The 72,089-nt window shown below is 38.1% G+C and overlaps 2 protein-coding genes across 5 annotated transcripts; one reads left to right on the forward strand and one right to left on the reverse strand.

Moving 5' to 3' along the window:
* Nucleotides 1-18,601: 18,601 nt before the first annotated feature.
* Nucleotides 18,602-19,201, reverse strand: LOC141588177 (uncharacterized). The gene has a single exon (XM_074409631.1). The coding sequence runs from the start codon at nucleotides 19,199-19,201 to the stop codon at nucleotides 18,602-18,604; it is 600 nt and encodes a 199-aa protein (XP_074265732.1).
* A 10,613-nt stretch (nucleotides 19,202-29,814) lies between these two features.
* On the forward strand, nucleotides 29,815-42,350 carry LOC141586848 (ubiquitin carboxyl-terminal hydrolase 27-like). 4 transcript variants are annotated; one of them, XM_074408241.1, is made up of 14 exons: nucleotides 29,875-29,935; nucleotides 30,013-30,102; nucleotides 30,535-30,831; nucleotides 30,952-31,075; nucleotides 31,502-31,602; nucleotides 31,698-31,928; nucleotides 32,187-32,255; nucleotides 32,365-32,497; nucleotides 32,632-32,765; nucleotides 33,404-33,466; nucleotides 34,536-34,695; nucleotides 34,785-34,885; nucleotides 37,389-37,704; nucleotides 41,786-42,350. In XM_074408241.1, the coding sequence occupies exons 2-13, from the start codon at nucleotides 30,052-30,054 to the stop codon at nucleotides 37,644-37,646; spliced, it is 1,722 nt and encodes a 573-aa protein (XP_074264342.1). In that variant the 5' UTR covers nucleotides 29,875-29,935; nucleotides 30,013-30,051; the 3' UTR covers nucleotides 37,647-37,704; nucleotides 41,786-42,350. The 4 variants fall into 4 exon arrangements, with proteins under 4 accessions (XP_074264343.1, XP_074264344.1, XP_074264342.1 ...); XM_074408242.1 differs by lacking the exon at nucleotides 30,013-30,102 and having other exon boundaries at nucleotides 29,815-29,935; XM_074408243.1 differs by lacking the exon at nucleotides 30,013-30,102 and having other exon boundaries at nucleotides 29,815-29,935; nucleotides 32,365-32,493; nucleotides 32,628-32,765.
* Nucleotides 42,351-72,089: the final 29,739 nt, after the last annotated feature.

Raw genomic sequence — 72,089 nt, forward strand, 5'->3', positions numbered from 1 at the left:
TTTTAATATGTTAAAATACATAACATTTTTACATGACATGTTAAATGTGACAAATTGACAAAATAATGTGTAAAATGGATTTTCCATTTTACACTAAATGGACTGAAATAATGGGGAGTATTAGGTATATATTATGTTAATTATGTTAGTGGTAAACATAATGATGTTAGCCTAATACTAGCCATGCATACCTACACAATCTTGTGAAGACCACCTTGTGCATGCATTGGCCATTCTCTCCCACCCATACCCGGTTTTTCCACCCTCCATGCAAAGAGTTTTTGTCTTATTTTTGCATATAGACCACTCTTGGAAAAACATTATTCATTCATTCATTTTACACATCTAAAATAAGAATTTTATAGAGATAAAAAGCTTTCCTTCTCCTCCTTCTCTCAACCGAATTAGAGAACATAAAATAAAGATTTTTTGGTCAATTTTATACTAAATTAATATTGTTCTAGTAATAATAATATTAATTTGATTAAGTTGTTACCTTGGGTATAAAACCTTCGGAGGGATTCTACACTTGAATCCTTGTTCATCCAATTAAGGAAAGCTCAAGAGCAAGAGAGTAGGAGAACTCTCTTGTGCCCTTTTGATCCGAAATATCAATGTAAGAATGAAGATTTCTTCCTTATTTTACTTATAGTTTGCATGCATAAGATCATTTTAATTTCATGACTAAAAATTAAAATCATAACATATATGAATATGTTGAGTATAGAGATATAGATTTCCAACAAGCGGTATCAGAGCGCCTTGGTTGTTTGCATGCAAATCGGTTATAGTTATTCCGAGTTATACGATTAACATATAAAACTTGTAAATTTGTGTTATTATGATATATCACGAAATAACTTTATGCATGTTAAATTTTCTAGTCCTAAAATGTATTTAGAATATTTTGGTTAATTTATGGATTTTTATTGTTCATCTTATATTATAATGGCATTAAAAATGTGATTTTATGATTAAAATGTCATTTTCGGACTAAAATTAGCTAAATTTTGAATTTTCCAGTGATTTTTAGATATGTTATCACATATTTTATTTTGAGATGACCTGTAAATTTTCAGAATTTTTGGAGTTCTTATCCTCGAAATATGGATTTTTAATTATAAAAATCGGGTTTAGATGAAAAATAGGTTAATATGAGATAAATTTCGAATCTGGTCATAGAAATTAGTATGTTGTCACATGAAATTTTACAAGATGTGTGTAAAATAATTGGCTATATTGAAGTCTTTATGAATGATTTATGAATTTTTGATGAAAAATAGCATAAATAGTGACTTAATTAGTGAATAATTGCTAAAACATACTCCATAACTAAGGAAAAACGTCACATGTTGCATTTTATTATCTTTTTCAGATCTAAAATTGAAAAGTAGATGAATATAATTTTTCTCATGTTTTTATGATTATTATTGATAAATCCGATAAACCGCAACATAGTTTTTCCGATAATTTTACGAAATTTTAACCTAAGTTTTTGAACATTATGAGTGTCATGGTATTTTTCCAGAATGTTCATAAGTTTAAATTTCAAATTTCAAATTTATTTGAATTTTGGTGATTTATTTGAAGTTTATAGCATTTTATTGTAATTTTGGGTTCATTAATGAACAATTTTAAGAAATATATGTTAATTATAGTCAAATAGTTAGTGGAGACTAATTTTGAGTCCTAAGAAGTTAGGGTAATTAACTTATGCATAAATATGAATTTATGTAATTTATTGTGATTTTAAAAGGTTGAATCAAGCAAATCCGTAAAAACCGTTAAATATACGATATTGGCTCCTTAAAGGCGATTTATCATAAAATTGGGCATGTTTATACATATTATAATGCTGCATTTTATTTATGATTGTCATAATTTTATTTTATGTAATTTTTTTTGAATTATGTAATTTACTTAGTATGGCCTTAGTTTTTAATTGGTATTACCCGAAATGTATGGGAATATCGATTCGGTTGTAATTTTTGTGATCTCGTATCACCGTTTTGTAATTTAATAGATTTATTTTTATTTTAATTACAAATGTATAATAGGAAATTATGTAATTTGTTATGTAATTTTATTGTTTCGGAGTTCCTTGAAGACGGTGTCCACAAGAAGGCGATACGTAAAGACGGTGTTGCCTCGAGATGCGTGCTAAAACCGAAGTTCAAGGGACCAATGGAGTTGGTTTCCGATATGTAATAGTTAATTAGATTTTCTATTTTAGGAAGGCCATACTAGGATTTAATTTATGCTTTGCATTTTTATTTATATGTCAAATGCATCGCTAAATCGCCATAACTAAAACATGCATCATCATTTAATCGAGTTTATCGACCATGTCAAATACAATTATCGTAGTTCAACGCTTTAGTTCACTTAAAACGTGATAGATAATAAATTGACATGACCTCTCGCTAAAATAAACAATTGAGACTTAGCCTTACCAAATAGTAGAAACCATGAAAACCTATTTCACGAGGGAGTGCACTCGGCCACCCCGGGGTACAAACCTTGTTACGTAGAGGAAGTGGGTGATAAATGTCTATCCACCGAATTCATGTTGATAAGGGTTTCATCGGCTACCCCGTGCCCAAGTTAATATGGGTTTGGATCATGGACACATTTATTCGAAATTTTGATTGAACTCAACAAAAGTTTTTGATAAGGGTTTCATCGGCTACCCCGTGCCCTTGTCGGATGTGTTTTGGGCTATAGATAAATATTAGAGTAATTTTATCAACCGAGAGTTCTAAAAGTAGAATCGATTAAAGAGTTAGTCCACCGAGTTATATTGATAAGGGTTTCATCGGCTACCCCGTGCCCGAGTTAATATGAATTTGGATCTCGGAATCATTTATAATAGTTGGGTAGAGGTCACTATATAAATGCTCATATCTTGTTAATTTATTTACAAGTATGATTTAAAAAGACAAATGTTAATATTTCATTTCCTCCATATTTGTAGTTCATTACAATGAATCCATCAAACGCTACCGCACCGATAACTATTGAGTCATACCACAATGTTTTTGACGACGTTTGCTCCAACAATGATTTCGACACTACTAGAGAACTTCATTTTGGGATAGGATCGGATGGAAACCTTAACTTCATCACTTCTACTAGACCACCTACTAGATCTCGTGTGAGCCGGTCTCAGGAAGACCGCCTCATAAAATCTATTGGATCTTTGTCTCTGGAAGATAAAGATGCCAAAACTAGTGGGAGCTCAAGCAATCAAGTTCTTGCTTCAAAGGGCAAAAAGTTCAAGAAGAAGGGAAAGAAAGGTAAAAACTTCAAGCAAGTTGATGATGAGTGCCATTATTGCTATGGCATGGGACATTGGTTTAGGAATTGTCCCGTATATTTGCGAAATATAAGGGAAGGAATCATCGTTCCAAAAGGTAAAATTCCTAAGGAAATTTATGTTATTGATATAAATTATACTTCCACTACAACATGGGTACTGGATACCGGTTGTGGTTCTCACCTTTGTAATTATTTACAGGGTTTAAGAGACGTGAAGAGGCTTAGCAAAGGAGATGTGGATCTACGCCTTGGAAATGGAGCTCGAGTAGCGGCCGAATCCAAAGGAACTTATGTATTAGCTTTGCCTAATGGATTTGAGTTGTATTTACATAATTGTTTTTATGTGCCTACACTCTCTAAAAACATTATTTCTATCGCTATGCTAGACATGGATGGATTTTGTTTTGTCATTAAGAACAATCATTGTACTATTTCAAGGAATGATTTGGTTATAGGCCAAGCTTCTTCCATCAATGGCATTTACATTTTAGAGACCTCAAGTCCAATTAATGATATCTATAACATTCAATCAAAGAAACTCAAATCAAGTGACCCAAATGAATCGTTCATTTGGCATTGTCGATTAGGTCACATAAACGAGAATCGCATTAAAAGATTAATTTCAAGTAATGTGATTACACCATTTGATTATCAATCATATGGTACATGCGAATATTGCCTACTTGGCAAAATGACTCGTAATTGTAGACACCTCGTTTCTGCACCCCTCGCAAACCACCCGGTGATGATTGGGCCGCATGTTTGGTTCGCGGAACGATTTGTGACAATTCGTAAGATTATCGTCAAGTGATTGCTCAAATATTAATGTCAACCTCTTAGTTGTCATCTACGTCCTGATACGGTCGTTTTGAAGAATTAGAGTGCATTCGAGTCGGGTCAAAAACCGTCTCCATTTTTCTCGATTGTTAAATCCCGAGTCAGAATGTTCTGGAATGTTCCGGATAATTCTATTCCATATTTCTCAAATTTTATCTTTTGGCAAATAATATCCCGCAATATTCAAAAGATAATCGAATCAAATCCGTCCTACCTTAACTTAAACACGGAAATCTTTCTTAAACAGGAGGAAACCTCCTGGGAACAGACGCAGCAGGTGCTGCGCCTCTTCCAAGAGACGCAGTGGCTGCTGCGCCTCTTCCCAGGCCCTTCTTTGCATGATTTACGTATCTTTTTCATATCCTTCCGAGATTCACTTCCAAAGAGTCTCCGAAACCCTAAACCTCCGCGTGATTAGTATAAATAGGAGCTTTCGTTCCTCATATTTCTCACGCGAGTGTCCGCCCTTCTCTTCTCCCTTTGCATTCTAGACTTCGTTCTTACTAATTGGCGCCTACGTGCTTGAACCTTCGACCACGTAAGCTCGGATCCTTCCGGGTACCAGCCTCTCCGTTGCATGACCGACCAATTTGACCACTACACTCAATCAATCTAATTAATCAACTTGTTAAATCGTTTTCCTCTTTCGAGGGCATTCTTTCCTTGCATTCGCGTCGAGCATTCACTAATCGATTTTCTTAGTTCATCTCGTTCCGTCCACATGTAAGTCTGAGGGTGTAATAATCCTTATTTTATTTATTGTTATTTATTTTATTGTAATCATCATTGTAAGATTCACGTCGAAAGTACCTCATCAAAACCGATTTCTAAAACCGTCTTCAAAACCTTTTTTGCGGATTTCCAGTAGACAGACGTCGAGAAAAGACGCAAAGAATCGCCGCCTCTTCGAAGGAGCGCAGCACTGCTGCGCCTCTTCGTGAGGCCGCGCAGATTCTCGCTTCTTTCTTCTTCCTCGTCCTCTGTAATTCGGCTTTTGTTTTATTTCTTTTGTTTGTTCTTTAATTCGTTCGTATAATTGTCGACATTAATATTTCATATGTATTATAATTTATCATCATTAACATGTTTAATTCATCATTGTTCCGACTTAAATCCTAAATAATCAATATTCACGGGTTTTCGTCATTAATATTCAAACCCGGATTTTAGAAGTTCAATCTGTTCATATTGGGTTTCTGAGGTTCGTCATTGATATATTTGCATCCATGTTCGTCATCATTCATCATGTTTAGTCTAATTAATTGTTTAGTTGTTTAATTACTCATTCATTAACATCGACCCTTCACATAATTAATCCGTTTGTTTCCGTCTCATCCATGTTTTACTGTTTTTATGACTTTAAATCGCATGTAATTAATCCATTAATCACTTTCATCCGAGCAAATAATTTAATCAACCATTAAAATCACCAATTAACATTAACGGTTTGCGATTCGCTTCACAGCCCGAGAACTCACCCTTGGAACAGACGCAAGCAATCGCCGCGCCTCTTCCAAAGGGCGCAGTTTCTCTTTGCTTTACTGTTCCGGTGATTTGTCCCTGAACTCCTTTCTGCCTTGACGTAGTTTATTTGGTTTACGTATTAATTCAACTAATATTCGTAATATCGCTAATTTCAATTCGTTAATTAATTTCTTTTATTTCTTTTATTTCTTTTATTCCCTTTTTCTCAAACCATCCGTTTTAAAGGTATTTTCGACATAAATCGCCTATTCCGTTGTAATTAATGTAATTTTCATTATTGTATTTTATAATTATTTCTTTCATTTGTATGCTTTCACATGTAAATTGAACATTAATTCCTACTTCGACCCCAATTGTATGCTAATTACGTGACAACCGACTTAGTTAATTCTCACATGTTAGGATTAATCTAATGGATGTTGCATTGCATGCATATAGCCGACGATATATCAAGTACGAATAAACTCCCTAATCATTAGTAGAGGCCGCTATCGAGGCGGGCGGGATTAGGTGTTCGATCAAAAGAGCTTCCTAATACGTACCCTCACCCCTTACTCCAGATCTCCGTGAGCACCCGTGTTCATTGGCATCCACGAGAGTCATTCTAGACATAGAATGCTAAGGGTAACGATTGCTTAGTGTTCATGTCACTACTTTGTGTCTTGACATGACGCAAGGTATTCGAACGGTTCCAATTTCCCATAAAAATTGGTGGCGACTCCATACAAAATGCAAACGCTTGTCCCTCGTTTCTCAACCAAGCGCCCCCGTGGGCGGCCCGCTATCCACAGTAATCCTTTTAGTGGTAAAGGGACACGAGCAAGTGAACATTGGGACTCATACATACCGATGTGTGTGGACCAATGAGTATCACCGCTCGTGGAAATTATGACTACTTCATAACCTTCACCGATGATTTAAGTAGATATGGGTATATCTATTTAATGAAGCATAAAAGTGAAGCGTTTGAGAAATTCAAGGAATTTCAAAACGAAGTAGAGAACCAATTGAACAAAAGGATTAAGGCACTACGATCCGATCGTGGTGGAGAGTATCTTAGCCTTGAATTTGATTCACACTTGAAAGGTTGTGGTATTATATCACAACTTTCTCCACCCGGAACGCCGAAACTCAATGGTGTTGCCGAAAGGAGAAATCGAACCCTACTTGATATGGTTCGATCCATGATGAGTCAAACCGAGTTACCAAACTCGTTTTGGGGATTTTCAATCCAAACTGCAATTCTATCCTTGAATAATAGTCCCACTAAAGCCACCGAAAAGACTCCATTTGAAATATGGAAAGGAAGAGTTCCTAATCTATCCTACATGAAAATCTGGGGATGTGATGCTTACGTCAAGACCAAGACCGACAATAAGCTTGCCCCAAGATCCGAAAAATGTATCTTTGTAGGTTACTGTAACACCCTCGTACGCCAGAATGCCTTACCAAGAACCATCCTAGTGTATGACGGTGTCACCATCTCGGTTTCCCGAGGAGGTAGATCAAATTAGACAATAAAAGAACAATTGTAAATATTAATATATCTTATACAATACAACTCAATACAACGTCTCTATAATAAAGGTACAACCATAACACTCATGGCACTGCCTCTCTAGACTGGTAGCGTGATGACTCGATCCCTCCAATCCTAGCAGCCACAATCAACAATACCTGCTAAGCCAACTGCTCACCATCCCCGAATGGATCACCGCAGTTTTACAAAACAACAACAACGGGTCAAGATTGACTAATCAAATGTAAGACAGAATAACAATGCAAACAGCTGATCATCCTCTATCCCAGTCTCACGATCTCAAGACAAGAATCGACTACACCCGAAGGGTGTAGCCTGCCAGATTACCCATCGCAACGGGTAATCCTCGCCGCCAATGGGTGACCGCAGCCCATCCCACCTAGTCCAGCTCATCAACGAGCGACTAACAATCCCCGTCCCTTAATGTGCACATCCCCTCCCGTGGCGGGTTCCACGGAGGGCGAACTAGGGTGTGAAGTCACTCTCGCAAGTGACTCCACCACCATCACAAACACACATGACCTCACGGTTTGCCATAATACTACAACAACACCACCGTCACCACTACACCAATACTCGATGATCGGCGAGATAACAATCATACACAAGACAATCACAATCTTAAATCAATTGTGAGAACCGAGTAGGAAACCCTACCTCATCGCAAAGCATGTAAGACTCCCATTTGACCACGCACGACTCCAATAAGCATCCTAACAATGATAACCATCTCCTATTACACGACTATACTCAAAGAATCACTCAAATGAACACAAGGCAGATACTTACCTAACATTACGCATCGACGGTGACATAGACGACCACCACCCACGTCATCCTTCCTCAGCGAATCCCGTCATTCCCATGGTGGATGTTTAAGCTAAATGCATTAGAGTGTGAAGCTATGGGGTGATAGGGGAGGGAGATAGGCTAGGGTTAGAGAAAGAGAAACTGTCGATGAAATGAGAAATGAAATGAATCTCGCGAACTTGCGTTTATATTAACGTGTCGACAGCAGCCATACTCGGTCGAGTACGGAAGTACTCGACCGAGTAGGCTCTACTCGGTCGAGTATAGGTGATACTCGACCGAGTAACCTCAGCTAGGTCGAGTAACTACTCCTATAAAACTCATGTTACAAGCCTGATTCCTCACCCATTCATCCCTAAGGTCTGTTTGGTCAACAAGATCGGTCAACAACGTTCTTAAATATCCTGGGTATTACAGTCTTCCCCCCTTAAAAAGAACTTCGTCCCCGAAGTTCAGCCCGCACTCCCTTCAGGGTTACACACTGTGACACTAACCACCTACACGAAGGCGTACAGCACAAACTCAAACCATCCTGACATTACCGTCATACCACCTTACTCAAACAACAAACCCCCATCATGGCTACTCTTCCAAACAATACTAATCACCAATTTTCACACATACTTACAGAAATTAATGAATTCATATGCACTCTTTTGCTAAAAGCGACACAACGACTATTAACCATACACAAATGCGAAGCACTACTCAAAACAGTACTCAACCACCACATTCCGTACGCTTGTACCAAATATACAAACGCAAAACAATACACAAAATGCAAAACAATACTCAAAAACAGTACTCCACTACCACATTCCATACACCTATACCAAATATCACATAATTTGAATTGAGACATAAATTGAATTCAGACACCCGTGCACAGTATAATCTTCATATTACTTGAATATTACTTGAATACAACATGGATACAGCTTTAAGGAAACATAAATGTAATTCTGAATGCTAACATGCCTAACATACATGTGATTCCAAATATCATAGTTATAATTAAATACACATTTCACATAAATAAATACTTATTTCCGCGACATTACTCTTCCCCTTTTAAAGGAACTTCGTCCCCGAAGTTCACTACTAGCCACTTCCCGTGCCCAAAGTTACTACACACATGACATTACTCATAAACTCTCGTAGCACACTTACTTTATGATCTTATACGCTTGCAACTTGTACAAACCGAATATTTCCGCAACTAAGTAGTATATAAAAAAAAAAAAAAAAAAAATTACGGGGTTAACATAAGATAGCAACTTAATTCGTGACCAGCTGGGGCGATTATAACCGTCACCAAACATATCCACGCATAAGACTGGTAACAGTTACAGCACGGTATGGTATTGTATTATCTTTCTACATCATTTAAAGACTCGGGTATTCCTCCGCTTGACAATTAAATTCCTGTCTACCGACCAATTTTATATAACGAAACATTCCTAAATTAATAGGTTATCTCGACAATCATGTACCTGTGACATAGTTATAATCAATCTTATTGTATAAACTGGCGAAATAAGGACTACCCAACTCCTCATATAATTATCCACATAACTCATGCAATTCACATCGTTATTATATATCAGGGTCTCGGTTTCAGCTGCATTCGGCCGAGTAGGGGTGCTTACTCGGTCGAGTGAGCTCTACTCGGTCGAGTACATATATATACTCGGCCGAGTAAGCTCTACTCGGTCGAGTAGTGGCTATACTCGGTCGAGCTAAGACAGGCAGTGGACGTTTTGACGACACACATAAAGCATTCACTAAATAACCTGCACTTAACTTTTCACCACCACATCAACCACAGCTAATGTCTAACATAGCCAAATATACCCGTCTCCTCATGCTAAACAAAGTAAATAAACGGCCTTATGGCCAAGTACAGTCATCCAACAGTAGATAATAATTCCCTAAAGCAACAACCGAAATAGAAGTACTAAATCCAACACAAACGAAATAAATCCAACATCAAAGAAATCAAACCAAACAGCCTAACAACATAAGGTCAATAACGAGGACCCTCCTCCATGTCATCATCACCACCTACGCCAGAAGTACCTGCACCTGAACTCCCTGCTCCTGGAAAGCCTGCTGCTGCTGCTGAGTAGTCCCCTCCTAGATGACTGCCAGAGTTGGCTCCCCATGGTCCCGCAAGGTAGCCAAACTCAGTCTCCTCCGGAGGTCTCCAGTAGCTCGGGTCGACACCATAGCTGTGGAATACTCCCGTATCCACTCCCGGTCCCCTCCACCAGACAGGCTGCGCAAGCTGTGTCCCTATGCCCTGGTTAAGGGTCATCTAATGTAGGTTGCGGAGCACCAAAGTAGAGGAGATCCGTTCAGCCAGTTCATGCGGCTGCATCCTTGGGTCGTGCACTGTGGGGTAGGGCGAGTACTGATAAGGGTGGTAAGGGTAGGAGTCAGGGGCAGAGTAAGAGGGCTCATGTACAACCGGGTCTGCCCTAGACTGCCTCACTCCACGGCGCTTCCGAGGTGGGGGAGGTGCCTGCTGCTATCCCTCAGGTACGGTGACAGGCTCAGGTAGGTCCAAGAGAATCCGTGGGTCGATCAGGTAGGACTGGGGCTCAGGTCTAGGAATGGCACAAGTCTCCCACTCAGCCAAATGATCAACAACAGGGAGATGAGTTGGGTCCGGAAGCACCATCCACATAGTTCCCCTCACTCTCCAGGCATAAGACCCGTCATCCATCTTCCTCAACCATCTGTTCTGACGCCAGTACCGAGCGTCCATGGTAGGCACAATCTCTACATACTCATTCCCCTCAGAAGGTGGGGCCTCAAAATCTGTCAGGCGCTGAGCTAGGCGAGTCACTATGGCCCCGCAGGCAATGTGTCGAGTCTCGGACTGTGCCATACGCTCAAGACTAGAGCACACTACACCAGGAGCACTGTAGTAGAATGATTTCTGACGGTGTAGGTTAAGGTAAGACATAAGAAGCATAACCTCATGAGAATTGAGCTTGCTCACGTCATCTCTCGAGTACAACAAACAGGTCAACATCCTCAGGAACATACGAAGGGAAACGTCTTCGCACATCATTAATCAACATGGCATGGCACTAGGGGGCGGGTCCGCGATCAAATATGGAAGGTAAAGAGGTGCACCACTGTTCTTGGCCACATCACTAAGGTAATTATCCCCCTCGGCCTCTAAACCCAAATGTTCAGCCAACTCGTCTAGGGTAAGCTCATGATCTTCATTCATGAGACGAAAAGAAACAGTCTTTTCCTTCTTATCATAAACAAAAGAGCTCAAAAACTCTAAGGTCAAGTGGGGGTAGGATTTCTTTCTTAGATGATACAACCCCTCCATACCCAAAATCTGAAAGATATGAAATATGTCCTCTTTGATCCCTAAAGTCTCAAGGATACCTGGGTTAACACAGCGGGTGGGGCGAAAAGGACGACGCATAAGAGCCACAAAAGCCTTACGATGATTAAAATTAGAGAATATTACCGATGGATGTGCCTCCACCGGCGGAACTATGGGTTCACTGCTTGACTGACCAGTCTCAAGCTGAACATTAGCACGAGTTATTTTATTGGGTAAACCTCTGGTTTTCACCATGCTGCAAGAGAACAATCTTTAACAAGGGATTGACACAAAAATTTTTAGCGCAAAAAAAAACGGACTGTTTTCAATTGTATATCGATTTTAGAACGATTTTTTTAAGACAAATTATCAGAAAATCACCAATTACCTTACAATTTATATGGTTACAAGCTTTAAATTGTTCAAATTAAGGAATAATCATCAACAACCAAGAGAGTTTCGTTTTTGGTAACCCTAGAATTCAGAAATTGAATTTTAAACCATGAAATTAATCAATCAAGGCATACACAAGATCTACATACAGTTGAATCCTAGAATCACAAGTTAAAGACTAAATTTCAGTTGTTTTACAAAGAATTTCGAAATCTAGCATGATATTATACCATAACTTTGAAAACAAATGAGAAAATTGAGTTTAAATCTTACCTTAAACTGGTTTGAGGCAAGCAAGAACAAGTAGAACCCCAAAGTTTTACCCAAAAGCTTGAGGAAGGTAGGATATGGAGGTTTTAGAGAGAAGGAAAAGGGAAGATGGGAGGCGGAAATAAGAGAGAAAGGAACGAAAATAGGGTTTTTGTATAACCCGCATAAGTCTTGCTACAGTAATACTCGGTCGAGTATTGAACATACTCGGCCGAGTGTCGAATACTCGATCGAGTGTTTAGGAATACTCGGCCGAGTGTAGACTACTCGGTCGAGTACTCTTATTACTCGGTCGAATTTTGAAGAACAGAAGCGATTATTATTTTCACCAAACGGATACTCGGTTGCGTAGCTTGATACTCGGCCGAGTATGGGCTACTCGGTCGAGTACAGTCATCTACTCGGTCGAGTTCCTAAAAGTGAAGAGAAAAATCATAAACTTTCACTGTCCCTGCAAAATAAATGATATCGTTCGGAGTTCCGTGCAACCGGCTCGTCACTGTGAAGGCTTAGTTCTACCACTCAAACACACATCAATACTTATTTTTGTACATCTACTACCAATACTATCATCATTACCACCTTCATTCTTCACTATGTCATGAAACTGTTACACCCTATCCTTATAGCATACTCAGCATTTAATTACGTTACCTGCAAGGTTTAGCTCTCATCTCACATCATCTCTAATTCCGCTAAACACCAGACATACACCTTAATCACATTTACAAAGCAGCAATTCAACACACAACACATTCATCATGAAACAAATTGGTTAACTTACCACTGGTCGCACAACGCAACAATTCCGTCACTAACTCCAACTTTTCCACACATACATCATAGCACATATCATCCTAATCATAGATACGCACAACAATCATCATTAAGCAATCAATGACTCTCACTAACTACCCTTTTTCCCGTGTCTGGCTTAAGTCTGATGGGGCCATGATTTTGAAATGAGGGCGCCTACTCACCCAAAATCTAGCATCGGCTGGGGCTCCCAACGTACATACACCAGGTTCATTTTAATTGACACCCTATATACATTAAATTCATTGGTTCAGGTTCCAAAATCGTCGGCTCTGATACCACTTTGTAACACCCCCGTACGCCAGAATGCCTTACCAAGGACCATCCCAGTGTATGACGGTGTCACCATCTCGGTTTCCCGAGGAGGTAGATCAAATTAGACAATAAAAGAACAATTGTAAATATTAGTATATCTTATACAATACAACTCAATACAACGTCTCTATAATAAAGGTACAACCATAACACTCATGACACTGCCTCTCTAGACCGGTAGCGTGATGACCCGATCCCTCCAATCCTAGCAGCCACAATCAACAATACCTGCTAAGCCAACTGCTCACCATCCCCGAATGGATCACCGCAGGTTTTACAAAACAACTACAACGGGGTCAGTACTGACTAATAAAATGTAAGACAGAATAACAATGCAAACAGCTGATCATCCTCTATCCCAATCTCACGACCTCGCATAGTAACCGACTACACCCCGAAGGGTGTAGCCCTGCCAGATTACCCATCGCAACAGGTAATCCTCGCCGCCAGTGGGTGACCGCAGCCCATCCCACCTAGTCCAGCTCATCAACGAGCGACTAACAATCCCTGTCCCTTAATGTGCACATCCCCTCCCGTGGCGGGTTCCACGGAGGGCGAACTAGGGTGTGAAGTCACTCCCGCAAGTGACTCCACTCCCATCACAACACACACAGCCTCACAGCTGTCACAATACTACAACAACACCACCGTCACCACTACACCAATACTCCGATGATCAGCAGATAACAATCATACACAGTACAATCACAATCTTAAATCAATTAACGAAGAACCGAGTAGGAAACCCTACCTCATCGCAAAGCATGTAAGACTCCCATTTACAGCCACGCACGACTCCAATAAGCATCCTAACAATGATAACCATCTCCTATTACACGACTATACTCAAAGAATCACTCAAATGAACACAAGGCAGATACTTACCTAACATTACGCATCGACGGTGACATAGACGACCACCATCCACGTCACCCTTCCTCAGCGAATCCCGTCATTCCCATGGTGGAGGTTTAAGCTAAATGCATTAGAGTGTGAAGCTATGGGGTGATAGGGGAGGGAGATAGGCTAGGGTTAGAGAAAGAGAAACTGTCGATGAAATGAGAAATGAAATGAATCTCGCGAACTTGCGTTTATATTAACGTGTCGACAACAGCCATACTCGGTCGAGTACAGAAGTAATCGGCCGAGTAGGCTCTACTCGGTCGAGTATAGGTGATACTCGACCGAGTAACCTCAGCTAGGTCAAGTAACTACTCCTATAAAACTCATGTTACAAGCCTGATTCCTCACCCATTCATCCCTAAGGTCTGTTTGGTCAATAAGATCGGTCAACAGCGTTCTTAAATATCTTGGGTATTACAGTTACCCTTTGACCTCTCGAGGTTACTACTTCTACAAACCTCAAGAAAACAAAGTGTTTGTGTCTTCAGAGGTTGTCTTCTTAGAAAGTCAGTTTATTTCTAAGAGACAGAGTGGGAGAAATTTTGAACTTGATGAAGTTCAAGAGCCACAAACCGAGGTAGAGACGCAAGAAGATGTTCCTTCGTCGTCTACCACGGCTATCCCTCCTCCTCTTAGAATAACGGGCCAAGTTATTCGCCATCCCGATCGATATGTGGGACTTATCGAAGAAGATGGAACACTCGATGTGTTGCTTATAGATAGTGACGAGCCCGCCACCTACAAGGCCGCAATCTCTAGTCCAAATTCCTCCTTATGGCTTGAAGCCATGAAGTCCGAAATGGATTCTATGCATGAAAACCAAGTTTGGGACTTGGTAGATTTGCCTAAAGGGGCAAGACCTCTTCAATGAAAATGGATATTCAAAGTCAAGAATGGCATAGAAGGACATGACGATGTCTACAAAGCTAGGCTAGTGGCAAAAGGATTTACCCAAGTCCAAGGTCTCCATTATGATAAGACCTTCGCCCCCGTAGCCATGCTAAGATCCATACGGATTTTGTTAGAGATTGCCGCATTTCATGATTATGAAATATGGCAAATGGATGTCAAAACCGCTTTTCTAAATGGGCATTTAGAAGAGGAGGTGTACATGATACAACCCGAAGGTTTTGTTGATTCTAAGAATCCTAACAAAGTGTGCAAGCTTAAGAGATCCATTTATGGTCTTAAGCAAGCATCTAGAAGTTGGAATCATCGATTCAATCATGTTATAAAAGAGAATGGTTTCACTCGAAATGTTGAGGAACCATGTTTATACATGAAATTCAGTGGGAGCAATGTTGTGTTCCTAATCTTGTATGTCGATGACATACTACTCATTGGAAATGATATTCCGATGTTGTCTTCTGTTAAGAAGTGGTTAGGTAACCACTTCCAAATGAAGGATTTAGGAGAAGCACAACGCATATTAGGTATCCGGATCCATAGATATAGATCCAAGAGGATTTTGGCACTAAGTCAAGAGTCTTATGTTGATAAGATTCTTCGACGGTTCAGCATGGACAAATCAAAAAGGGGTTTGGTACCTATGGTAACTGGGACTATATTGAGCAAGACTCAATCTCCCTCCGAACCCCATGATGTTGAACGCATGAAGATGATCCCTTATGCTTCCATTGTTGGATCAATCATGTACGCCATGATATGCACACGTCCTGATGTCTCGTATGCCTTGAGTATGACGAGTAGATATCAAGGAAATCCAGGTGAGAGTCATCACTGGATAGCCGTTAAGAACATCCTTAAATACTTGAGAAGAACTAAGGATTCTATCTTAGTGTTTGGAGGAGACACCGAGCTACGTGTTAATGGATACACGGACTCGAGTTTTCAAACAGATAGAGATGACATAAAATCACAAGCTGGTTTCATTTTCATGCTCAATGGTGGTGCCATTAGCTGGAGAAGCTTCAAGGAAGTCAGAATCGCGGATTCAAAACGGAGGTGAGTACATTGCAAAGATCGAAAGTCGCCAAGGAAGTGTGTGGATCGTGCAATTCACGGAAGGTCTAAGAGTAGTACCTACCGCCAATGATCCCATCACTCTCTATTGTGATAATAGTGGGACGATCTTCTAAGCTAAGGAGCCAAAGTCTAGTAATAGATCTAGACATGTACTTAGAAAATATCATGTAATAAGAGATTTCATTGAAAGAAAGGAAATTGCGATTTGTAAGGTTGGGACGGATGACAACATAGCCGATCCGCTCACCAAGCCTTTATCGCATGCCAAGCATGATGGACATGTTGCGTCCATGGGACTTAAACGTGTACCAAGTTTATGTTAGATTTTGAAATGAAATAAAAAGTGTTGTTTTTGTTCATGATCATAATCGAATTAGTCTTTTATTTTTCTTTATACATTGTTATATCCAAACGGGTTGTAGTGACAATTGAACCCCGTTAAAGTGAACACGGATTAACATAGTATTCGCCCATAGTTACTTGTATGAGGTGACATCTCGAAGTAACTAGAATGTGATGCGATTGATGGCAAGTTCAAGTGTCATGGAGTCATGTGAGAATGACTAGTCGATCACGTAGGCAGACAGTTAGGAACGCCTTGTCGGGCCTTATGACCGCTTATAGAGTTCTGGCAAATTTATATAGCCTGGTCGTGGCGAGAGCTACTATAGTATTCTAATGAGTCGATTCTTTTGACTAAAGACTATTCGCCTAAGATGGCACAGTTTCAGATTAACTTTGAATTGTGTTACTACGACCTTCGTAAATGGGGTCAAATGGGCATATTTTGGGTTATGATGGCTGTGGCTAGTCGAAGGGAATGAGTGCGATAGGAATTGTCCACCCCTAGTCAGGGTTATAACAATATCTCAGGGCCACTCGAGGAGTAATGAACTGGAAATGCGTGGCCACGCTCGGAATGAATCCATGGTGGATAAATCCGGTCAATCAGTTATTCTCCAGATCGAGGAAACCACACTCGATATGATCACTTGCAAGTACGACCTGAAAGACACCTTGCATTGAGTGGGAGATAGTAATAGGACAAGAGAATTGGTGACGCACACTTGTCGAGGACAAGTGGGAGATTGTTGGAATATGTGTCCTCCAACAATAATGCGATCACAACTGTTGATCATGATGATCACATGTTTAAGTCTCATTTTAAAGAATACAATTGGGAAGTATTTTTACTGTCAACTGGTCCACACATATCGGTAATGATTGGCTGACTAGAGTTTGACATTACTATCGTGCGACGGTGGTGACCAGTTGATCCCCTTAGGTCATACCTATAGGGTAACACTCTTAATTGATCATTTAATTGATCGTATGACGATACGGGTCAATTAAATTACTTAAAATTGACGGACGATTTTGGAAGTAATATTTACGTGTCTTATTGAAATTTGATTAAATAAGATACGGTCTAAGTAATCGAATTGTTTTATTACTTAGATGAAATTATTGTTTAAGGAAATAATTGCATTTAAATGAATAGATTATTATAAATACAAGATGTTGTGATTTATAATTGGTAAAATATTTTGGTACAAGTAATTATGAATTACTAAGTCGATTATGTATATGACGTATTTTTATTAATGCGTTGATTTTAATATGTTAAAATACATAACATTTTTACATGACATGTTAAATGTGACAAATTGACAAAATAATGTGTAAAATGGATTTTCCATTTTACACTAAATGGACTGAAATAATGGGGAGTATTAGGTATATATTATGTTAATTATGTTAGTGGTAAACATAATGATGTTAGCCTAATACTAGCCATGCATACCTACACAATCTTGTGAAGACCACCTTGTGCATGCATTGGCCATTCTCTCCCACCCATACCCGGTTTTTCCACCCTCCATGCAAAGAGTTTTTGTCTTATTTTTGCATATAGACCACTCTTGGAAAAACATTATTCATTCATTCATTTTACACATCTAAAATAAGAATTTTATAGAGATAAAAAGCTTTCCTTCTCCTCCTTCTCTCAACCGAATTAGAGAACATAAAATAAAGATTTTTTGGTCAATTTTATACTAAATTAATATTGTTCTAGTAATAATAATATTAATTTGATTAAGTTGTTACCTTGGGTATAAAACCTTCGGAGGGATTCTACACTTGAATCCTTGTTCATCCAATTAAGGAAAGCTCAAGAGCAAGAGAGTAGGAGAACTCTCTTGTGCCCTTTTGATCCGAAATATCAATGTAAGAATGAAGATTTCTTCCTTATTTTACTTATAGTTTGCATGCATAAGATCATTTTAATTTCATGACTAAAAATTAAAATCATAACATATATGAATATGTTGAGTATAGAGATATAGATTTCCAACACTTTCGACTTCTCCCAAACACCTGTCACCAATCCCTCCATCCTCCTTCTGCCCATTCAACTGTCGAATCCCCGCCAGGTCCTCCCCCTTCTCTCCTTTTTTCTTCTTTAAATCGATGGCAATCATTTGGAGCTTCTCTATCATTCGGGCAATATCAGCTTCATCTTCTTTCCTCCCCATGACATCTAATTCAGGCACTAGGGCACGCCTTGCATTCCCCTACCCAGTCTCATTCCCCTCCTTAGCTATCTTTGTAACTTTCCAAGGTGAGTCTCTTAACCATTCCCCAAATTTTAACTCCACCTCCTCATATGGCCCCTCCTCACAGTCTTTCTCACCATGACCGATAACCCCACAACCATAACAAAAAATGGGTACCCGTTCATACTTAACATCAAAGTCGACTGTCTTGCCCGCCTTCATATTAATCGGGATGGATGCCCTCAATGGTTCTCGAACATCATGCAAAACCCGAATTCTTATGGCTTTATCAACATCGGAATTTAGTCCCATCTCAACATCGATAAAGGACCCCAACCTTGCTCCTATGTGTTGCACATTCGACCTACTCGACCTCCCTTGAATAGGGAGGTCATAAACCCTAGCCCAAATCGGTAAATGAAATAATGGCACATCAGAAAGTTTACCTTTGTCATTCGGTTCGTTGAAGCACCAAGAAAACTTATCGAAATGCCAAGGTTGGCCCTCAAGAACCCTACTCTTATCTCGCTCCGAACCAAATTTGAAGACAAAAGTCTTCTCCTTCGCATCTACAACATTGCCCAAAATCGGTTTCGTCGGATTCCATAGTTTCGCCATAGTGTCGATTGCTGCCTTCTCGTTAATAGCTCATGATGCCCAGATATTTCCCACCAACATAATATAAGGCTGCTTTGCGTATCGCCCTTCACATCTCCCTCATCTCATTCAAAACTCGACAAATCCCTCGCTGTTCCTTCTGTCCCAATCTCTTTCCCATACCGATTTCGACCACGCGTATCCTCCATCTTCTGACCCTGCAAAAAACGAAAACAACAAAGAGAAAACACCAAAAGGAAACCTCTCTCACAATAAGGATCGTGAGAGAAAGCCTCAAATGAAAGGATAGAGCTAAGAAATGGTAGACGAGAAAACCCTAGGAATTTTGGACGAGAGCCCTAAACCCTAGACCTTCTTTTTCTAGTTCATTGTGTTTTTTTATTTGCCACTACTATAACTTTGAAAGTTGAATCCATTATGAGTAACGTTTCCAAGTTCGTACCCGTCTAGAAGGACCCATCGCCAAAGCATATATAAAATCATTGGATTCATTCTTCTTTATCACCTATTTCGAGAAGGGGGGAGGCTTATTTTAGTATTATTCATTTCTCGCTTAACATACCAAGAAACATAATATATGAAATACAGACTTACGTGTTCTCGAAGCCATCCAGGGAATTCTACTTCAAATTTATTCCAAACGTCATTCGCGGATACATGCGAATGTCGTTCAATGATAAATTTCTCAATTTCCTAAAAAAGGAAACGCATATGGATTGGAAGTAAGGAAGTTCGTCCGAGAATGATTTAAATTACTATGTTATTTATGAAAAAATATTTCACTTACCTTTCATCGTCATTTAACAATTCACAATTATTGAGGATATAGATGTGTGCACGTTGAAATTCTTTATCCTCGAGATACCTTTTACGACATTTGCCAGAGATGTCGGCCTCATGATCTTGAAAAAGTTCAGGTATCTTAGGACCATTAGGATCGATGTGGTTTTTGATACCTAAACCTAAATCTTTTGATTTTGTATCTATATGCTTTTCAAAATAAAGAGAACAAAAGTTTGAAATCTCTTCCGTTAGATAAGCATTGCATATAGAACCTTCAACTCTCGCTTTATTACCAACTTTTTGTTTCAAATGGTTAAGGAACCTACAATATACATTTGTTATAAGAATAAGATTATTTTTCCAAGGGATGGATTGCTCTGTTTAAAAAAGTTTAACTTCAATCTATAAAATACTATTAAAAGCCTAAACTAAAATGGCTCATAAAGTCCACGTCAACAAAGCCACGTGTGAGTGTAAAAAGCCACGTCAGATAATTACTATGCCACATCTATACAATAATATAAAAAGGTTAGTTGAGGGGTGGGTAGAAAATCCTATGTGGCATGCCTAAATGGCTTCTAAAGCATAAAAAACACACATTTTCAAACACTACATATTAAGTCGACAAAATGGGGAAAAAAAAATAAAAAACAAACAAACAAACAATTACTCCGTACCATTCATCTTCCCCAACCCAAAACGTATTCCTCCCCAATTTCAACTCAATACAAATTTAACTTAATGCAAATCAATGCTCTCGAATGATTAATTACTAATCACAAATCAATGTTCATGAATGATTCAATAATAACTCCGTACCATTCATCTTTCCCAATCCAAAACGGTTTTCTCCCCAATTTCAATTCAATACAAACCTTAATTCAATACTTCATACGTTTTTCAATTCACCCTAAATGACTATCAATGGCAATCAATGTTTGCTATTTAGCTCCGATTGCTGCTTCACTTATTTACGCTGCCGGTAACTTCATCTTGAACCTTCAAATTTGCGTTTCTATTTTCTTTTTTGTTGCTATTGGCTGGAATGTATATGTCATAAATTAATATATATAGTTTGTTTGTGTTGGGGTGAAGCTCATAAATTATTCAATTTGTTTCTGTATATTCCGAGTTGCGATTTAATCCTGATTTTGCATTTTGGGTTGGATTGATACAATTTATTTCTGATTATTCCGAGTTACGATTTAATCCGGATTTTGCAGGTTTGGGTTTAATTGATTCAATAGTATGCTTCGCGGTCTACAAATTGTTCCCGTATAATCATGGTAAGTGCTTGAACCTACTATGGTCTACAAACTGAGTTATATATTGAAAGCTTGATTTTTGCGTTTTGGTGTAATGCTTACTCTTTCTTTTCATTTGCTCGCATGATTTCATTCTTCATTGTAATCTCTGTTTAGGTTATATCTCTGTAAATTTAATTTAGAATGTCCCAATTCTGTGGTTTTTTTACAGGTCTCTTGACCCTCAACAGGACGTTTGTCTTCTAATTCTACACAAGATGAACAAGCTTGCTACAGAATTTTGTGCGAAAGTATGAATCTTTCTTTTGTTTTTTTTTTATTCTTCATTGTCCTACATTAGTCATATTAGTTTTGAAAGTGACGAAATATTATGTGGGCTGAAGATTTTCTAACTATGTTTGTGATTCACTGTATAGCTGACAGGGTAGTTGAGCACAATGGGTAATTAGTTTCACTAATTGTAAGACCAAGATTGACGTTTACTGAACAAAGTTTGCAACTTTTGCTCCTAATTCTGATGGAAGGTGAGCAATTTTAGTAGTGTTTCTTTACTCGAAATTTCGCTTATGTTTAGCTTGATAACTTTAGTTGATTAAGCATAAACAATGTTAAAATATTAATCCTAAGTTTGATAAAGTTAATAAACTATTGTTTCATTGAATGTGATCTCAATCAAATATTGGCCCTAATTGGGTATTATTGTTTTATAGGTCGTTGATTGTTCATCTGGAAATGTTCTATGGACACTATGGTGGAGCGATTAATCTATTACTCGGTATCTTTATTTGTTTATGGGTGTTGAGTGGGTGTCGTTGCTTATTTCTATACAATAATATATAGGAGTTATTTCATACTCTTACAACTTTGTCAAATGAACTTTTGCCCATTTTCACATATAAGAAATTAAGAATAAGAAGTCTGGGAATACAGCGATACTGGGAATGCTACTTTGAATTGCGTGAATCTGACCAGGGCGTGAACATGATGGGGAAGTTGGGGTGCACCACCAATGGGTGTTGGGAAGTTTAATGTGGGTGCATCTACTCTTGATGGGAAGGATAGTGAAATGGTTGTCGGCATTAGAGAAAACGGAGGAATGGTAGGGTGGGCTGTTGTCCAGCAAGTGTGCGCTCACGCTCGGTAGGAGGTAGACATCGCTGAAGCTAAGGCCGTTGTGCTAGGCATGAGGCTGGTGAGGCAAATGGGGCTAGGTGCGGTAATTTTGGAGTCGGATTCGCTACATCTTATCACGGCACTCAAACCTTGGGAGGTTCCAGCAAACTATGGTCAGTGAGATTCTGATCATTGGTGATAATTTTGATTCTGCTTCCTATAACTTTGTTAGACGTACTGGACTACTGGTAAAGTGGTAATGGGGTGGCTCATTGTATGACTCGCTACACCCCTTTGGATTTTTCGACTTGGGTGTGGGTTGACATGTGCCCCAAGATGATAGCTGATTGTGTAACCACCGATTTTATATCGGCATTTTGCTATTAATTATAACAATATTTTTCCCTCAGAAAAAGATAAACAACGTCAAGCTCGAGCCCAACAATGGTTTTTCATTTTTCTTTTTCCTTTTTTAGTTTCTTTGCTTTGTATTGTATACTTGTGGAGTATTTATTTAAGTTGTATTTGAGGAGTAAGTTAAGCAACGTCGATACTGTACATTTACCATATAAGTATATAACTGATAATCAACTTTATTAATCTACTACGGAGTATTAGATTTGTTTAAAAAAAAAATAATAGAAACAGTTGCTCTCGCTCATCTTAATTTTATATGATCTTAAGTAAACTAAAGTTGACCTTTTTTTTTCAATGAGTGATGTGTTTACGTCTAAAGCCAATGAAATCAAGTTATGCCTACATATATGTTTGCATAAGTTTATAAAATCAAATCATATGAAATATTCATTCCCCTCCTTAAGATTACCTTTGGGAAGAAAACTAATCGCTTCAAAGTGGGTGTGCAATTAGTCGAAGTGATTCGCGAGTTTCGCGGGCCACAAAACTAGTTACCTTTCAAAGGGATACATCCACCTACATTGAACAAGACCACCAACTTTCGCCTCATAAGGTAAATGAACCGGTAAATGCTCCACTGAATTGAAAAATGAAGGTGGAAAAATTTTTTCCAACTTGAAAATGATCTCGGCAATATTACCCTCTAAACGTGTCATATCAGCAGTTTTTATAGTTGAGGAACACAAATCTCGAAAAAACAAACTGATTTCAGTTATTGCATTCCACACATTCTTTGGCAATAAATTCCCCGTTGCAACGGGTAATAATCGCTCCATGAAAACATGACAATCATAACTATTTAATCCATGTAACTTTAGCTCTTTATAATCCACGCACATACTCAGATCGGATGCATATCCATCCGGGAACCTCAAATTGCAAATCCATTCACATAAAACCTTTTTTTGGTCTTATCAAGGGTGTAAGGAGCTTTTGGCATCTCCCCAGGTTTCTTAATATGTAGCTTAGGACAATTACAAAAGGTTGACAAGTCTATTCGTGATCGTGGACCATCAGCTGATTTACCCTTGACATTCATAATTGTATTAATCAATTGCTCGAATTTTTTTTTCTCAATGTGCATCACATCGAGGTTGTGTCGAATGAGCAATGATTTCCAATAAGGAAGCTCCCAAAATATGCTTCTTTTGAACCAACCAATCCCCAACTTCTTCAACTCTTTGAATTCTTTATCGGTTCCATTGACTATTGTTGGAAATTGTTTTACACGTGCCCACAATTCATGACCAGATAGTCTTAGAGGAGGGAGGTCATTTTCAACCCTATTTTTGTAAAAAGCAGTCTTATTTTGTCGAAAGTCAATGACCTAATTCTCAATCACAAATTATACTATGATATGATACCTTAATATGGTGAGACCACATAAAAATGACCATTTTATGGTAAAAATTTAGCTTTGGATATTAAAAGCTACAACTATTTTGTTACTAACAGTGACTATTTAAAAAAAAAACAATCATTTTTACACATAATGTTCACTATTTCTTATAAATTGGTCACTTTTACCAGTCTATATTCTACTTACATTGATAAAAGTGATCAATTTCTTATTTCCTATTTCCTATAAATAATAAAACACAAACCATAAATATCTTTTTTTAATTTTCCGCCTAAATACTCACCTCATACTAAGCACAATTTTACCAAAATTCATTAGCCCACCAATCAAATGGCCCACAATGATCATCAAATTTATATCTACTAACTCATACACGACTAATATTGACTATGAAATGAGCCCACCATATTAACAAAAATGAACCTCAAATTGATTTTCAAATTGATTTTGTACCAATTTCTACCAGTCAAATATTGAATACCTTGAAACTAAAAAAAAATCAACTTAGTTTATGACTTTTGAATGTGTACATCAAAAGATATGAGACACGAGTAATGTTATGGGACATAGAGACCAAATATGTTTCGCGATTAACGGGTCGTAAAATAATTTCAAAAGCTCGGAGAGGTTTTAGTATGATCATTTACATATACTGATTAGTTTATCAAGTAGAAAATAATTTATAAAGATATCATAGTGTGTAACTCATAAGCGTTCTTTCCTTTTACGCCAAGTTTTCAAGTGTATACGTTAACTGATATTGTTTTGACTTAATTTGTAATTCTACTTTTTATTTTGTCCTCATTTCAATTTGAATTTTTGTGCAAACATTTCAAAACTTATCCGATATGGTAAAATTTGCCAATATTTGAAATTATTAACATGCTTTAACATAGGTGTAAACATGTCGTCATATGCATGCACTAATAAAAGATATGAGATACGACGGGTGTAAGCATAATATACAACAAGAGTGTAACTATGTTTTTACAATTAATACTCTCTTAATACTAATGTTATTTTGAAAAAAAATTAATATTATAATTTAAATGTGTAGATTATACTGTTATAAAAATATTATATTTGTAATTGTAATGGACAAGTATATAATTTCCATGTAACATATGGGAAATAAATTACTTCAAATAAGAAACCAAAACTATGTTGTAAATTTAAGAATTTACGAAAAATTTTATATATACAATCTATACATGCCCGTGCAACTTTGCACGGGTCCTAAACTAGTATATGTAGTATTTAAAACCATTTTCAAAAAAGTGAAACTCTCTATAAATAAGTGGTAGAATAACAATGTAAGATAAGACTTGAATTTGTTAAAATTAATATATCAAGTAAAAAAAATAAGTTATAAATATACACCTGTCTATAAACCATATATGAAATTTTAATGACTCAGTTCGTCATATACATGCCATCAGATATCTTTCGTGTATTATCCATGTCAAAGTGCGCCACTTATTAGTTTTACATAGATGTGTAAATATGATTGGTCATTTTATTTATCATTTATTACTACCCATTGTTCAATCATTTGTTCATTCATATGATTTACTGTTTTAAGTAGTCAGTTATCACGTGTTCATTTTGAGGAATTAAACTTCGTTTCCGACAATAGTGTTTTATATTAATCAGAAAATGGTGGTGCAAGCAACAATCGAAAAAGATAACTACATTATTAAACCATGTCTCTAAATGTGATACAATTGATATAACTAATTTAATACGAAATGGTGTAACTTTTATGTTAAAGGCGGATGATTCATCAATAATGAACTAAATTAACCACGAAATTTTATTTGATCTGATTTTCAACATAGTTGAATTTTTTTTAATCAACTTAGCTGGAAAATATTACTAAACCATGGCTATGTAAATCAACGTTTATGCCACGGAAATGTTAGGGGGGAGAGAGCGCAATGGCAAATGAACAATTTCAGGGATGCTGTTGATGATTGTGGGCTGAGAGACGTTACTTTTGAGGGACTGGAATTCACTTATGACAATGGGCAGGTGGGGTTGGCAAATAGACAGTGCAGGTTGAATAGAGCGATGGCTAACGAAGCATGGTTTGATATGTTCCCTTATGCGATACTCCACCACTTTCTACGGGAATGGTCGGACCATGCACCGATACTCTTGAAGCTTACACGGGAGGAACGTAATCGACAGGGTAGTAAGTTGTTTCGGTTTGAGCAAGCTTGGGTGGGGGAGGATGGGTGTGAAGATGCTATTATGAGGGCTTGGTGTGGAAATGGCGAGGAGGATATTCTGGACAGATTGAGGAGATGTGGGGAGGAGCTAATGGCATGGAAGGGGGTAAGCATTGGTAAGATTATGAGGGATGTTGAGAAGAAGAGGAAAAGGTTAGCCACGTTGAATGAGGGGGTGCGCAATGAAGAGAGCGTGAAGGAGAGGAAGTTGATTGTCAAAGATATTGCTATGCTATGTTGCTTAAACATGAAGAGTTGTTTTGGAGGCAGAGATCTCGTGCTATATGGCTTCGGGAGGGGGATAGAAATACTAAATTTTTCCACAAGCAGGCTACAAAAAGGCGGGAGAAAAATACAATTTCGAAGCTCTTTGATGAGGACGGGAGATGTTGGGAAGGAGCTGCGCAAATAGAACAAGTGGCGTGTGACTATTTTACCAATTTATTTCGCACAGGTGTTCCAGACCATTTTGAGGAGGTGCTTGATGGCGTGGTTGGACGTGTTTCTGAAGATATGAATGCGATTCTGAGAGCGGACTATACGGAGGAGGAGGTGATAGCAGCTCTGGAACAAATGCACCCGCTCAAAGCCCCTGGCCCGGACGGTATGAACGTGCTTTTTTATCAAACGTATTGGCATATTGTTGGGCCAGTTGTTATAAATTCTGTTTTACGTGTGTTACGGGGTGAGCCCTTACCACCAGGAAGTAATAAGACCTTTATTGTCTTGATCCCGAAAGTTAAAAGCCCGAGTAAAATGGGGGAATTTAGGCCTATTATTCTGTGCAATGTGATATACAAACTGGTTTCGAAGGTGCTAGCTAATAGGCTTAAACAATTTCTAGGAGACGAGGTGTCGAAAAATCAAAGTGCCTTTACGCCGGGACGACTTATCACTGATAATATTTTAATCGCCTTTGAAATGTTCCACCATATGAAGAATACTCGGAGTGGGGAGGGACATATGGCCCTTAAGCTGGATATGGCGAAGGCTTATGATAGGGTCGAATGGAACTTTTTGGAAAGGGTCTTATACCGTATGGGTTTTGATGAGGGGTGGGTTAATAGGGTCATGATGTGTGTCATGACGGTCTCCTTTGCGGTTCTTATAAATGGACAGCCATCCCGGGAATTCGTGCCTGAAAGGGGTCTTAGACAAGGCGACCCACTTTCGCCATATTTATTTATACTTTGCGCCGAAGTGCTATCGAGTCTTATGAGAAGGGCAGCTGAGAATGATGCGTTACACGGGATTAGAATTGCCAATGAAGCGCCTGTGGTTTCACACCTTTTGTTTGCGGATGACAGTTTATTTTTTATGAGAGCGAACATCAATGAGGTCCGAGTGGCTAAGGGTATTCTTACGGCCTATGAAAAGGCTTCGGGGCAGCTAGTTAACTTTGATAAAACAACCGCCTCATTTAGTCGGTGTGTAGCTGAGGAGCGGAAAGGGGTGTTGGTGGGGGAATTGGGTGTGCGTGCTGTGGATAATCCGGAGAAGTATCTAGGGTTGCCCACGGTTATTGGACATTCCAAGAGCGCTTTAACGAGTCTATTGAGAGATAAGCTAAGTAAATGATTGCAAGGGTGGCGTGGATTGTTGTTATCGAAGGCCGGTAGAGAAGTTCTGATAAAGGCTATCGCCTAATCACTCTCTACATATGCTATGAGTGTCTTCAACCTCCCTAGCAATTTTTGCGAAGAGCTTCGATCGATGGTCTCTAAATTTTGGCGGGGTTCGAATGGGGATAAGAGAAAGATTTTTTGGGTGGCTTGGCATAAGCTCTGTAGACCGAAGAGCTTGGGTGGTCTCGGGTTTAGAGATTTCCATAAGTTCAATATGGCCTTGTTGGGAAAGCAGGCGTGGAGATTGACCACGGAGCCGGATTGTTTACTTGCGAGGGTGCTAAGAGTTAAGTACTATAGAGGGAAGACTTTTATGAATGGTGATCTAGGGCGGAACCCGAGTTTTACGTGGAAGGGCATTTGGGAAGCAAGGGCCGTGGTGAGGAAGGGTGGCATCAGGAGAATTGGGAACGGACAAGGTACGAGGGTGTGGGGTGATCCATGGCTCAAGGGGTCAAATTCGAAAACGGTGCTGTCGCCTAGGGTAGCTGGTAGGGAGGATATGAGAGTTGCGGATTTGATGCGAGTTGATGGGAGGATGTGGGATTCGAGTAAGGTTCGAGCTGTGTTATTACCATTTGAGCAAGATGCAGTCCTTAGTATGAGGCTTAGTGAGTTATATAATGAAGACATTTGGAGTTGGGCATTAGAAAAGGATGGTAGATATACGGTTCGTTCGGCCTATCGGGCTCTTATGAATGGGGAGGTGGATGAGCAAGGCCCGTCTGATTGGACGAGTTCTAAGTGGTTGTGGAAGGGGGTGTGGGGCTCGAATGTCTTACCGCGGGTTAAAATTTTTTTCTGGCAACTCTGTTCCGAGGCGATTCCTACGAAGGAAAACATTGCACGTCGAACTCGTGGGTTGGATGTTGTGTGTCCGGTTTGCCATAGCGATATGGAGACTTGTCTCCATCTCGTTAAAGGGTGTGGTTGGGTGGGGGGAATTTAGGATGGGTTGGGGGTGGAGATTAAGAAGGAAGTTGGGCATGAGAGGGTGAGGGAGTGGGTGGAGGATTTGTGGAGGGAGAGTGGGACGGAGGAGAGGAGGAGTATCATGTTGGGGTGTTGGGCTATTTGGGAGGCAAGGAATAAATGGATTTTTGATGGGAGGAGGGTAGATGTGGGGGGGCGTTCTTAGAAGGGTGGAGGAGATTAGGACAGAGGTGGACTGTGGGGTGGAGAGATAGAGCGGGGATAGTGGTGGCTTAATACATAAGGGACAGCGGAGGGAGGATGGGTGCAGGGGTCGGTTGGCTGATGGCTGGAGTTTGGTCTGTTGTGACGCGGGTGTAAAAGAGGGGACGGGAGTTGGGATGGGGGTCGTGTGTAGAGGTCAAGAGGAGGATGTGGTGTGAGCTATGGCTGTTCACAGACGGGGCATGGCTGAAGTCGAGGAGGCGGAGGCAGAGGCGTTGCTGGAGGGACTGAAGGAGGCGGTGCGGCGGGGATGCAGGCGGCTGATCATGGAAAGCGATTGCAAGACCGTGATTGATATTTTACGAGATGGGAAGACGAGTCGCAGCAACTTGTATTTGATCGTGGACGAGATTAGAAGCTTGAGTCGTAACTTAGAGGATATAATTTGGCGTTTTGTTAATCGTAATTGGACTAAGGTAGCTCATGCGTAAGCTCATTATCCGGGTCTTTGGTCGGGTAAGAAAATGTGGGAAGGCGGTCTTCCGAGTCTTGATGTGAACGATGTTTTGGCTACTCTTTTGATATGATATATTCCCATCCTTTGAGACTTCAAAAAAAAAAAAAAAAAATTTATCTGAACGCATAACGCATATTTTTTTTAGATATTCCTAATGGAAGTTCCGTACATCGCACGGGCTATGGACCAAAATAGGTCTCTTAAACTTTCATTTGCTAAATAAAAATAGATAGCCGTACACTCGTACTTGTTCAACAATGGATTTCCAACACTAATGAAGATCATGGTCAGTTTCTCCTTTGCTTCTTCTTCGATTATCAATTCAACTTTATCTCCTTTCTAACTATTCGTGATTATTTCCAGCTTTAGTTATTGTACACAATAGTTATATTAGTACTTCAAATGCGGGTGCAACCTGTGGCGAAATTAGGGGCTAGCAGGGACACTCGCCTGGTAACCAATTCCAATTTCAAAATTTTATTAGATTTTTCTATCTATTTGGGCGTTAAGTTTATTGCATTAATGTTGAACCCCTCAAATTTTTCGCCCCGTTCCATTTAAATTGAGTTTGGTAATTTCTTGTCTTGCTAAGAAACCAATGTACAGTACTAATTTAGTAACATAACCAACTCTATCCAGATCATATGTTTACCTTTTCCATTATTTGTGAGCGCTATGTTAAACAAATGATTGAAACAGAGGGAATATTTCACTTAAATCGAGTTCCCAGAGTTTATTTTGTATTTCTGTAGGTAAATTGGGTTTAACTGTTGGTAGTCTGAAACATCTGTTTCAGGTAGTTGCTCTAGTCTGTCAGCTTTATATATGTATTGGTTAGCCATTGATCCGATATTTATTTGATATGTTGATATTTTGGGATGGCAGTTTCGTTGGAATCGTATGAAGATTAAAGGAGATATTAGTGTTAAATCATTGTTGTGGAAGATCAGAAGTGGGTTTGAGATGTTGTCACAAATTAAATGGGTTTCGCGTCATGGTGCTCATTTATCAATGGCCAGTATCGTGGCTGCCATTGGTCTTCACTTTGTTTTAAGAGACGGAACACTTGGTAATTTGTCAAATTTGTTGGTTTACGATAGAGATACATCTTCTGAAAAACTATGGTTTGTGCCTGGGTTGCGAAATTTAGGCAATAATTGTTTTCTCAATGCAGTTTTACAGGTATATTAGAGTTTTTAATGATCTTCTCTTTCTTTTGGTTATGCCTTGATCTCCTGGCTTTACAACTTTGAATCAATATGATTAACTTGAGTTGGCCTTTGGAATTATTTTCATTTCCAGTCACTGGCTAGCTGTTCGAGTTTTAGGCGTTTTCTTGATGAACTCAAGGAATTTCAGTTATTGTCCAACGAAGGCCAAGTTGAAGATTTTCCCCTTATGATGTCTTTGGCTACTTTAGTAGAAGGTAATAGTAACATTAATTATTTAGGGCTATTTTTTCTGCTGTTGGGTCATAGCATGCTGTTTTACTGCTTTCACATTGATTGTCTAAGTTTTAAACGAACTGGCCTTTTTAATGAACATGTTTTGTTTGATACGTAAAAGGTTTCATGTGCCTTTGTTATCTTTGGATGGCATTACCTCTGGTTATATATCTTTCCTGTGTTAATCACAACTATAGTCTAAATGACTGATCATATAGTGAGTTTGCATTATGGCCTTCATCTAAGTTTACACTCTGTAGCTGGTATGTTGACTTTCGTGACTTGTTGGGTTTCTTGGTGAGTTGTATGCTGCACATCTGCAGTGGTCAGTAGCTTAACTTTTACATATGAGATTGCCAATACTGAGACTGTTACTTCCATGTTCTAACGGTTGTCTCTAATGGCAGAACTTGGCGCATTGAAAGATAGAAGTAGCTCCCTGAACCCCAAAAAAGTAATGTCAGCAATGCAAGATTATATCCCACAGTTCCAATTGGCAAATCAACAGGTGTTATATTGAGCGATAATTTCAATGCAGCGGCTTATTTTGCCGTATTACAATTTCTTTTTCTGATATTATATTGTGATTGGATTGGCCTCCAGGATTCAGCGGAAGCACTTCTTCATCTTCTCTCATGTCTAAGAGATGAATTATCAGATTCTCTTACGCCAAATTGTGGCTCCTTGGCAGATTTGGATATCCCTACAAGTCGCATTTTTGATATTGAGACGATACACAATGTAAATGAGATAAGAAGATGGCGGGAGCAATATCTGGGGCCTTTTGATGGTGTTCTTAGCAGTTTCCTGACGTGCCACACCTGTTCTTCTGAGGTTATGTGGCATCTAATTCACGGCTAACCCAGAATTTTTTGATTCCGGTGTCCTGCTGAAAATATTTAAGCTTTCATTGAAAAAAAGTTCACAGAAGTTTTTTTTATCACATTAATTGGACAAAATGCAGAGTTAGTTTTCCTGTGCCTGAGACCCTGAGTCCACATACATGGATCCGCCAATGCATCCAATATTATTGCATACTGCTGCTGGTACTAAGATAAAGTATTGAACTATCTATCTTCTCTGTAAATGCAGATTCTGATGGACTCTGGTTTCTTCCATACGTTGCCCCTCTCACTAATGTCCAACACTAAAACCTCTGTAGTATGCTTCTGTTCTGCGCATGTTCATTTGTGGTTTCTTCGTGTGACTTGAGCTGGTTGTCTGTGTGACTGAGATTGTTTTTATCCTTTTTACATGCATGTTATGTTAGCTGGGTAAATTCACACTAGAGGATTCCATAAAAAGGTTCCTGTCTCCTGAACTTGTCGAGAACTACTCTTGTAGTCATTGCTGGCACATTGCTGCCTCTAAATACTTGACTTCAATTGAAGGAAAGCAGGCAAGTCCCTCTATTTCTCTCATTTTCTTTGAACTTTTCCTTAGTTGGTTGTCCATAATGATTTTGGTACCAAAACCAATAAATGGTATATTAAGTAGCTTTGGATGTTACCCACATGTTTTTATGTTGGTTAGGAAGAGATATGCAACTTGAGATGCTGTGCTGCGCAAGAATTTTGTGATTGCAAGAACTTACCATCGCTAAAATCCCTTCCTTGGTCAAATCGTTTTTCACATACTATCAAGCAACTCCACATTGCTTGTTTTCCTCAGGTATGAGTTCTCTCTGCTGCACTTCTCTTTGCTATGCTCATTTGCTCTACCACAAAAATAGCACCACCTAGTATACATCTAGTATTTGCTCTGTTATTATCAAGAATTACAATTGTGAATATGGTTTCTGATTGTTGGAGTGAATATCATGGGATGAGCTGGAATTTATATGTTTTGAGGAAGGCAGTTTGGTCGACGGTTCACTCAGTAGAAGGCACTTTGAATGTGAGCAGATGTCCTTGTTAAGGATGTCAATCTCAATGCAGTATAGGGTGCTTTGGATTATGTGGGTCTATCATAATCTTGTTAGCCGGACAAAGTTATTTTTCTCTTGTTCTCATCCGTATCTTAATTCTTATCATACCTCTTTTTGTCTTCTAATCAGTTAGACAAGTTATTCGAATGTGTATGATCTGTGAGTTTGCAGCTTCTTAATTTATTTGACAGAACTACTGAAGAGGTGGTACCTATGTTGAAGTTAGGATGTAGTGGTTTGGTTATTCCCTTGTTACTAGTCTCCCAAAAAAGATTTCGTATAATTTGATGCTACAATGTCAGCAATTTACCTGTTAAGCATACGGGCATTAAATGTGGTTTACCAACCTTGTTTCTAGTTTTATATATATTTTGTTGAACAGATTCTCTGCCTTCAGCTGCAACGCACTTCATTGAACTTATTCGGGGAGCTTGTGAAAATCCAGGTACTTCAAATTTCAAAGATTGGGATTGTGTTTGTTCATAGAGATTGATACCACATTTTTTACAAACTTCTGTGTCATATAGTTGGGCCTGAGCTTTTTGGTAACCAATGTGTTGATGGAGAATAGAAGACAAACCAAAACTACAATGATCAAATCTCAATAAACTCTCTTTATATTAGGTTTTCAGTAGAGGTGGATTTAGGATATGAGGAAGTGCGAACTATAAACTATCACTCCTATATGTTTGTTCTCTATACAACAAATCTGGGATAAGATTGTTCTATAGAAAGGCAATGTGAGTATTTAATTTTTTAGGCGAGTTTCTAATTGTAGTTCTGATCCTGTCTTCTTGTAATAATGTGTCACCCAAACGTTTGCCTTTTTTCTAAAAAAAATCTTGGAATTTTTATGGAATCCATTTTAATTAAGTAAGATATTGAGATGTTGGAATTTTTTTATCTCAATCTAGTAAGTAGCTGGTTTCATATCATGCTACAAATTCGTGAACAGAAAAACAATCTTTTCATGTTCATTTTACCCAACTCTCTTCCATCTTATTTTCGTATCTAATTTTTAAATTATAAACCGGGTTAATTCACTTCTTACAGTCACTAGTATCGTAAGTTTATGCATCGGATCTCAAAATAACAGAACTCTTACCTCTATGAAACCTTCATTGCGAGGCAGGAGAACAATAAAAAAATATAGAGAAGAGAAATCATGATAATGATACAAAGCAAAATAGACGAAGAAACATGTGGAGTAAGAGAATTAGTCACAAGCTCACAACACAATTATAGTCTGTACACTATCTATATGCGTTCAGTCAAGGCTTTGAGTCAATCACTTGCATACACACTAAAAACACGAATGGTCAAATGCTTGATTTGATCATCGTAATATACTTCATCAAATTATGGATTTTGTTTTAGCTTTTAATAGTTCAAGTTTGAACCATGGATGATCAATAATCATTGTAAACTCCTGCTACTTCGTGATGCAGATACATGCCTTTGATGTATTCTGTCATGTTGGCTGTCATACATTAACTAAATTTTTATGATTCCAGGGCCACATTTCTTTTCCATTGATCTTGGATTTGTCACCATTCGCGAAGTATGAGTTTGACATACACAAGCGAAAGGTAAATGAGACAAAGATTCGAGGAGAACAGCTCTTGCCCTCATCCACCTATAATCCTCGTATTTTTGACATATGCTTAAATCCAAGTAAGCCAAATGATTATTATCTTTGATAGATAACTGCCGCAAAACTTAGAGTTATAGACATCATTTTGATATTTGACAAGTTGCAACAGTGAAAGTCAAGGACGAGGCTCCACAAATTTCTCCTCAGGAGTGTTCTCTACAAAATGCAACTTGCTCTAACAATATATCTGTGCCTACTGCAACTGATAAGGTTAGAGTCTTCTTTTGTTAATTATAAATGAATCGGACAGCTAAGTGAGAGCCTGCCTTTTCACTTTCCTGCTGACCAATATGGATAAAACTCAGATAAGTAACTCGTTTAGATTCTAGATTATGGACTACTGGTTGCATTTTGTTTGTTTTGTTAATGGTTGACATCAGCTCTTTGTGATTTGTCCTTTACGTTACCTTGGTGTTACACATGATTTTTAATACTAGTGCCTAAGTCAACATGACTAAAAGTTTGTCTGGTATTTATAACTGATGTAAATTTTAGTTGTGTGCTTATTTTTTACATGAGCGCTTTCCCCTTCACTTCGTGTTACTTGAACTCGGATATGGCTATGAATGGCAATTGCCTGAATCACCATGATAGAAACATGCGACTAATTTTGAACACGGGTAGAGGGCATATCTTAAAAAGACCAATCTAACTCTTGAAGTTCAAATATCAGAATCCATTTTGAAGTGAAGCTGATATAAAATGCCAATCTATAAGTCAGTCCAATAAATACATTGCTGGCCGAAGCTAAAGGCTTTCTTTCGTTCTCTTCTCTTTCAACCGTGTCATGCTAGCCTTTCTTCTTATCCTTGTTCCAAAAAATGTGTCTATTTGTCAAGTACTCCAATGAATGTTTAGGTTAGGTACAGATTCCATTCTCGTACTTTTACTGTGTCATGTTGGACACCTCTTATAGCCAACATGCACTCGTCAACTTCTGATTAATTTGGCCAGTGTCCTTGATAGGTGTAGAAAGGCGTGTATTATAGCTTTTATAATTATCCATTTGGTATCATCTAGGATGTTTGTGTCAGCCTGAATTAAGGATGTCAACATTGATTCATGATCATCCTAAAAAGTACTTTTGGGTCACATTGATGCTCATTTTAGCCGCCTTCAGGTGTTTTAATCCACTACGTTCTCACTACAATCTACCTCAAAGACGATGTTACATGGTACTTTATTGATTGATATTGGATCAAGTGAGATCACGCTTGGCCATGTGCACCCCAGGGAGGCGGGGATGATCCACAACAGTTTTCAATGGATTATGCTTTTATATTCTGAAAAGCAATTCCGAAACGAGTATTACAGCTATTTTGTATAATCTTGGGCGCGTGTGTTACAATACGTTTAGATTGCGTATGCCAACTTTAAGTTATTCAAAGCCTATCTTTATGCCGATGGTATCTTGTTCGTTAACCAACGTGCACCTATAGGCAACAATTCTCACTCGATTCTTTCCCATGCCTTTGAATCCGTATGGTGGTATGTTATAAGTTATAACCATTATATTTGGCTGCCACCTCCGCCGCCGTGTCGTCGAGCCGTTGTCGACGTCGTTTATGCCACCCTGAAACTATTTTTATGCCACATGTTTGCCCTGTTTACCCACTCAAAGGTGTTTCTGCCTTTACATGGTTGCCCTGTTTACCTACTCAAAGGTGTTTCCTGACCTTTGTGGTATGAGCTTCGAAAATGGCGTGAGAATAATCGTTAATCGGATTTTATCTCTTGATTAGTTGGATCAAATGTGATCAGTTTAACCCATGGGCTCGCCTGAGATGATTCTCAACAATTTTCAATTTATTCTGCCACTCATAAAGCTGTCTTGAACATTTTTTTATAAATTTATAGTCTTCGAATTTGGCCATTTTGTAGCATATTAAGTGACTGTTACACCGAGATTTTCAACCCGGACTCGTAGTCATCTCATAGTATCCTTAGACTAATTTTGTTCGACTTGGGTGCTTTATTTAGTTGTCTAGTGGTATTTTGATCCATTGTACCTTTAGTACGAGGTATCTCATGGAGGATGCAATACAATACTATATTGATTGATATTCAATAAAACGCGGCCATTATAGCCAATCTGCTGATCTGCTCTCTTTTATTGCTTTTCGATTAGTTCCCGATTGTTTTGCCACAATGTCAAACGTGTATTGTAACCTTATTAAGCTATCTTTTTTCTTATTATCTCGAGCCTCTGTGGAATGAGTTAAATTTCTCATTATCATTTTATATACATCATATTACTTGAATGTGTTATTATCCACCAAACTGCTACTTCATATTCCCTGAATGCCATCATTTTAACCCACACACCCATAGTAGGGCCCTCTAAAAAATTTAATTGATCTTGGCAGTTGGCACTGTGTCCCTTACAGTTGTCCCAGGCATGTATTATAAAATGCACATTTAACCATTTTTGTAACATAATGGAAGATGGCTCGTGGATAATATATCTATTTTAAATTAATTGTGACGCCTATAAGGCTATAAGCACACATTTACGACTCTATCTTGATGTCTCTACTGCCCCTTAGGATTCGAACTAACTTGGCTTACACAGTATGATGGTGGAAGTTTTTTTGTTTTTCATCACATTTCGAACTACATAGCCAGCAAAGACCATAAGGGTGTAATTTATTGTCTTTTAGGATGGCAATTGTTTTTTTCCAGAGGAAGATGACTTACATTTGTCTCTGTATAGGTTTTTAATGATACAATGCCTTCAAAGGCCCAATTGTATCGCCTCGTTGCTGCTGTGGAACACTTTGGAAAAGCAGGCAGTGGTCATTACACAGTATACAGAGGGGTGAGAGCTCAAATAGAAGAGGGTCATGTTGATGGAGGAATCAATAAACTTCCTATGCAATGGTTTCACATTTCAGACTCAAATGTACATCATGCTTCGGAAGAAGACGTTCTTGGTGCAGAGGCCAGTCTGCTTTTTTATGAGAGAATTTAAGCCCCCTCTCCAAGCTGTTCTCGAGTTGGATTGCCATTCTTGGAAAATAATCTGCTAGGTAAATACTATTTCATTTATTCTCACTTCTACATTTCGTTTAGTGATTATTACTCCCTCCATCTCTTATACATCGTCTTTATTTGACTTTGATGGGTATAAATGTCAGTCCCATATTTTCTAATGATATATATATACACCTGATACAACTTTATAATTTTTTTTTATTAGTGTAAGGTACAATGCGACGGTCCAATCTCAAAATTAGAAATGAAAAGTATTTCCGTTTATAGTGAAGGAAGATCGGCTCAAGATGATATAACTAACGCTTTTTCTGGTGTACCACTTTAAGAGCTCACATTCATTATTAGAATGTCATGTGAATGCTTACTCCCCTGTTTTCTAATATGACGGTTTTGCTTTTCAAGGCGAGTCTTTGACTTTAATTTTTTCAAAAATACGAGTCTCCAAAAATCACAGAAATTATTACACATTAAATTACAGAAATTATTATACATTTCATAATATTTACTCATATTTTTTAGAGATATTGTAGAGAGAAGCGAGTCTCTTGAAATGAGAATTACATATATAAAAAAATAGAGGGGATATATACACGTTGGCTTTATTGATTAAGCTGGATTGTAGAATCAATGTATGCTGCATGAATCTCTAGTAAGAACGTGCTTACCTTTCAATAATGCTCCAGAAGCAAAGTTTGTCGTAGAGTCGCATAAAGGACAACAAGAGTTTTTAGCAATATAGCATTCCCTTAAAAGTACTTGCAACCCACAAAAGTATGGCAGTGCACATTCTATCAGTTTCCTTGAAGATTAGGGTTACATATATATGTCCGGACACCTTAGTTGAAGGGTAAATGGTTTATGTAAGTAGCTTGGGACTAATGACATGGGCGGGTAGGGATATCTCCTAATAATCCTTCCCATTATTGACAAAACTCTGCCATTGAACAACCAATCCTAGATATCTAGGCGGTCAAAATGAGTTGTTTTTCTGTTAGAGGTGTTCGATTGTTAATTTAAGTCTCTATGTAAACGAAATAATGTTCTATCGAATTGAAGAAAATGTAATATTAAACCCAAAAAACATAGGTGAAAATGTGAAACATTGTAAGTGGGTTTCGGTAACAGAAATTCGATTGCAGGAAATTTATTGGGTACGTGAATAAACTTGGTTTGTTTTGGACATATTTAATATATGTGTTGTGTATCCCTTTATGCTTACCCATACTTGTAGGCTTATAACTACACCTTGTGTAAAATGGCAACCTAAAGCATTTTGGCTTGTCCTTGAGTTAGCCTTGTGATTAAGTGCCTTGTGGGCATTTTACATGGTACCCTTGTATTTATTTAAATTCTACATGGAATTCCTCGCTTTTCAACAATATCAGTGGTACCCCTAAATTTAAAGAAAACATCTTAAAATGCCCAAAATGCTCTAATCCGCCCCTTTAAAATGTTTAATTTATACATTTTTGATTGATTTTTTGGCAATAATTTGTCATGTCATTAACATAACCATCGTTTGCTCAATCGTAAACATATTTCCTTTGCAAAATTTAACTGATTAAGAATGTGATTTTTAGTAGTTTGGGTGTTTTTAGAACATTTTACTAAGTTTAGAGGTACCACGGATATTTTCAAAAACTTAGGGGTACCACGTAGAATTCAATGAAACATGGGGGTACCACGTAGAAAAACCCTTTTTTAAACTACGCCAAGCACCTAGAGGAGGTTCCTTCATCAACCCTAAATTGTACTCCTTAGTCCTTACCATGACATTAAGTATTAGCCAATGCATAGAAGTATTTTTGCATGCTGTGCTAATATTTTCTACACTTATAGGCAATACGAAAGTAACCAGTTACGGCCTATATTTGATCGGCATGGCTGATATTTGGTCTATATTTTCTACACTTAAAGAGGCAATAAAAAAGTAGCCTGCTATTGCTGTGGTTTGATTGGCATGGCTGCTATTTGGTCCACAGGCAGTCTCAACTATCATAGGCCTATATGTACAACAACAGTCAAGAGAGGTAAATAGGAAAAATACAAAAGATAATTCTCCGTCATTGTGTGTGCCATGGCATTTTTGTAGCTACACATTTTCACTATTTATCGTGATCGCGGCTAAATGGCTAATGCTGCAATTAAATATTATGCTTGATAGGTGGTCAAAAAGAAGATGGTTGCGCTAGCGTAGAATCTGTAGTTGAATCTTTCAAGCTAGTTAGATAATCTCTTAGAGCTGGAAACACCCTACTCAACTCCAGAAACCGTTCCGACTTGTTTGATACCCAACCAATCGGGCACTCAAAATTATAAAAAAATCAAAGCACCCAGAACCAACGGTATCTGACCCAACATTATCCGATACCTTTTTTTTGTTTCCCGGTGTCTAGTAAGGACGCAAGCTTTGATTAATCATGAATGGTGTAGTTACCAGAATCCCACGCAGCATCATATTGAATGCAGTTGGTTTGTTGCTGTGGCTTTGGATCCATCATCCATGATCACACAAGTGATTTAGGTTTGGAGGCACCTTAGAAGGTCCACTTAGACAGCAACAACAGTTTTCTGCTTTTGATAAAGTAAACAAACAATCACTTATATGATGATGAATCGAAAGGCACTTAGTTGCAGCTTGTGGGACTCAGCAGCCTCAAGCCCTTTGCGCTGAAATGATGTTGCCCATTTCACTCTTAGTGTATTCATTTCATACATCCTTCTCGCAACATCTTTTGACTTTTGCTTGCCTTTGTCCAATTGTTTTTTTCATCCATCATTTTCCGCTTTGTGCTTATTACTCCCCTAATTTTAACTGTTGCTTCGAATAATTATTCCAGCGATGAGGAGGTATATTGGATAAGACTTTTTATGATTTGTGATAATTTAAGGGGCGCTTGGTTTGAAAGGGGAAGGAGAATGAAATCAAGAAGAGTAAGAAGGGGAAACAAATGGTTTGGTTGTGACTTGTGAGTGTGCAAGAGGATGAAAACAAATAGACTCCGATAGGAATAGGTAATACGCTTTTTTTTCTGTCCCGTATATTTTAAACCAAAAATCATAATACGTCGTAAGACGAATACTAGGAGTTGATTCACAATTTGTTGAGACTTGAGGGAATATGTAACCATGCCTCAAACCACGATCACCACCCCCGCCATCAGCAACCACCTTGGTTAACTGGAGAATAGGCAAAGGGAATGAAAAACTTCATTCCCATTTCCTTCCCTGAAAACAGTACCAACCAGCCCATCATTTTGACCGTCGTAGCTACGAGCTTACGTCATTAACTTAACAATCATCACTTTTCTGCTTTGTGCTTACTGGTGTCCTCGTTATATCATTATGAATTATGGAATATGATTATGATGATCTTCATAGAAAGATTCAATTATTATACTGCTACTCGGTACTTTAGCTTAGATCATATTGGCTTTCCGTTTTAGCGTAAGATAAGATATTCATATCAATAAAGTTAAAGCTAATTGCTCGTTGCATATGCCACTGTGGTCTCCCATCATCTATAATATCATCCCCCTTGTGTTTCTTACCCACCAACTATAACCATATGCTTTTTCCATCCGATTTGATCCTTTCAATTCCGATTCACAATGGACCAATAATTTATTGTCCCCTTTATTTTGGTGATGGGTCGAATAAAGTAATATGACTCACTAATTATTAATGCTTCTTATATTATTATACTTCGTATATTGATGATAGTTGGCCGACGTGATTCGTGAAGGATCATTCATGAACCGTTTTAGTGTATTCAACACATTTGAGAATTTTGCTTACATTTTAACCCCTTATTTCGTTGTAAACAATTTTGAAGAACTGTTTATTTATTTATTTATTTATTTAAATATATACTCCTTGATCCTTTTTAATATTGCCCCCGTTTGGCGAAAGGTCATATCTAAGATTTAACGATGAAATCTCATTACTATCCACTAACTTTAATATGGACCAAAAAGACATTGCAACTATATAAAGTAATTATGTGAACAACCAAATCATTCATTTTATGAAGCACGCGTAAAACACTAATATTTCTTGTTTCTCTTTTTTTGCCTTGTATTTTAGACAATGACCCTTTCTTACTCTATATAACAGCAAAGCTAGGAAGTGGTGATTCCCCACGTCTAAGGGAGTTTTGATGATGGAAAAGAGTAAATCATTCCCAGAGTACTCTTCATATGTTAATGCCCGGTATGCATTCGAGGACCAGCCTAAAGCATACAACTTCAATGGCAACGGGGATGAATTCACGTCCTCTGGGAACCCGGAGATGAAGCGCAAGAAGAGGGTGGCATCTTACAACATGTATTCTGTGGAGGGCAAGTGGAAATCATCTTTGAGGAACAGCTTTAAGTGGATTAAGAGTAAATTCAGCGATAAATATTTTGATGCGTAAAACTGTGTTCGGTGTCAGTCCTGTTCAAAGGATCAGGATGTTTATTTGATTCGTATCATCATCGACATTCGTGTCTTCTGCATGTACAGTTTGGTTATGATGGTATACTTGCGTGAAGTACGTGGAAACAGTGTATTCCATGATGATTTGTGTTTCGAATAATTTTCATTTCCAATGGAGCCGTAAACTTAATATTGTTTGGGTTTGGGATATTCTGAAATGAAGTTTAAGTGGTTCATTAAAACAAGTGTTTTATTGTATGCATATGCTTGGTCTCTCAGTCTATCACCCTCCCTTTCCTAATAGGGCGAAAACTGTTTCAAGTTTTGGGGGTATTGTTCTCGCTTGTTGATTTAGACTGTTCCATTTAAATGGCATTTATGATCTATGTGATCATTTCACTTTGCACTTGCACAGTATTTTTTGGCGTTCAGAAAATAAAAGTGTTGACATCGTATTTGCACTTGCACAGAATATTTTCCGAAGTGTATGTATGTATGCCTGTAATTTTCAAATGACATAATCACATATTAGTTGTTTAACTATTTCCCTTTTAATAATTCATTTATCTTATCTTATTATGAAATCAACCCAGTAATCACACGATACTCTCTTCTAACATCTTTTTCCCTGTTCGCTGGTCTCTCTCAAGTGTGAAAAATCTCTCTTGCGCTAGTTTGTGCTCATTGCTAATCGGGTATATAAGTTGCTTCAGATGCATTTCACGCTTACAGGTTGCAACTGTTTTAAACAATGTAGTTTGTATTTCCCTATTTTCTCTCCCTGATAGAATTCTGTCATCTCTTCTCAGGCAAAGTAACATAATCGTTTTGCTTGATTTTCACTCCAATAAAGTTGTATTTGTCCAAGGGTGAAAAATAACAACTATACAGCAAGGAACTGAATGTGCTCCTGAAAACTGTACAAGGAAATTGTGGGGATAATATCTGTCTGTACAAATTCCACAACACATAAATAACTAGTAAAGTACCACTTTGTAGGCAGATATCATTTGTGCATGGTTGATGATTTCCTGTCAGTCTTGGATGTCCTTGGCAAACATCGTCACCAGGTGTACCCCAGAAACATCAATGCATTGATTGAATATTAACAACTCCTCATTTGCTTTAAGCATAGATTTCGACTTGTTATCGGGCAAAACCCTCAATACTGATACGGTCATCTCTAGTTACCTCTTGCGATATCAAGGGAAGATCGAGAGGTCCCAGTGAGTCATTCTGTAATTAGCCGCAAAATAAAGGGAAACAAATTAGTGCCAGCTAATTTACTGGGTGTGACAAAGGGCTTAGGGCTGTAAGAAAAATCTCTGTTAAAAGATAGAGATACTTAAACAAGTAAATACCCATCTAATGCTGAATAGTGTCTACTCTCATTGTTATAAACTCCTGCAGAGCAAGGCCAGGGTTCTGCATTTAGTTTCTGAACAGCATTGCATCCATTTACCACATTTTGCACCTTCGCCTGCCGAGTAATGATTTGCAGGAATACGATTCCCATGAATCCTAAAACGCTCGTGTTACATATTTTTACAATTAGTGTGTATATATACTTCCTCCATTCAGCTCCACTCTACCTATTTCATTTTTGTACACTATTCACAATTGTGTATTCAATTTCGATTTTCTCTCGATACGTAAGTGGAAATATATTCATGTGGGATCTTGTTTGATTCGTCTTTACGAGTACATTAAAAATATTTAACTTTTATAATTTTTGCAAATACGTAGCTAACGATATTTAGCGTGTAAAACACGCGTTGACAAACGTGAAAAAAGAAAGTGGTAGAGTGGAGTTGAATGGAGGAAGTATATATATAGAATCAGGATCCTGTACGAACCAAATTACGGTGCGAACCGTACGAACTCTTTAACAACCACTAGATTAGAAAAATAAGAGGCTGAGATTTCATTACAAATATCCCAAACCCAACCTTCTTTATCCTCTATCACCTCAATCATTTCTTTTCGTCTTCTCTATCCTCTTCCTTCCAACCAACAATTATTTACCAGCCAACACCGCCGCCTGTCGACCCTCCGACGGCTACATACTAGACCAACAACATCGACAACGACCCTTATCCTTCTAGCTTTCATCCATTTTTCGACCCATTTTATTCATTCAAGTCTCTTTATGACAATCCATTTTACACTGACTTGTTAGAAATGTTGCACCGGACCACCGGTCGCCGGCGTGAACCTCATCCACAAGTCCTCAATTTAATTTTCTGACTGAAAACTCCGTGTTTCATCTTGTTTTAATTTTTTTCCAAATGTTAGATCTACTAACAAGACTGATTTCGTCCCATCTCCCACCTCAATCACATCACCTTCATTCCTTGACAAATTTACCATTTTTTTTATCGATCTCCGTCAACGTGCCGATTATGATGATGTGTTTCAAACAGTCGACTAGATCTAGGCTCCCTCCACTTCTTGGCGAGCAGATCTAGCCTTGCAAGGTGGCTAGGTTGCAAAATTGGGTGGTGTGAGGAGGTAAGGAGGTGGCCGTGGTAGCGATGTGGTGGTTAATTGTAAGAGATCTAGCGTTACTGCTGACGACGGTGTAGGGGTAGTGGCGGTGGTCACCGATTGAGTTGTTGTTGGTGTCGTGGTTAGGTAATTTGAAGTTACAAATCTCGGGTTTGACCGATTCCGTTGCTGATTGGGAGGGCCGTTGGTTGAAGAATGTTGATAACCACGTATTAGAGATAGTTTGAAGAAGAGGATATTTGTTGTTGTTAATCCTTGTATTAAGCTTAATAAGATTATCTCTACTTTTGTTAATCGCATACATATTTCGGAGTAGCTTAATTGTTGGTGTAGGGGTAGTAGCTGTTGTATATGCAGTGAGTTAGAGGTGGCTTGAGAAAAATGGATAAGAGTATAAAGAAAGCTCCGACGCTGGAAATGACGTAGGGGTTACTGAGGTCGTGATAGTGTCAAATTGTGACGAGTCAATAGGTTAATGTTATCACAATAAACATGCTTGATACCGTGTTTTAGTTGGACTTGTTGTAATATACCGGTTTGCACTTTTGGTTGAAATTTTAGAGCCTTAGCTTATAAAATATCAAGGTGAAGGAGGAGACGCAAAGGTAAGCCAATGGAATAAGTGCAAAGTCAAAAAAAGTAAGCTAATGGAAGATTTGATGCCTTGGCATAGACAAACAAGAGCCAAAATGAAGAATTGAAAACTCGGTTTCACAAGGGTCAACTTCAAATGGATATATCTCGAGTTCTAGAGCTCGTATTGACGCAAGGCCAATTGGAGGTGAAAGCTTGTGATCTTAGCTTTCCAACGGTAGGTCACACGCCTCGTTTGTCCAAGAAACGAGAGAGATATGGCCTTCGCAAGATGCTGCTGTCAGTCTGAGTGCGCAGCTGCGCAGATGTTGTGCGCACCTGCGCTTCTACGCGTTGCTCTGGATTTCGCAATTCTAGTTCCGTGTTTTGGGCTTTCTTAAGGGACTTAACCTAGATTCTCGTGCGTCCCTATATATATCTAGAATTTTGAGATCTAAAAGGGGGGACTCCTACTCACATTCACCTACCATCATATCATCTCTTTTAATCTCATTCTTAGGGTTTAATCTTGTAATAATTTAGAAGACATTTTGGATGCAAAGTTGTAATCTTTCTTTATTTCTTTGGGTTTTGAAGACTATGGAAGGCTAAATCCTTCCCTACTTGGTGTAATCCATTGCAAGTTACCATCTTTATCATTGTATTGACTTCTTAATCTCTACTCTTTCATTTATTTCAATTTCTAAGTTTTAATGACATGATGAATGTTTTGTTGTGAGAAGTAATTACCCTTGCATCTTTTTCATTCATCTATTGCTTGTTGTTGCAAAGTTGCTTGCTTTTGTAATAACTTGTTGAAGCATCTCATGATTGTTGTTATCTTGGTTTAAAGTATCAACCTTTGTGAGTAGAAATTGATTGTATCATAGGATTTGTTGGTTTAAACATATCTTTGTGATATCCCATTTACTTTCCTCTTGGTTTTGTTCTTCATGCTCTTGGTTACAATTCTTACATGGTTTAATGTTATAATTTGTAGTTGAAGTAGGATTATCATTGTTGGCTTAGATAGTGGTAATCACTTGCTTGAGGATTGTTGTTGGGTAAATGAAAACTAGAGAGAAAAGAGTCTTGCTTTGAGAAAAGTTGGAACTTGTAGGATTGCACCAAGTTCTCCTAATTATTGAACCATCTTGCTCATCAAGTGCTTGTGTTATTGCTTGTTAGAATAGGATTGCAAATTTCACTTTGTCTCATGTCACAAATCAACTCTAAAACCCCCTTTTTATGTCTCTCTATTGTTTGCCATTGTGAATAGTCATTGTTTGTCTATAGCTTTGTCATTAGTAGTCAATAGTTTACATTTCAAGTTTTTAGCTTAAAAGACCTTCTCTTGGGTTCGACCCTTACTTGCACTATATTACTTTATCATTTAGAGTAGTCTAGAGTATAGTTTGGCTTATAAATTGTTAATTTGGTAGGTTAATTCTAGTATATTAGCGACCTAGTTTTGTGCCTATCAAATTTTGGCGCCGTTGCCGGGGAAGGGCAACATAGCTAAAGCTTGTTTTTAACTATTGATATTTAATTAGTGGAGTTAGTCTTTGTAAATACTAGGACTCATTTATTTGTCATAGATTATTTACTTGTTTGATTAAATGGCTCATATCTACTTTCCACAAGATGAGGGTGAATTGTTTTGCAATTACTTTGATAGAGTTGAGCAATATGTCTTGCAATGCAATTATTCTTATAAATTATGGGAGCTTGTCCATTTGGTCTATTATGGTTTAAATGAGGAGTGTAAGTTTCATGTGCATTGCTTGAGTAATGAAAAATTCCGTGAAGGGAATTATGAGGATCAATGGGAACTTTTTCAATATCTTGCCCATGACACTAGAGAACGGGAGTTGCAAAACTCTTCAATAGAAATCCAAGAATTGCTTCAAGTTATTATCAAGGGTCAAAAGGAAATGAATCGAAATTTTGATGAACAAATAGAGCCCAACACGTTGGAAATGGACATCTTCAATAGCCAAATGAACCAAATTCGTGGTGATATTGATGGAAATAAAATCAATGAGTGTTTTGATGATGGTTTCTTTGATAAAGAGAATGAATGTGAGGTTGAAGACCCTTGTCCCCTTAATCTTGATACGAGCTACTCTTATAAAGAGTATTGTTTTTGGGATGATGAGAAGGATGCTTATGTTTTCACCACACTTCCATGTCACTCCCCCGTTGTGCTATCTACCGACACCTTATGCACTAGTGATGATGGTTCCTCGAGTAATAGTCATGTGGATGAGGACAACTCATCGGTCCTTAGTGGCCTTGATGAAGAGTTGTCGTGTGAAGAGTCATTGGGTCAAATTGTTGAAAAAGATGAACATGAGGGAAGTAAGGTTGAGGAAGAGGTTGTTTGCACCTTTGATAACTCTTATTTTGAGGGTTTATTTGATGAGGAAAATGATATGTGTGACTTGAAACCTTCTTTGACCTTGTCATCCATTGAGATCCCTATTCACATTCCTTATACCGAAGTTGATGCCTCACATCTTGGTAACAACTCCTTGGTTCGTAGTAACTCTTGCCCGGAATTTACCCTTGTGAAATCAAGGAGTGGGGTGTTTGAGAAGAATGACCAAGAAGCAATGATTTTTGAGGTGGTTGGGATAGAAAAAGAGAAGGTGGAGGTTCTTGAAGACATGATTTGGGAACCTCCAAAGCCTATGAAACTTGTAAGTGTGGGGGTCAAGGAAGATGCTAAAGAAGAAATGAAAAATGAGTTTGTAGAGGTATACCCCCTCAAGGAGGAACCACCTCAAATTTATTTTGAAAAGCCATCAAGCTTATCACCCAAAGAAGCTCATGAATCCCCTTATTCTTACTTGGTCTTCACCAAGTCCATTCCATCATTCAAAGAGCCTTATCGTGACAAGAAACCGTTCCTTGGGTATGAAAACTTGAGACACTTATCTTGTGTTTACTATTTCCTTACTTATGCTTGCTATGTGGGTGATCTATGCAATGGTCATGCCTCTTGTTTATGGGCTAGTGTGTATGACAAGTTACTAAGGGCGTTGCGTTGTTCCGCTCTTGATTCTTGAAGAAGAAAAATGTTGAAAAGGCGTCGAGCAAACGACGAAAACCAAAAGCGCTTTACGGGAGGCAACTCGTACTCCTACATTTCTTTACTCTCCTTTGCATTTCTAGTACTCTCCTCCACATTGAGGACAATGTGGAAACTAAGTGTGGGGGAGGAGTTTGATTGCAACATATGTAAGTTTTATTTCATGTTTTGATGCATATTTTTGAAAAAAAAAAAAAAAAAAAATTGAAAAACAAATTGAAAATTGGAAATTCCGGCTAGGTGAAAACCCACAAGGGTGGGCACCTAGGCAAGATTGGAAAAGGTGGCCGAGGACGGAATGAAAACCCGAAAGGGCATTCCGGGCAAAATGAAGAATCGAGTTGCGAGCCACCGATGAGAGGAAAGGAAAAAGCTAAGGTGAAAACCCGAAATGGCACCTTAGGCAAAATGAGGGATTTTCAAAAAAAAAAAAAAAAAAAAAAAAGTCGAAAAATTGAAAATTGTAACACCAAAAAGATGGAGGGATAAGAAGGGAGTGATAAGGAGGGTCTTGGAAGGAGGTTAGGTCTAGAATTTAATTTATTTTGAGTCACAAGAACTTGTCCCAAATTGGTGGATTTTTGATTTGGCTACTTGTGTTGTTGATGCTTAATGGAGTTTGGCCGACCAAGTAGCACAATTTTCATATATGGAGTGATAAGGGGGTGTTATAAGTAGTGATGAGTTGTGATTGATAGGAGGATTTTGATGGGTCACTTTGCTATTGTCTTGGGATAAGACAAGAGTGACCATTACTACTTCTTTGGTGATATAAGAAGGGTGGAGTTGCGTGATGTGTCGGAGTTGGAGTTGTGTCGTGTCTTGTGTGAGGGATGGTATAAGGAGGGTGAGTGAGTGAAGAGTGTGTGCAAAAACTTTGAGTCTAGATTTTCTTTTTAATCGGTGGATTGTTCAAGAGGGAGACATAAGAAGGAAGAGGTAAGGGAAGAGTGATCGGATTCTCCTACACTCACTTGATGGACTTGTGTACCTCCCTACTTAGTCTTGAGTTTTACTCGGGACGAGTAAAGTCCAAGTGTGGGGGAATTTGATAGTGTCAAATTGTGACGAGTCAATAGGTTAATGTTATCACAATAAACATGCTTGATACCGTGTTTTAGTTGGACTTGTTGTAATATACCGGTTTGCACTTTTGGTTGAAATTTTAGAGCCTTAGCTTATAAAATATCAAGGTGAAGGAGGAGACGCAAAGGTAAGCCAATGGAATAAGTGCAAAGTCAAGAAAAGTAAGCTAATGGAAGATTTGATGCCTTGGCATAGACAAACAAGAGCCAAAATGAAGAATTGAAAACTCGGTTTCACAAGGGTCAACTTCAAATGGATATATCTCGAGTTCTAGAGCTCGTATTGACGCAAGGCCAATTGGAGGTGAAAGCTTGTGATCTTAGCTTTCCAACGGTAGGTCACACGCCTCGTTTGTCCAAGAAACGAGAGAGATATGGCCTTCGCAAGATGCTGCTGTCAGTCTGAGTGCGCAGCCTGCGCATAATTGTGCGCAGCCTGCGCTTCTACGCGTTGCTCTGGATTTCGCAATTCTAGTTCCGTGTTTTGGGCTTTCTTAAGGGACTTAACCTAGATTCTCGTGCGTCCCTATATATATCTAGAATTTTGAGATCTAAAAGGGGGGACTCCTACTCACATTCACCTACCATCATATCATCTCTTTTAATCTCATTCTTAGGGTTTAATCTTGTAATAATTTAGAAGACATTTTGGATGCAAAGTTGTAATCTTTCTTTATTTCTTTGGGTTTTGAAGACTATGGAAGGCTAAATCCTTCCCTACTTGGTGTAATCCATTGCAAGTTACCATCTTTATCATTGTATTGACTTCTTAATCTCTACTCTTTCATTTATTTCAATTTCTAAGTTTTAATGACATGATGAATGTTTTGTTGTGAGAAGTAATTACCCTTGCATCTTTTTCATTCATCTATTGCTTGTTGTTGCAAAGTTGCTTGCTTTTGTAATAACTTGTTGAAGCATCTCATGATTGTTGTTATCTTGGTTTAAAGTATCAACCTTTGTGAGTAGAAATTGATTGTATCATAGGATTTGTTGGTTTAAACATATCTTTGTGATATCCCATTTACTTTCCTCTTGGTTTTGTTCTTCATGCTCTTGGTTACAATTCTTACATGGTTTAATGTTATAATTTGTAGTTGAAGTAGGATTATCATTGTTGGCTTAGATAGTGGTAATCACTTGCTTGAGGATTGTTGTTGGGTAAATGAAAACTAGAGAGAAAAGAGTCTTGCTTTGAGAAAAGTTGGAACTTGTAGGATTGCACCAAGTTCTCCTAATTATTGAACCATCTTGCTCATCAAGTGCTTGTGTTATTGCTTGTTAGAATAGGATTGCAAATTTCACTTTGTCTCATGTCACAAATCAACTCTAAAACCCCCTTTTTATGTCTCTCTATTGTTTGCCATTGTGAATAGTCATTGTTTGTCTATAGCTTTGTCATTAGTAGTCAATAGTTTACATTTCAAGTTTTTAGCTTAAAAGACCTTCTCTTGGGTTCGACCCTTACTTGCACTATATTACTTTATCATTTAGAGTAGTCTAGAGTATAGTTTGGCTTATAAATTGTTAATTTGGTAGGTTAATTCTAGTATATTAGCGACCTAGTTTTGTGCCTATCAGGTCGTCAGCGTTGCTTGTGTGCGGTGGTCGGTGATGGCACCGAAACTTTCAGTTCAGCTGCGATTGATGGTGTTGCCGCCGGCGAGGGCGTGGTGTTATGGTGTTGGGTGATGTGGCGTGATGGTATTGGGTGACAGATGGTGTCGCGTCTGGGGTGTAGTGATGGTGGTGGCGATGGTGGCGGTGGAGTAGTAGTGGTGGCAGTAGGTGGTGGTGGTGGTGGTGCGTGGTGGTGAGAAGTAGTGTTTGGGGGTGGATACGTGTATGAATACTACTAGATACGTATATGAATACTACTGGATACACATACAATTTGTGTATCCGGGAAGTCACGACATGTGTATCCAGTAAAGATCGACATGCGTATCTGGGGGTGGTGGGGCAGTGCTGATGGCGGTGGGGGTGGTGGCAGTAGGTGGTGGTGGGTTGTCGTAGTATGGTAGAAGGGTGGATACACAAAATACCACCCTAGATACACACGGTATTAATACGAGATACATGCGTATCCGGCAGTATAACCATGTGTATCTGGTATTAATATGATGCGTATCCGGAAGTGTAAACTTGTGTATCCAGAAATATTAAAATGTGTATTTGGCTTAAATGTCATGTGTATCCGCAAAAAATATAAAATGTATCTGTAAAAAAATTAGTTTAAGAAAGTGTAAAAGTGTAAAAAAGTGCATCAATAATTTTAGTGTTGAAAAATTTGTATTTACATATGTAATAAAATGTATCTAATAAGAAGTGTATGTAGTAAAGAAATAAAGTGTATCTAAAAAAAAAAAAAAAAAAAAAAAAAAAAAAAAAAAAAGCTAGTTAGTACGGTTAGACGTACGTTAAGCGCGATTAATTCGACTGAATCCGCCCCTATATATATATATATATATATATATATATATATATATATATATATATATATATATATATATATATATATAGAGAGAGAGAGAGAGAGAGAGAGAGAGAGAGAGAAGAGATCAACTAAGATCCACATTTATATTGAGTCCATAAGTTCTATTATGAGCCATTGGATGGAGGGAAATGGAGGGATGAGATCAACCCCAAAAAGTGTGTTTATAAAGCTAATCTTACCATCTCTCTCCTCCTTCACTAATCCACTCTAATTAATCACTAATTTACTATATATTTGTTTTCCACTCATCCATTTCTCTTTCATCTTACACATTTCATTTCTCTCTTCTCTCAAACTCTAAAAAAAAACCCAAATAAATAAAAAAAAACTCAAAAATCCAAATAAATAAAAAACCCAAAAAATCCAAATAAATCAAAAAACTCAAATAAATCATTCATTCCTCTCTTCCTCATTCACCACCACCCACCACCACCCCACCCGACACCAAATAACCACCCACCACCCCCGCCGCCGCCACCCCACCGCCGCCGCCCCACCGCCGCTTAATTTCTTTTTTTTTTTTTTTTTTTTTTTCTTTCAACTCTTTTTTTTTTTTTTTTTTTTTTCGTTTTGTATGAATTTGTATGTTTTTAGTTGTTTTTTCCATTTATTATTTTTTTTGTCTTTTATTTTATTTTAGTTGTCTTTTATTTTGTTAGTTATCATTTTTTATTCATTTTCTTAAATCTTTTCTTGTTATACGTTTTTTTTTAAGATTTCGTGTTTTAAATCTCGTTTTTTTTTGTGAGATACTTTTTTTTTCATCTAAGACAAAAATGGAGTAAAGTTATACAAAAATGAACCAAAGTTATACAAAAATAGACCAAAGTTATACAAAAAAAAGACTAAAGTTATACAAAAATTGGACTAAAGTTATACAAAAAATTGGACTAAAGTTATAAAAAAATGAACCAAAGTTATACAAAAATGAACCAAAGTTATACAAAAATGGATTAAAGTTATACAAATATGGGCTAAAGTTATACAAATAAGGACTAAAGTTATACAAAAATGGACCAAAGTTATACAAAAATGAACCAAAGTTATACAAAAATGCATCAGAGTTACACAAAAATGCACCAAAGTTATACAAAAAATGGACTAAAGTTATACAAAAATGAACCAGGGTTATACAAAAATGCACCAGAGTTATACAAAAATGCACCAGAGTTATACAAAAATGCACCAAAGTTATACAAAAAATGGACTAAAGTTATACAAAAATGAACCAAAGTTATACAAAAAATGAACCAAAGTTATACAAAAATCGACCAGAGTTATACAAAAATGCACCAAAGTTATACAAAAAATGGACTAAAGTTATACAAAAATGGACTAACTTTTGTATAACTCTGGTGCATTTTTGTATAACTCACAGTGCATTTTTGTATAACTCTGGTCCATTTTTGTATAACTTTGGTTCATTTTTGTATAACTTTGGTTCATTTTTTGTATAACTTTAGTCCAATTTTTTGTATAACTCTGGTGCATTTTTGTATAACTCTAGTCCATTTTTGTATAACTTTGGTTCATTTTTGTATAACTTTGGTTCATTTTTTGTATAACTTTAGTCCAATTTTTTGTATAACTCTGGTGCATTTTTGTATAACTCTGGTCCATTTTTGTATAACTTTGGTTCATTTTTGTATAACTTTGGTTCATTTTTGTATAACTTTAGTCCAATTTTTTGTATAACTTTAGTCCATTGTTGTATGACTTTAGTCCAATTTTTGTATAACTTTGGTGCATTTTTGTATAACTCTGGTCGATTTTTGAATAACTTTGATTCATTTTTGTATAACTTTGGTTCATTTTTGTATAACTTTGGTTCATTTTTGTATAACTTTAGTCCAATTTTTTGTATAACTCTGGTGCATTTTTGTATAACTCTGGTCCATTTTTGTATAACTTTGGTTCATTTTTGTATAACTTTGGTTCATTTTTGTATAATTTTAGTCCAATTTTTTGTATAACTTTAGTCCAATTTTTGTATAACTTTAGTCTTTTTTTGTATAACTTTGGTCATAAAATGTATAACTTTAGTCATAAAATGTATAACTTTAGTCATAAAATGTATAACTTTAGTCGTAAATAGTAAAAAAATCAAACAATAAATATGAAAAATATGAAAAAAAAAATAACAAAAACCAAAAAAACTCATAATAACAAAAACAAAAAACCAAATAACAATAATAAAACCAAAAAACCAACAACCCAACCCAACCCGAAATCTGAAATAAACGAAATAACATTAAAAAAAACCAAATTTAAATATCGTGTGTATAACTCTAATGCACGCAGTGTATAACTTTAATAGACAAGATGTATAACTTTAGTCCAAAAAATCAAATAACAATAACAACCAAATAAAAAAATAAAAAATAAAAACAAAGAACAAAAACAAAACAAAAAACAAAGAACAACACCAAAAACCACAAATCTGAAATTTAAACAATAAAAACCAAAAATAACAATAATAACAATAACAAAATAATAAAAACCCGCCAATCCCAAAACCCAAATCCCGTAAAACAAGAAAGAAAAGAAAAAAAAAAAAAAAAAAAAAAAAACAAAGAACCGCTTAAATCTGAAAAAAACTAGATTTAAAGAAATATAACAATTAAAAAAACTCGACCACCCTTCACGCTGCCACCACGGCGCATCACCACCACCACCATTTCGAAAAAAAATAACAATTAAATATAATTTATTCTTAGATCTAAAAAAATATAAAAATATATAACAAGACAATTTTTTAAGACGAGATTTAAAGAAATATAAAACAAGACGATATTTAAAAAAAATACGAGATTTAAGAAAATCTAAAACTAACCAACTTAAATCTGAAAAAAAAAATAAAAAAATTCTCAAAAACAAAAAAACGGACACCACCTACAACACTACCTGCTTCCGCCTCGACCACCCACCACCCAATACCACTACCACCACCACGACGCTCCTCCCTTCACACTGACCCACCATCACCAACCAACAAAACCTCGCCTCCCCCTCCCCTAACCGTAGCAACCACCACTCCGCCGCCTTTCCCATCCACCAACAACCAACAAAAACAAAAAAGAAATAACAGATCTGGAAAAAAAACGACTTAACAACCACCACTACCACCTTACCCGTGCAACAACAACAACAAGAACCGCGAAAAATGTAGATCTCAACACCAACAACGCAACAGAAGAGTGAATGAGGAGAGAAGTCGGTCAGTTGGGTAGTGTGGAGGTCGGTGATGGCGAGGTATTGAGCAGGCCGGCGTCGGAGGTGGTGTTAGGTGGTGGGTTAGAAAGAGGAGAGGAGGAGGGTGAGAAAGGTGGTGGACTGGAATTAGTGGTCCGGTTGGGAAGAGGGTTTATTTTTGGGTTTTTATTTTGTTTGGAATTTTAGAGAAAAGAGAGATATAGGGAGAGAGTAGAAGGGTGGGATAATGAGAGGAGATTATGAGAGGCTGAATGTTTAAGAAGTTAGAAGGATTAAGGGAGGTAATTAGATGGGATTAATTTGTGGCCATTCATTGATAGACAATCTCATCCCTCCATTCCCTTCATCTAAAGGCTCTTATGAGGACTTAGGGACTCAATATATATCATGGCCTTACTAGAACCCCTCTCTCTCTCTCTCTCTCTCTCTATATATATATATATATATATAGGATCCTGTACGAACTAATAGTTCGGTGCGAACTTACGAACTGAATAAGGACCATCAGATAAAACAAACCAACGAATGAGATCAACTATTTATTCCTTACACGCACAAAGCCAAACCCCTAAATCATACCCCCATATTCTCTCTCCTCCCTCTCTTACCCAGCTGCTATTCACCTCTGCCGGCCTGCCGCCTTCCGACAATATTGCCGGCGGCCACGGCCATCGACGGCTATTACCCACGCTTTCATTTCGCCTCCCATTATAGTTAATCCTCCCATCACCATATACTGTTATCTAATTCCGCCTGCAACGACCAGACGCCGACGACTACTCCGACAATCACGAACAGATCTGACCACATTCATCAGTTTATTTAACTCTTCCGGCGGAGTAGTTTCCTCACCATGTACTTTACCCTTTGTGCTCGTCGACGCTCCTTTCCGGAATCCCTTATTTTCGCCGTGACGGCCGTCGTGGGCTCGTTAGACCACCATTTTACCGCTACTCTGAGCTAAGGGGAGAGGACGACGTGATGATAATGTTGTAGGTTGTTGGGCCTTTTGCGACGATGTTGTATTTATAAGGTGGCTGGGTTGTAGTGGGGTGGCGTCGAAGGTTTACGTGTTTGTAACTTGCTAGATACGCTTTTTAAAGTTACTAGATACATACTTGTAAGTTGCTAGATACACTTTGTTAAGTTAATAGAAACATACTTGTAAGTTGTTAGATACTCTTTTAAATTATTATACACATACATTTAATTTGCGACGATGTTGTATTTATAAGGTGGCTGGGTTGTAGTGGGGTGGCGTCGAAGGTTTACGTGTTAGTCAGCTGGTGGCGTAGTGGAGTAGTGCGAACAATATTGTGTTGTTCTATGTTTGTCGGAGTTTCTGAGTTGTTGTGGTCAATTGAGGGGCGATGGTATAATAGTTTGTGGGCTGTGGGTGGTAAGTGGCATTGGGCGGTGACTGTGGTGGTTGGCGGTGGGCTATGAATAGTCAGGTTGTTGCATTGGATAAACGCAATATGGTTCGAGGTACACAAATTAACATTTCGGATACACACATTAATTTGTGTATCTGGAGCACTAGTTTGGAATTTGGGAGTAACAACTTGTGTATTGAGTAGTTCTAATGGTGATCATACTGCCTTAAAAATAGTACGGATTTGTGTAATCAATCAGAAATTTTGGATCTCAGTTGTAATTCTCTATAAATAGGTGATTAAACTGCCTCAAAAATAGTTAAAGAAATTTGATTTAAAAAGGTTGATGTTATGTTTTGTCATCTTCATCCGCTTTCTATCTTGCCATCTCGAAGAGCCCTTGAGAATCAAGAAACTAGGATAATTTTACATAATAATGTACCATTCCAAGGGTGGAATTAAGGAAACTTATCCTCGTAATCACAGTGACTTTATTAGCTCAAACTCTAAAACCTTCCCGTTCTATTTTAGGATAGATACACTCGTTTAAATTACTAGATACATTCTTTAACTAGTAATGATAAACTCCTTTAAATTATTATATACATACATTTAATTAGCTAGATACACTCGTTTAAATTTCTATATACATACTTTTAACTTGCTAGATACACCTTTTTAAGTTACTAGATACATATTTGTAAGTTGCTATATACGCTTTTAAATTACTAAATAAATACCTTTAACTAACTATATACACTCCTTTAAATTCCTATATACATATTTGTAACTTGCTAGATACGCTTTTTAAAGTTACTAGATACATACTTGTAAGTTGCTAGATACACTTTGTTAAGTTAATAGAAACATACTTGTAAGTTGTTAGATACTCTTTTAAATTATTATACACATACATTTAATTTGCTAGATACACTCGTTTAAATTTCTATATACATACTTCTAAGTTGCTAGATACATTTTTTTAAGTTACTAGATACATACTTAAAAGTTGTTATATACTCTTTTAAATTACTAAATAGATACCTTTAACTAGCTATATACACTCCTTTAAATTTCTACATACGTATTTTTAACTTGCTAGATACACCTTTTTAAATTCCTTTACTTGAACTAGGATTATGCATTGAGATAAACGTAAACCTGTTTGAGTGGTAAAATATTGATGCTAATTTATTTCTAGAGTATCAAACTAGACCGCAGAACCTCCGTGACTTGCCTTACGAAAATGAAACTCTGCTCACGATGTAGCCACATGGACACATGGTCAATGGTGGAGCCACAATATCTTGCTCAGGCTGTTTTAGTGAAAATATCAAAGTTATTGCATGCCTTAATCTTTCGGTTTTCCAACTTATTTCTGCAAAAATGGGTTTAGATACTCAATAAATTTTGATTTCGGGTGTCCTGTAATTCGATGTGGTTGAACAAATTCAAGATATAGGCAGTATTGACTAGTCGGTTTCGAGGTGAATAGTCGGGACTATTATATTTCAATTGATTCGGCTACACTACAACAACGCCTAACTCGTCTCCTCCTTTACTCAATCTCGTCGCGAGCTCACCATTCGACAATGAAGTAACACTAGAGATATCATTGTTCAATTCGCCCATCCTTACCAGTTATCTGAGTACCATCGTTGTGTATAAATCAATCCAAATCCGAGCCCAAGCATAGCATAGTTCAAGCTCCAATCAATCAAAGAGAAGACATTCAAGACGGACCCGCTTGGGTCGATAATTGAACCAGTCCTCGTCCCAATCTTAAACACAAATCCATCATCTACATCTCGCACCCCAGCACTCCTCTGGTCGGCACCTCCCTACGAGCCACCCAACCATATCAACCAACTCCGACAAATCCAAATCCCACCATTAGTTAGTAACTCCACTATTTATGGCACCAGATCGTCTCCGTCGACATCAAAGTCGAGATCAAAATGCCAGATCTACATTAATACGCCGATGGTGGGGCTAAGGATCATCGACGATGAATGGAACGACGAAAAATTCCTGAAGTGGCACGCCGTGGAATTTAAGTCATAAACGGAGCGCCGAGATGGTGATGGCGATGTGTAACCGGAGCTCCGGTGGTCGCCATCGAGAGTTTGTTGTGCGGGTGAGAAGGAGATAGAGTGACATAGGTGATTGAAGGTGACGGTATAATGTGTGGAGGAATAAGTTTGACTTCGCATATTTAATTAGTATGACTTTTTTAGGTTAGTTCGTAAGTTCGTATTGAACTTTAGTTCGCACAGGAGCCCGACCCTATATATATATATATATATATATATATATATCAATCCAAATTTTCATCAAGGGCGATCCTGTAACGATAGACATCTCCAGGTGATAGAAAATTTTCCAAGAGCAACATTAAAATAGGTACACAACCAATCAAATGTATACTCATTAGTTCACTAACTTGAAGAATTACTGTGTCGTTTAATTTCATACGAGTCACAGGTCACTCTCACGATAATATTTTATTCATACAAGAATTTGTGAAACAGAAATAGAATATGCATTCATACAAGAATACAAACCTCTAGCTCAGGATATCTTGATGGTCTGGAATCAGTATTATTCCTTTCATATACGGTACCACTTATAATACTTCTTTTTTAGCCATTGTCCTATAAGTTGGTATGTCGTTTGGGGGAAGATGTTGTCTGGCATGTTGGTTGATGATTGTTGATGTTTCATTTTTTTTAGTGGGGGGAGGGGGATACTCGACCGAGTGAGCTGTGGATGCTCGATCGAGTAACCTTTGTGGGGGTTCGAATTCGGCTACTATGGATGTTGCACTCGATCAAGTGTAAGTGGGACTCGATCAAGTGAGTTAGGGTCACTCGATCGAGTCGAGGCTGTGTTTCAGCGAGACTTATTTTTCGTGAGTTTTAGCCACGATTAGTGTTTTATTAAGAGGACCCATTATGTCCAATACGTACATAAGATTGGATTTCAGAATTTATGGTTCTTTTTGGACTTCGTAATCCTGATACCTCATTATTATCTAAAAAATTCTAAGACTCGTACTCAGAGAGAAATTATAAGGTTCACTATCGATTTAGGGATTTCTACTTTCCGTTCAATCTAACTCAATTATTCGACTTGTAAGTTAATTCCTTTCCTTCATAAGTTAGATTCATATATTCATTCTCTCTTTAAATTTCTAATTCATTCTTAAGAATCGATTATGCCCTAACTCTGGAACTACTGATTTAGGTAGGGATAATTCATTTCCCACCTTTGGGTTGTTTGGCATTAATGATTGTGTTAAATTGTGTTGGTTACGGTTGATTGATTGATAAAGTTATTATCTTTGATGTTGGATGTTGTAAAATTGAACCTTGATTGGAGGTGTAGTGCAGCCAGATGGATCTTAACTTATTCAGTAGTGTAGCGTGCGGCTGGTTAAATCCTAGCCTATTAAGTAGTGTAGTGAGCAAGAGTTGTGCATTGTGATGCTCTCCGTGCTCTTGTGAGAATCGACGAGGGAAGTTGATTCCAACTTCAGTTGATCTCGGACATCGCCTCGTACTTCTCCACTTAGGGATCTTTCCCTTTAAGGGATGGCCACATTTAAAATTGAGGATGATAATAATGATATGATAATAGGGATACTAGGGTGTTGAAAATTGGATTGAGAATGATAATTACTTGTATTGGTGATTGATTGGATTGGTTAGTTGATACTGATAATGTCGTTACCAGTCTTACCACTGCCGATGTTTGCATGCTGTTATATATTGTATTATTGATTTTTCCTGCTCAATCTTTGGTTGACCTGTTTTCTTGTGATGTGTGTCGTGCACCCAAATCCTTTAAATTTGATGGCCTATGATGATCTATTTGTTATTTTCGTTCAATTAGGTAGCATTGGATCTTGGAGCTAAATTGAGTTGATGCTTATTGTTGATGTTTGTTGTCGTGTGGATGCGTAGATACTCGTATCTGTCATGGTACTTGTATTTATATCTCCCGACCAACACCCGAAGATGATGATCGGACGCAAACGTGTCTGAGAGGTTCAAAAATCAAGTAAGAGGTGCATGGAAGATCTGTTCGAGTTGATTAAAATAAATAGTTTGTAACGAATTTTACTGGTTTTAACTAGTTTTTTTGTTAATTAAATTTAATTTAGAGTTTATTCCTTTGAATTCATTTTAACAATTTTTTTCATTTGGTTTATTTCAAAATATCAAGTTTTGCGAAAGTCGCTTATTTCTAGCTCCATTCCCGTCATCACTTTGGCACGAAACCGAGTTTGATTTAAAACCTGATTCTCACTTATTTAGTGGTTCACTTCCCCATGCAAAACTAAACCCAAAACCCATGCACTAACATACACATTTTTGTCCTAAACAAGACCAAAACAACCAGCCTACTTGCATAACTCATCTCCAAACCCGCCTCCTTGTATAGCCCATCGACCCGCATTCTAATGCCCAAATCCGACAGCCTATGGTACGAATCAATCTCTACACTCTCACATTGATCCCCAAGCAAGCCATCTCGACAAAATATCTCCATATCCTTCGAAAACAAGATCACAAACACAACCATACACACTTTCCAAAAAGCCGATAGTTGCATCTTTCTTAAGTTCTACTTTGTTTCCATACCTTAAATCTAACTTTAGATCTTTCATCTCCTCACTATAAATACTCCCCTAACCCCTCTCGTAATTAAAAAAAATCCCTAGCCTAAGACACAAAATTCACAAGTAAACTCACAAAACCGACATACAAACACACACCCAAAAACATGATCCTTGATGTAACACCCCCCATTTACCAAAGTGCCTTACTAAAGCCTACCTTAACAAATGGAAGCATTACCATCTCGGTTGACCGAGTTAGTACATATCAAATAAATATAATGAAACATTTATTAAGATTCAAGCAAAGTAAAGTGTTTACAAGTTCCAAATCCCAAAATGAAGTACAATTACTAAATCAAAATAATTGAAACGTCTAATGACTCAGTGACAGCTATGAAATGAAGATGAATCATCAATGCCCATCCAAACCCGAAGGCAAGCGCAAACATCGACACCTGCTAGAGTCACTGCTCCCATTTGCCGGAAATATCAAATGGTTAGGATTTTAGAAATGTTTAGGGTTGAAAATTATGTTTTAAACTGATTATACGATTTATAACCCCCCCCCCCCCCCAACCCCCCAAGCACTAAATAAAAACCGCGAACAAATAACTCTCCAGACCAGACACTCGGTTGAGTGCCACAACCCACTCGACTGAGTGAGCCCTACTTGGTCGAGTGCCTCACCACTCGACCGAGTAAACACAAACAAGAGCTCCCATAATTCTCAAACATCTACTCGACCAACTACACTCGTCTGAGTACGGTACACTCGGTGGTCGATTGTCACTCTTGCTCGACCGAGTGCCCAAAGCACAAAAATACGGAGTATTACAGTTGATAAGGTTATTTTCAGTCGTTTGCCTTAATCAAAATAAATCCTATACTATTACTAACAAAATAGCTAGTGGTAATTTAGGGTCGAATCCACAGGGAGGCGGTGATTATCTAGTTTGTTGATATTTAAATCTGTCTTAAAGGTAACAATTTTATGGGGTTTGATTGAGTTTGATTTCTAAACAACTAATAGCAATTTAAATAAAGATGATAAACAATAATATTAAAGAGTCTAGGGATTTGGGTTCACTAGGTAGTCATCAAAGGGTAGGATTTAATTCATTGATTGAGCAATTTATTTTGTCGAAAGTCATATGATCGGTCGATTCTAATATGTCTTTTTAGATCTAACTTAACATGCGATCGCTATCATTAAGTTGGTCTAATTCAATTATCGTGGCCTATACTAGTCTTAACCCGGTCGGTGATAATCCTAGTTTATGCAAGACTAATTAATCAATTCTGATCAGTAATCAACTAATTAGAAGTAATACGATAATTGAACAACAATAGAAAGCAATTTAACAATCAATTCATAAGTAACCCCTTTTCTAACAACCTAGATCCCCTTTCACCCTAGATAAGAGATTTAGCTACGCATAATAGAAATAAGAACAACAATAACAATAATAAGAAACATGATTGCAAGCATAAAAGATGAACAATTAATGAAATAAATGATTAATAATAAAGGAAAGATTAAGAACAATACCGTAAATAGCTAGATCCGGAAGTAAGAACAATAAATAAACTAAACTAAGTATTTGAGAGAGTTTTCTAAGGTATCTATATTAAACCTATGTAAAATAAAGCATAAATAACCTAGGGTACGAGTTTTGGTATTTATATCAATACATAACCGACTTAAGGAAAGTTGCGGGAATTATAAAACTGGAAGGTTCCTCGATCGAGCCAAGGTGGACTCGATCGAGGAACCACTTCCTCGATCGAGCCAGGCCTGGCTCGATCGAGGCACCAAAGTTCAAGAACACCCAACTCTCGACATTACAAAGTTTATTGATTAGGTTGGTTCCTCGATCGAGTCGAGAGTGACTCGATCGAGCATGAAGTTCCTCGATCGAGCATGAAGTTCCTCGATCGAGCCAAGGTTGACTCGATCGAGGCACCAATTTCCTGCTTCGCGCACTGAACTTCAAACGACCGTCATTTCTTCGTTACTTGTCAGAAACAAGCGATTTTTGCGGCGTTGGAATCTAAGAAGATAAGCTTTCACCTCCAATTGGAATTACTTGAAAATCTGTTGTAGAACTCCAGATATGGCTCTTAAAAGTAGGCACTTGTAATAAGAAGCTCTTTTCTTCGTGTTTTCTTCTTAACTTCTCTTCCTTCATTCTTATGGATTCTCATGCCATGCTTCGTGTATCCCTTCATGCCCACTCCGCGATGCTCATTTCATTCCTTTGCTCCTCAAATGCATCATTCCTGCATCAAACATCAAAAGGCGGAAGTATCGACATTCTAACTTAAAAGGCATGTAAATGCTATAAACTAGCACGAAAATCGTATCACAGCTGTAAACCACCTCAGGAGGAGGTTCATCTCCATATATCAATCTCTCTATTTCATCCACTTCCTTGCTCCATAAATATGACGCATCAGCAGGGGCGTCAGGTGGATTCCTGTCAAAACAGAAAGCAAGGCAATCATCAAAAGTAGGATCAAGGACATTAATCATATGACAAGAAGCTTTTAAATTAGGAGGACGTGATGCTTTTTCAAGACCAAAAGTGATAGTATCCTCTCCAATGTTGAATGTAAGACTCCCATGTCTACATCTATAATCACCCCTGCAGTATGCAAGAATGGCCGTCCTAGAATAATAGGAACACGAGAATCTTCAGCTATATCTATCACTACAAAGTCGAATGGAATGAAAAATTTTCCTATCTTAACTGGCACATCCTCTAAAATACCCATAGAGTGCTTAATAGACCTGTCAGCCAGTTGAATAGTCATGTTAGTACATTTAAGCTTAGTCATGTTTAATTGCTTGCAAATTTTATACGGCATGACACTAACGCTCGCTCCTAAATCACATAAAGCATTGTCAATAGATAAAGAGCCTATAGTACAAGGAATAGAAAAACTCCCTGGATCCTTAAGCTTAGGTGAAGAATTGGCTTGCAACGCGGCGTAGCATTCATGAGTGAACGCGACAGTCTCCACTTCATCAAAAGACCGCTTCTTTGACAAAATTTCCTTTAAGAACTTAGCATAAGCAAGACTTGAGTTACCAATTCAAGTAAATGGCACAAATCACTTGAATATTTTTCACTACCTCCATAAACCTTCCAAACTGCTTGTCCAGCTTAGACTTTTGCTGACGATGCGGAAAAGGTAGTGCTATGGTAATGGGCTCGGGTTGCTTGGTTTTATTATCAACTTTCGAAACACCGTCTGCTGCCAGGAAGGATCCTCGATCGAGCCTTGGTAGGACTCGATCGAGCACGGAAGTTCCTCGATCGAGCCTGGGGGGACTCGATCGAGGAACCTTAGCAGGTTCGTCTGTTTCGTCTTTTTCTTTTTTATCTTCAGCTCGTGTTTCAACTTCGCCAGCTTCTTTTTCGTCATCACTAAGCTCTAAATTGCCCAATCCCTTAGTATGCATATAAGGAACCTCATCTTCATTAGTGGGTATATCCGGACTCTTATAAGTAGTACCGCTCCTCAAAGAAATAGCATTTACATGCTCATGAGCTTGTTTACCTTGAGGAGGAAGGACGGACTGTTTTGAAGGATTTTGAGCCGCTATTTGAGCAACTTGAGTATCCAACATCTTGTTATGAGCCATAAGTTCGGAGATTTGAGCCGTTTGCTTTTGTTGCATCATCAAAGTTTGTTGCAATAGCGCTTTTAACTCCGACACTTCATTACTTGGAGCTTGAGGAGGAGGTTGAAATTGTTGAAAACCTCCTTGATTTGGCTTTTGATAACCTCCTTGTGGTTGATTACCACGGTTTGGAGGGATAACATAGGTACCTTGTTGAGGAACTTGAAAGAAGTTAGAATATGGTGTACCTTGCTTGAAAGATTGGAAAGTATGAACTTGCTCAATAGTACTCATACATTTGGCCGCAGTGTGGCCATCTATCCCACATCTCTCGCAGGACACTTCTTGTTGAACCATATGAACCATCTCTTGCTTACCGAAAGACTAAGTAGTCTTCAATTCAGCTATTTGAGCCAGTATGGCTTCCAACCGTGTCCGCAATCGCACTATCTCGAGCCACTTCCTCTCTTACTTCCTCTGGGTTACCATACTCAGATGTGTGAGTAGCTATCTGATCAATCAACTTCCAAGCATTACCATCATTGGTGTTATCTTGGAATCTCCCATTGGCAACAGAATCAAGTAAAGCTCTATGATCATCATACAACCCGTTGTAAAACTGGTTGCAAAGGAACCAAATCTCAATACCATGGTGAGGGACGGACCGCACTAGTCTTTTGAACCGTATCCATGCTTCATTAAAATCCTCAGTAGGACCTTGCTTAAAACTTGTAATCTGACTTCTCAATGCATTAGTTTTCTGTGGTGGAAAATACCTCTTGTAGAATGCAAGAGCTAGAGAAGTCCAGTTGGTAATTGCGTCGGTCTCCATGTCTAAGTCCCTTAACCACTCAGTGCATCATCATCTCAAAGAGAAAGGGAAGAGAGTTTGCTTGACCGATCTTGAGACACCCCATTATCAAAGGAATAGAACAAACAATAAGTAACGAATTTCTCCATATGCTTTGCGGGGTCCTCTCCTGATTTTCCTCCAAATAAATTCCTCTCTATCAAGCTTATGTAAGAAGGCTTGATCTCAAAAGTTCCCTTATCAGCGGTAGGGAGCTTAAAGCCTTTAAGAATAGAATCAACCGTGGGTTCGGAGTGACTTGCTAATGTAGGCATCTTTGGTGTTGTAGAAGTCACAGCTACATAAATAAGTGTGTCCTCTTCTAAGGACGAGTCTTCTGCGAAAGTATACCGCTCGTAGTCAAGTGTACTCAAGTCTTCCACTTGACTTACTTCTCTTTGAAATTTTCGTCTGTAGCAAAAAGTCTTTTCTGGCTCGGGATCAAACGGTAGGATCTCTAACCTGTTAGACCTGGGCATACACGAAAACAACAAGAAAAGATAAAACTGTCTCAAGGAACTGAAGTTCCCTGAAACAAAAGACAAAAATAAACAGAAACAAACAGAACAATTACTAACAAAATAAATCCTATACTATTACTAACAAAATAGCTAGTGGTAAGTTAGGGTCGAATCCACAGGGAGGCGGTGATTATCTAGTTTGTTGATATTTAAATCTATCTTAAAGGTAACAATTTTATGAGGTTTGATTGAGTTTGATTTCTAAACAACTAATAGCAATTTAAATAAAGATGATAAACAATAATATTAAAGAGTCTAGGGATTTGGGTTCACTAGGTAGCCATCAAAGGGTAGGATTTAATTCATTGATTGAGCAATTTATTTTGTCGAAAGTCATATGATCGGTCGATTCTAATATGTCTTTTTAGATCTAACTTAACATGCGATCGCTATCATTAAGTTGGTCTAATTCAATTATCGTGGCCTATACTAGTCTTAACCCAGTCGGTGATAATCCTAGTTTATGCAAGACTAATTAATCAATTCTGATCAATAATCAACTAATTAGAAGTAATACGATAATTGAACAACAATAGAAAGCAATTTAACAATCAATTCATAAGTAACCCCTTTTCTAACAACCTAGATCCCCTTTCACCCTAGATAAGAGATTTAGCTACGCATAATAGAAATAAGAACAACAATAACAATAATAAGAAACATGATTGCAAGCATAAAAGATGAACAATTAATTAAATAAATGATTAATAATAAAGGAAAGATTAAGCACAATACCGTAAATAGCTAGATCCGGAAGTAAGAACATTAAATAAACTAAACTAAGTATTTGAGAGAGTTTTCTAAGGTATCTATATTAAACCTATGTAAAATAAAGCATAAATAACCTAGGGTACGAGTTTTGGTATTTATATCAATACATAACCGACTTAAGGAAAGTTGCGGGAATTATAAAACTGGAAGGTTCCTCGATCGAGCCAAGGTGGACTCGATCGAGGAACCACTTCCTCGATCGAGCCAGGCCTGGCTCGATCGAGGCACCAAAGTTCAAGAACACCCAACTCTCGACATTGCAAAGTTTATTGATTAGGTTGGTTCCTCGATCGAGTCGAGAGTGACTCGATCGAGCATGAAGTTCCTCGATCGAGCATGAAGTTCCTCGATCGAGCCAAGGTTGACTCGATCGAGGCACCAATTTCCTGCTTCGCGCACTAAACTTCAAACGACCGCCATTTCTTCGTTACTTGTCAGAAACAAGCGATTTTTGCGGCGTTGGAATCTAAGAAGATAAGCTTTCACCTCCAATTGGAATTACTTGAAAATCTGTTGTAGAACTCGAGATATGGCTCTTCAAAGTAGGCACTTGTAATAAGAAGCTCTTTTCTTCGTGTTTTCTTCTTAACTTCTCTTCCTTCATTCTTATGGATTCTCGTGCCATGCTTCGTGTATCCCTTCATGCCCACTCCGCGATGCTCATTTCATTCCTTTGCTCCTCAAATGCATCATTCCTGCATCAAACATCAAAAGGCGGAAGTATCGACATTCTAACTTAAAAGGCTTGTAAATGCTATAAACTAGCACGAAAATCGTATCAAAAGCAATTAAGGGGAGGCATAAATATTTATATAATTATGACTCATCAAAAGTCTTCCCTCCTTAAAAAGGAACTTCGTCCTCGAAGTTCACACACATACATGCACAACACAAACCCTCTTCCTCTATTCCCAACATCAACTCAACTAAACTCCATAATACTGTCAACTACCAATAACACTAGCACCAACGCACAGCTAACATTGTCTTACCTATCATACCGACACTAATAAATTCAATACAAATACAATTCACTAAGCAATAACAACTACCGAAATGAAATGTTACAATTGATGTGACCAGACACCCTTCACACCACCCTCAACCTACCCTCCGGCCACCCTAAATAACATACACCACCCCTGGACCCTCCCTAGTGTAGTAGACAATGACCACCCAACCACCATCCCTACACAAGTTTTCTGCATAGTTTCCAAGTATGCGCCTCTAACGTGCCACCTTCCAAGCACAGTTGACCACCCGTCCCCCGCCATTTAACCACCGCACAAAGCTTGATCCCGTATGTACCTCGAAAGATCATTTAGTCATTCACGAAATTTTGAGTCGAAGTTGTGTCCAATAAGCCCTCGAAAATATGACCTCAAGGTGCCTTGTTGAAGCAGTTTCCAAAGTTGTTCAAGTTGTTGAAAACGCCCCTAATCAATTAATACATCCGAGATCCATTCCCGAATCCATCCTAGTCAATCCTAAAGTCTCACACATGTATGTTGTTTTATCGTCATGATAATTGTTGCCTTGTGTTATTGTCGTTATTATTTAGAGGTGGCATTTTGAGCCCAGGCACGACGGGCGCAATTTTGGCACGAGCAGCCAGGCCCGGCGAAGAACGAGGCGGCCCGGGTCCAGCACGACGTGAAAGTTCAAAAAAATGTGCTTAGGCACGGCCCGCCATGAGGCACGGTGGCCCAGACACGACAGTTTTAGGGATAAATAATTAAAACCATTAAAAATACCCAAATCACAACGGGCGGCATGAGCCCCCCATGACTTTGTTCAGCCAAGGGGCCGGCCACGGTGGGAGTGACACGACCCGGCTCGAAAGCACGATTGACCGTACCTGGGCCGGACCAAAATTGTGGCCAGGCACGACGGGTCAGGATACGTCCTGGCACGGCATGACCCATTGCCTTCTCTATTGTTGTTGTTGTAATCGTTGATATTATCATTGTCGGCATTGCCATTGTTATGCGTTATTATCACTATTAGTTGTTGTCATTGTTGTTATCATCATAGTTGTTTCTACCATTGTTGTTGTTCTTTTAATTATCGTTATTGTTGGGTCGTTATCATCATTGACTTTTTTTAATCTAAATTGTAATACTCCGTATTTAATAATTATGTAATAATAATATTTTATTGTAATTATACGAGTTATGTTGAAACGGAATAATAATAATAATATAATAATATAATATACATGTATTTATACATTCACCTATACTACACTCACCCCACATATATACTCCCTCATACCTTATCCACCCAACCCTATCCAATTGCAATCCACCAAAAATCCACCATCAAACATTAGAGAGAAAGAGAGAAAGGAAGAGAAAGATCATCTTTTGCCCTCCGCCTTGAGATCGTAAGGTAAATCGTCTTATACTAGCCTTTATATTATTTATTTTATACCTTTAACCCGTCCTGACCTTGACCCGTATTTGACCACCCTATAGGCTGCCGTTGACGCCCATTAAAGGCTTTGACCGACTATTTTATATGGGTTTTTGGGGGTTTTGTGATGCTGGTTTAGGGCTGTTGTTTTAAGGGTGTGTCGGGTCGGCTTGGGTTTGGATTTTGGGTGGTTATTGTCGAGGGTGGTGAGGTGAGTAGAGTGGTGGTCAGTGGTGATGGATATGGTGGCTAGAGGTGGCATTTTCAGAGGGAAAAAGAAGGGATGTCGGGGGGTGTGTTGTTGTGTCGATTGTTTGTTGTTGTTGCTGCCGTCGGGGTCATTGCTACTGCTATGGTTGTCGTATGGTTGTGGTTGGGTGGCCACTAGTGTCGGCAGAAGGGGGAGCCGATGGTGGCTGTCGGCTAGGTGTCGGTGGTGGTTGGTGCGGTGTGTGTGTGTGGTTATTGCGGGTGGGGGTGTGTTGGTGTCGGGTATGTTTGTTGGTGGGGCCGTGGGTGGCTGCTGCTGGTCGTGGCCACCACGGCTAGTGGTGGTGGTCCACAGTGGCAGTGGAGGTGGTGTTGTGGTGGTTGGGTGAGTCGGGTTTTTGGGTAGTGTATAAGACGGGTTTAGTTTAGTCGTATTTGTATAAATAGAATAGTATATTTATACGTATTTATATACGTATTAGATTGGTATATTTATACGTATTTGTATTATTATCGCATTTTAGGAAATGGGTTTTGTGAGACGGTTTTACGAGACGGAACTAGCTTGTCTGACGGATAGCTTATGCGGATTTGCTGTGAGGTAGGTTTATCCTACTCAGTTTCATTATTGCATTTATTTATAAAATGAGTCTTTTGTCATTCATTTCATTGAGTGAGTCGGTAATTGGCATGTTATGTGGTATATCGTATTTGTTGTGTTGTCTTGTATGTCGGAGGACATGTCGGTTTGATTTGTTACCTATTTTGGAGACATAAGACGGTTGGGAGACCGTCTTACGCTTAAGTCGCCTCTTGGAGCTTCCCACTCTAAGAGGGATGTGCACATTAATGGCTTGAGTTACGGAGGGACTTGTGTGGTTGAGGCACGACGTCTGGCAGGGGATCCGGTTGGCTTCCGGACCCGATACATCTGGGCGTGTTCCGGTACTAGTGTGGTTATCGGTATGTCTGGGCGTGTCCCGGTACCAGTGCGGTTGTCGGTATGTTTGGGCGTGTCCCGGTACCGTGGTGGTGGTTGTTGTTGGTGGTTCATTCATATCATGGTCATGTTGTATGCTCACACACTCGAGTCGTGTCACACTTTATTTATTTAATGAAACTGACGCTTATGTGTCTGTGTCCTTGTCACCTATCTCTTTTGGGGTGGCCTGTGTCGATCCATATGATATCCTTTGGTCATATGGGGAGCAGGTTAAGTACAAGTTGTTTTGATAGTACGCGGGAGACGTGACGAGCTTGATGCTATCACGAGACGAGTCTAGTTGTCTAGAAGAGTATAGATGTCACGAGTTGTATTTTATTTAGGATTATTTCATGGGAATAATCCATCCTATGAGTGCTCTGCAAATAACACTACATCCTATCAGTAATCCCAATTAAATCCATCCTATCCAACATTCTTCCCATAACAATCTCAGGAGACGGGCAACCTGAACAACAGGTGACCCTTGTTATTTTTTAGATTAAATACACTGAGTATCCACCATTTCATTTTCTGGTGCTTACCTTTATCCACATTCTTGCTTCATCCCCTATTTTCTCTTAATCTCAAATCTCTCGCCAGCCATTTCTCTACTCGATTTCACTTTTTATGAAATTAGTCCTTTGTTTATCAGGGGCTTCATTAATAATGGAGTTTCCGTTGCGGGATAGTAGACGGTGAGGGAGAGAGTTAAAAGATAGATCTGAGAAAGGGGACTGCGATAGTGGTGGCGTTGTGTACACTCGTGTTGTGTGTTTATTGCAGGATTTTGATGAATATAACCTCCGATGGTGGTATTTGTTTGGTTGGCGATTTATGACGATGATGAGGGTAAGTGATGATGTTTGGTTTGATAAGTGACGATGATGATGAACGTAAGGGGATGGTGGTGGTGGTGTAGTGGTGAGATGATTGAAACGAGGGGGAAAAAGGAGGACAAAAATGGCGGCGGTTGAAGAAGGAAATTGGCCAGAAATGGTGTCGGAGAGCATTGGTTGGTGGTGAGAAATCTGGAAATCAACTGGGAAATTGACCAAAAAAGCCAAAAAGGGAGAACATATGACGCCGGAATCAATTAAATGGAATCAAATCATCAATAGATTAAGGTGATAATTAGAGTAATTATTGTTCTATAAAAGAAATATTGACTTAATTAGAAGGTAATATGAAGGAAATGTTGAAGAAATATAGAGGAGATGAACAAATATGAAGGAAATCAGTCGAAGAGAATGTAACCTAGTGTAACCGGTCATAATTTTAAGTGAGTTTGTTAGGAGAAGAATGGTGGATAGGATGGATTTAATTGAAATTACTAATAGGATGGAGTGTTATTTGCAGGGCACCCATAGGATGGATTATTCTCATGAAATAATCCTTTTATTTATTCATTTGTTTACGTTTATGTAATTCATTAAACATTACATTAATAAAATATTCTTTGATTGAAGTTTTGAAACACTACCTCAGGAAACCGAGATGGTAACGCTCCAATTATCTTGGCCGGATAGTTGGGGTGTTAGAAAAATATTTTTTTAAAATTTTTTTATTTGATTTAAAAGACGAATTGACAACATTGAATTTATAATCGCAATAAGTCGTATAATGCTTGCCACATTATATTCACATGTCTTCT

This window comes from Silene latifolia, chromosome 6 (assembly GCF_048544455.1).
Source record: "Silene latifolia isolate original U9 population chromosome 6, ASM4854445v1, whole genome shotgun sequence".
NCBI lineage: Eukaryota > Viridiplantae > Streptophyta > Magnoliopsida > Caryophyllales > Caryophyllaceae > Silene > Silene latifolia.

Coding starts and splice junctions, on each gene's coding strand:
- LOC141588177 (XM_074409631.1), bottom strand. CDS start 19,201: ATGGCGAAACTATGGAATCCGACGAAACCGATTTTGGGCAATGTTGTA.
- LOC141586848 (XM_074408241.1), top strand. CDS start 30,052: ATGCGGGTGCAACCTGTGGCGAAATTAGGGGCTAGCAGGGACACTCGC. Junction 31,076..31,501: donor TTTGGCTACTTTAGTAGAAG/GTAATAGTAACA, acceptor CTCTAATGGCAG/AACTTGGCGCATTGAAAGAT. Junction 31,603..31,697: donor TCCAATTGGCAAATCAACAG/GTGTTATATTGA, acceptor ATTGGCCTCCAG/GATTCAGCGGAAGCACTTCT.